The 72,089-nt window shown below is 35.9% G+C and overlaps 3 protein-coding genes across 5 annotated transcripts; 2 read left to right on the forward strand and 1 right to left on the reverse strand.

Annotated features, from left to right (window-relative positions):
• Positions 1 to 10,661: 10,661 nt before the first annotated feature.
• LOC133653467 (uncharacterized) lies at positions 10,662 to 19,718 on the forward strand. 2 transcript variants are annotated; one of them, XM_062052761.1, is made up of 5 exons: positions 10,662 to 10,845; positions 13,842 to 14,036; positions 17,509 to 17,656; positions 17,719 to 17,811; positions 18,091 to 19,718. In XM_062052761.1, the coding sequence occupies exons 1-5, from the start codon at positions 10,770 to 10,772 to the stop codon at positions 18,293 to 18,295; spliced, it is 717 nt and encodes a 238-aa protein (XP_061908745.1). In that variant the 5' UTR covers positions 10,662 to 10,769; the 3' UTR covers positions 18,296 to 19,718. The 2 variants fall into 2 exon arrangements, with proteins under 2 accessions (XP_061908745.1, XP_061908744.1); XM_062052760.1 differs by having other exon boundaries at positions 17,509 to 17,811.
• A 9,514-nt stretch (positions 19,719 to 29,232) lies between these two features.
• mul1b (mitochondrial E3 ubiquitin protein ligase 1b) lies at positions 29,233 to 38,518 on the reverse strand. Of its 2 annotated transcripts, none has more exons than XM_062051948.1 (5): positions 38,386 to 38,518; positions 36,574 to 36,691; positions 34,645 to 34,732; positions 31,343 to 31,463; positions 29,233 to 30,111 (listed from the first exon to the last, which is right to left on the reverse strand). In XM_062051948.1, exons 2-5 carry the CDS (start codon positions 36,685 to 36,687, stop codon positions 29,379 to 29,381), a joined length of 1,056 nt encoding a protein of 351 aa, XP_061907932.1. In that variant the 5' UTR covers positions 36,688 to 36,691; positions 38,386 to 38,518; the 3' UTR covers positions 29,233 to 29,378. The 2 variants fall into 2 exon arrangements, with proteins under 2 accessions (XP_061907932.1, XP_061907933.1); XM_062051949.1 differs by lacking the exon at positions 38,386 to 38,518 and adding an exon at positions 38,284 to 38,308.
• Positions 38,519 to 57,767: 19,249 nt separating this feature from the next.
• fam43b (family with sequence similarity 43 member B) lies at positions 57,768 to 60,170 on the forward strand. Its single transcript, XM_062051950.1, has one exon. The coding sequence runs from the start codon at positions 58,286 to 58,288 to the stop codon at positions 59,264 to 59,266; it is 981 nt and encodes a 326-aa protein (XP_061907934.1). The 5' UTR covers positions 57,768 to 58,285; the 3' UTR covers positions 59,267 to 60,170.
• The last annotated feature ends 11,919 nt before the right edge of the window (positions 60,171 to 72,089 follow it).

Below are 72,089 nucleotides of genomic sequence, written 5' to 3' on the forward strand. Positions count from 1 at the left end.
TTGAGTTTCATCATACATCTATACAGTATCATTGTTTATCGTACATTCATACAATATCATTGTTTCATAAAACATCCATACAGTATTGTTATGTTTCATAATACATCCTTACAGTATCGTTATGTTTCATCATACATCCATACAGTATCATTGTTTCATCATACATCCATACAGTATCGTTATGTTTAACAAAACATCCATACAGTATCATGTTTCATCACACATCCATACAGTATGATTGTATTTCATATTACATCCATACAGTATCATTATGTTTCATCATACATCCATACAGTATCATTGTGTTTCATTATATATCCATACAGTATCATTATGTTTCATCATACATCCATGCTTCAGTATCGTTTTCATAATACATCCATACAGTATCATTATGTTTCATCATACATCCATGCTTCAGTATCGTTGTTTCATAATACATCCATACAGTATTGTTATGTTTCAGAATACATCCATACAGTATCATCATGTTTCAACATATATCCATGATTCAGTATTATTATATTTCATAAAACATCCATACAGTATTGTTATGTTTCATAATACATCCATGCAGTATCATTATGTTTTATAATCCATCCATGCAGTATCATTGTGTTTCATTATACATCCATACAGTATCAGTGTTGTTGCCAATATGACAGTGAAACCTGTATGGATATATGATGAAACATAATGATACTGCATGGATGGATTATGAAACAATGATACTGTATGAATGTATAATGAAACACAATGATACTGCATGGATGGATTATAAAACATAATGATACTGCATGGATGTATTATGAAACTTAACGATACTGTATGGATGTTTTATGAAACATAATGATACTGAATCATGGATTTTGTTGAAACATGATGATACTGTATGGATGTATTATGAAACATAACAATACTGTATGGATGTATTATGAAACAACGATACTGAAGCATGGATGTATGATGAAACATAATGATACTGTATGGATGTATTATGAAAACGATACTGAAGCATGGCTGTATGATGAAACATAATGATACTGTATGGATGTCATATGAAATATAATCATACTGTATGGATGTATAATGAAAAACAATGATGCTGTATGGATGTGTGATGAAACATGATACTGTATGGATGTTTTATTAAACATAACGATACTGTATGGATGTATGATGAAACAATGATACTGTATGGATGTATGATGAAACATAACGATACTGGAAGGATGTTTTATGAAACATAACGATACTGTATGGATGTTTTATGAAACAATGATACTGTATGGATGTATGATAAACATGATACTGTATAGATGTATGATGAAACACAATGATACTGTATGGATGTATGATGAAACATAATGATACTGTATGGATGTCATATGAAAATAATCATACTGTATGGATGTATAATGAAAAACAATGATACTGTATGGATGTGTGATGAAACATGATACTGTATGGATGTTTTATTAAACATAACGATACTGTATGGATGTATGATGAAACAATGATACTGTATGGATGTATGATGAAACATAACGATACTGGAAGGATGTTTTATGAAACATAACGATACTGTATGGATGTTTTATGAAACAATGATACTGTATGGATGTATGATAAACATTGATTGATTGATTGATTGAGACTTTTATTAGTAGTTTGCACAGTGAAGTACATATTCCGTACAATTGACCACTAAATGGTAACACCCGAATAAGTTTTTCAACTTGTTTAAGTCGGGGTCCACTTAAATTGATTCATGATACAGATATATACTATCATATATACTATCATCATAATACACATGATACTGTATAGATGTATGATGAAACACAATGATACTGTATGGATGTATGATGAAACATAATGATACTGTATGGATGTCATATGAAAATAATCATACTGTATGGATGTATAATGAAAAACAATGATACTGTATGGATGTGTGATGAAACATGATACTGTATGGATGTTTTATTAAACATAACGATACTGTATGGATGTATGATGAAACAATGATACTGTATGGATGTATGATGAAACATAACGATACTGGAAGGATGTTTTATGAAACATAACGATACTGTATGAATGTTTTATGAAACAATGATACTGTATGGATGTATGATAAACATGATACTGTATAGATGTATGATGAAACACAATGATACTGTATGGATGTATGATGAAACATAATGATACTGTATGGATGTCATATGAAAATAATCATACTGTATGGATGTATAATGAAAAACAATGATACTGTATGGATGTGTGATGAAACATGATACTGTATGGATGTTTTATTAAACATAACGATACTGTATGGATGTATGATGAAACAATGATACTGTATGGATGTATGATGAAACATAACGATACTGGAAGGATGTTTTATGAAACATAACGATACTGTATGAATGTTTTATGAAACAATGATACTGTATGGATGTATGATAAACATGATACTGTATAGATGTATGATGAAACACAATGATACTGTATGGATGTATGATGAAACATAATGATACTGTATGGATGTCATATGAAAATAATCATACTGTATGGATGTATAATGAAAAACAATGATACTGTATGGATGTGTGATGAAACATGATACTGTATGGATGTTTTATTAAACATAACGATACTGTATGGATGTATGATGAAACAATGATACTGTATGGATGTATGATGAAACATAATGATACTGGAAGGATGTTTTATGAAACATAACGATACTGTATGGATGTTTTATGAAACAATGATACTGTATGGATGTATGATAAACATGATACTGTATAGATGTATGGTGAAACACAATGATACTGTATGGATGTGTAATGAAACAATGACACTGTATGAATGTATAATGAAACACAATGATACTGCATGGATGGATTATGAAACACATGTCATCGGATTTGCGGTCTCATGTTTTGGACGCTCGGGTAAAGAGAGGGGCGGAGCTTTCTACCGATCACCACCTGTTTTGTCCTACTAATTTTGGCGGTCCTTGAACTCACCGTATAGTTTGTTTACATGCATAACTTTCTCCGACTTTCTAGGACGTGTTTTATGCCACTTCTTTTTCTGTCTCATTTTGTCCACCACACTTTTAACGTTGTGCGTGAAGGCACAAAGGTGAGTTTTGTTGATGTTATTGACTTGTGTGGAGTGCTAATCAGACATATTTGGTCACTGCATGACTGCAAGCTAATCGATGCTAACATGCTATTTAGGCTAGCGCAGGGGTCGGCAACCCAAAATGTTGAAAGAGCCATATTGGACCAAAAATACAAAAACAAATCTGTCTGGAGCCGCAAAAAATTCAAAGCCATATTACATGGGTCATGAGATATAAATTGAATTAAGAGGACTTAAAGGAAACTAAATGAGCTCAAATATAGCTACAAATGAGGCATAATGATGCAATATGTACATATCGCTAGCCTAAATAGCATGTTAGCATCGATTAGCTTGCAGTCATGCAGTGACCAAATATGTCTGATTAGCACTCCACACAAGTCAATAACATCAACAAAACTCACCTTTGTGCACTCATGCACAACGTTAAAAGTGTGGTGGACAAAATGAGACAGAAAAAGAAGTGGCATAAAACACGTCCTAGAAAGTCGGAGAAAGTTATGCATGTAAACAAACTATACGGTGAGTTCAAGGACCGCCAAAATTAGTAGGACAAAACGGCGCTCGCCAAATACTCGAATCAGTGAAGCATGTTTAATATAAACAGTGTGCTTTATAACGATTAGGGAGGTTTGTGTCATGTTTGTCCTCCTACAGAAACCATACTAAAACAAAAAAATAGATTTTTTTTTCCCCTCATCTTTTTCCATTCTTCATACATTTTTGAAAAATCTCCAGAGAACCACTAGGGCGGCGCTAAAGAGCCGCATGCGGCTCTAGAGCCGCGGGTTGCCGACCCCCGGGCTAGCGATATGTACATATTGCATCATTATGCCTCATTTGTAGCTATATTTGAGCTCATTTAGTTTCCTTCAAGTCCTCTTAATTCAATTTATATCTCATGACACATGTAATATGGCTTTGAATTTTTTGCGGCTCCAGACAGATTTGTTTTTGTATTTTTGGTCCAATATGGCTCTTTCAACATTTTGGGTTGCCAACCCCTGTCCTATGAGGAAGCAGTGCCTGGGGAATCTGTGGTGGGCTCTCCTATTTCTGGGGCTGAGGTTGCCGAGGTAGTTAAAAAGCTCCTTGATGGCAAGGCCCCGGGGGTGGGTAAGATCTGCCAGGAGTTCCTCAAGGCTCTGGATTCTATGGGGCTGTTTTGGTTGACAAGACTCTGCAACATCGCGTGGACATCGGGGGCGGTACCTCTGGATTGGCAGACTTGGGTGGTGGTTCCTCTCTTTAAGAAGGGGAACCGGAGGGTGTGTTCCAACTATCGTGGGATCACACTCCTCAGCCTTCCCGGTAAGGTCTATTCAGGTGTACTGGAGAGGAGGCTACGCCGGATAGTCAAACCTCGGATTCAGGAGGAACAGTGTGGTTTTCGTCCTGGTCGTGAAACTGTGGACCAGCTCTCGGAAGGGTCCTTGAGGGTGCATGGTAGTTTGCCCAACCAGTCTACATGTGTTTTGTGGACTTGGAGAAGGGATTCAGTCCTGTGGGGAGTGCTCAGAGAGTAAGGGGTATCGGACTGTTTGATTGTGGCGGTCCGCTAACTGTATGATCAGTGTCAGAGCTTGGTCCGCATCGCCGGCAGTAAGTCAGACCCGTTTCCAGTGAGGGTTGGACTCCGCCAAGGCTGCCCTTTGTCACCGATTCTGTTCATAACTTTTATGGACAGAATTTCTAGGCGCAGTCAAGGCGTTGAGGGGATCCGGTTGGTGGCTGCAGGATTAGACTCTGCTTTTTGCAGATGTGGTCAGGATCTTCAGCTCTCACTAGATCGGTTCGCAGCCGAGTGTGAAGCGACTGGGATGGGAATCTGCACCTCCAAGTCTCAGTCCATGGTTCTCGCCCGGAAAAGGGTGGAGTGCCATCTCCGGGTTGGGGAGGAGATCTTGCCCCAAGTGGAGGAGTTCAAGTACCTTGGAGTCTTGTTCACCAGTGAGGGAAGAGTGGATCGTGAGATCGACAGGTGGATTGGTGTGGCGTCTTCAGTAATGCGGACTCTGTATCGATCCGTTGTGGTGAAGAAGGAGCTGAGCCGGAAGGCAACTCTCTCAATTTACCGGTCGATCTACGTTCCCATCCTCATCTATGGTCATGAGCTTTGGGTTATGACCGAAAGGACAAGATCACGGGTACAAGCGGCCGAAATTAGTTTCCTCCACCGGGTGGCGGGTCTCTCCCTTAGAGATAGGGTGAGAAGCTCTGCCATCCGGGGGGAGCTCAAAGTAAAGCCGCTGCTCCTCCACATGGAGAGGAGCCAGATGAGGTGGTTCGGGCATCTGGTCAGGATGCCACCCGAACGCCTCCCTAGGGAGGTGTTTAGGGCACGTCCAACCGGTAGGAGGCCATGGGGAAGACCCAGGACCTGTTGGGAAGACTATGTCTCCCGGCTGGCCTGGGAACGCCTCGGGATCCCCCGGGAGGAGCTGGACGAAGTGGCTGGAAAGAGGGAAGTCTGGGCTTCCCTGCTTAGGCGGAAGAAGATGGATGGATGGATGGATATATTCATACAGTATCGTTATGTTTCATCATACATCCATACAGTATCATTATGTTTCATAATACATTCATGCAGTATCATTATGTTTCATAAAACATCCATACAGTATCGTTATGTTTCATAACACATCCATACAGTATCATGTTTCATCATACATCCATACAGTATCATTGTGTTGCATAATCCATCCATGCAGTATCATTATGTTTCATAATCCATCCATGCAGTATCATTATGTTTCATAATCTATCCATGCAGTATCATTATGTTGCATAATCCATCCATGCAGTATCATTTTGTTTCATAATACATGCATGCAGTATCATTATGTTTCATAACCCATACATGCAGTATCATCATGTTTCATAATCCATCCATGCAGTATCATAATACATCCATGGAGTACCATTATGTTTCCTCATACATCCATGCAGTATCAATATGTTTCATAATACATCCATTTAGTATCATTATGTTTCATAAAACATCCATACAGTATCGTTATGTTTCATAAAACATCCATACAGTATCGTTATGTTTCATAATACATCCATACAGTATCTTTATGTTTCATAATACATCCATGCAGTATCATTAAGTTTCATAATACATCCATTCATTGTCATTGTTTCATAATGCATCCATGCAGTATCATTATGTTTCATAATACATCCATGCAGTATCATTATGTTTCATAACCCATCCATGCAGTATCATTATGTTTCATAATACATCCATGCAGTATCATGTTTTAAAACATATCCATACAGTATCATTATGTTTCATCATACATCCATACAGTATCATTATGTTTCATCATACATCCATACAGTATCATTGTGTTTCATCATACAATAATGCAGTATCATTGTGTTTCATAATACATCCATGCAGTATCATTATGTTTCATAATCCATCTATGCAGTATCATAATACATCCATGCAGTATCATTATGTTTCCTCATACATCCATGCAGTATCAATATGTTTCATAATACATCCATTCAGTATCATTATGTTTCATAAAACATCCATACAGTATCCTTATGTTTCATAATACAGCCATGCAGTATCATTGTTTCATAATACATCCATGCAGTATCATTAAGTTTCATAATACATCCATGCAGTGTCATTATGTTTCATAATGCATCAATGCAGTATCATTATGTTTCATAATACATCTATACAGTATCATTATGTTTCATCATACATCCATACAGTATCATTATGTTTCATCATACATTCATGCAGTATCATTGTGTTTCATAATACATCCATGCAGTATCATTATGTTTCATCATACATTCATAAAGTATCATTGTGTTTCATAATACATACATGCAGTATCATTATATTTCATCATACATTCATACAGTATCATTGTGTTTCATAATACATCCATGCAGTATCATTATGTTTTATAATCCATCCATGCTTCAGTATCATTTGAAGCATTACAATTGTTATGGTCAAATGTAGTGACTTTTTTATCCAGCAGATGGCATCATTATCAAGAGGAACACAGTATCAGTGCAGTCTCAATACAGCTAGTGAGTGTGCCACATACTCACCGAGGCATCACTTTTCCCATTTTAGTTAATTTTTTTGTTAGTCAGGTCGTCTTCTTAGTTAGTTGAGTTTAATTAGTTTTTTGTTTTTTGTTAGTTAGTAAGCTAGTTAGCTAAGTTAGTTAGCTAGTTGTTTGAGTTAGTACTTCATGCATGTGTGTTTGTGTACAAGGGTGTGTGCTGAAGTTTACATTTGTTAAAAGGTTACAAATCAGAGATTGTATTTTCTCACACACAGCTGAAGAGAACAAGTCATGAGAAATTCTGTCATTTGTCATTCAAGCGTAATCTTCTTACCAGATGTTGGCGTGCAACACATCTTGCGTGTGTGCGTGTGCGTGTGTGTGTGTGTGTGTGTGTGTGTGTGTGTGTGTGTGTGTGTGTGTGTGTGTGTGTGTGTGTGTGCATGTGTGTGGCCCAAAACAAAAAGTATGTCCACACGACAGCCTGACGATGATGCCTTTAGTAAAATGGGATTTTGGGGATTTTTGCAGGACATTACGACATCAAACTGGAAATGAACGTGCGGACATTCTTGTCACAACAACTGCTGTAATCCTGAAAACTACTTTTAAAAAACATCCTCTACACTTTGATTGCATTTCACTTTTTTACTTCTGATACCAACGTTGGAGTCTTGGCCGATACAGACCCAATACGATATCATCATGAATCCGGCACACTTGTATTATTTAGTCATATGGAATGTTTGATGAAGTGAAATGAGTCCGACAGAGAACGATGGTGGCGATAAAAAACTATGAACTATTTATTATCAACCCTTATGCTGTCTTTAAGTTGAAGTGGAGTGGTCATTTTTATGATTTATTCTTTTTTTTTGGTGACACCTAGTGGCCACAATAATTCATTAAATTAAGCACATGAAACAGATACAAGCCACAATCTTTTACTGGTAAAAGATTTTGTATTCATAATTTTTTTTTTAGCTAGTTAGTAAGTGTTTTTATTGTTATTTTTAGTAAAAAACATATTTAGCTGGTTCGTTATTTTTTGTCATTTTTAAAAACTCGTCAATAAGTTATTTATCGTGTTGTTTTTGTTAATATTTTTTATATAGTTAGTTATTTTTTAAAACCTGTCAGTAAGTTATATTTTCGTGTTATTTTTAGTAAAACATTTTTAGCTACTTAGTTATTTTTTGTCATTTTTTAACTCCTCAGTAAGTTTTTTTTGTTAAACTTTTTTAGCTTGTTAGTATTTTTTTTTTTTTTTTTAAATCCGTCAGTAAGTTTTTTTGTTAAACTTCTTTAGCTAGTTAGTCATTTTGTGTCATTTTTTTAAACCCGTCAGTAAGTTTTTTTGTGTGTGATTTTTAGTTAATATTTTTTAGCTAGTTAGTTATTTTTTAAAGTCGACAGTAAGTTAATTTTTTGTTAAACTTTTTTAGCTAGTTTGTTATTTTTTTTAAACTCGTCAGTAAGTTTTTTTTCCTGTATTTTTTTAGTTAATATTTTTTAGCCAGTTATTTTTTTTACCTCTTCAGTAAAAAAATGTTCATGTTTTTTTAATTGAATTTTTTTTAGCTAAGTAGTTATTTTTTGTCATTTTTTTGTCACAACAACTGCTGTAATCCCGAAAACTACCTTTAAAAAACATCTTCTCAACTTTGATTGCATTTCACTTTTTTACTTCTGATACCAACGTTGGAGTCTTGGCCGATACAGACCCGACACGATATCATCATGAATCCGACACACTTGTATTATTTAGTCATATGGAATGTTTGATGAAGTGAAATGAGTCCGACAGAGAATGATGGTGGCGATAAAAAAACTATAACCTATTTATTATCAACCCTTATGCTGTCTTTAAGTTGAAGTGGAGTAGCCATTTTTATTATTATAATTTTATTTTTTTGGTGACACCTAGTGACCACAATAATTTATTAAATTAAGCACATGAAACAGACACGAGCCACAATCTTTTACTGGTAAAATATTTTCTATTTATAATTTTTTTTTAGCTATTTAGTAAGTATTTTAATTGTTATTTTTAGTAAAAAATTTTTTTAGCTGGTTAGGTATTTTTTGTCATTTTTAAAAACTCGTCAGTAAGTTATTTTTCGTGTTGTTTTTGTTAATATTTTTTATATAGTTATTTTTTTAAACCTGTCAGTAAGTTATTTTTTCCTGTTATTTTTAGTAAAACATTTTTAGCTACTTAGTTTTTTTTTGTCATTTTTTCAATCCGTCAGTAAGCTTTTTTGTTAAACTTCTTCAGCTAGTTAGTTTTTTTTCGTCATTTTTTCAAACCCATTTTTGGTGTGTTATTTTTAGTTAATATTTTTTAGCTAGTTAGTTATTTTTGGAAACTTGTCAGTAAGTTTATTTTTTGTTAAACTTTTTTAGCCAGTTTGTTATTTTTTCAAAACTCGTCAGTAAGTTTTTTTCCTGTATTATTTTTAGTTAATATTTTTTAGCCAGTTAGTTGTTTTTTTTACCTCGTCAGTAAAAAAATGTTTGTGTTTTTTTCAGTTAAATTATTTTAGCTAAGTAGTTATTTTTTCTCATGTTTTTAAAAACTCGTCAATATGTTTTATTTTGTTAAGCTGTTTTAGCTAGTTTGTTATTTTTTTTAATCTCGTCAGTAGGTTTTTTTCCTGTATTATTTTTAGTTAATATTTTTTAGCCAGTTAGTTATTTTTTTTATCTCGTCAGTAAAAAAAATGTTTGTGTTTTTTTTAGTTCCTTTTTTTTAGCTAAGTAGTTATTTTTTGGCATTTTTTTAAAACTCGTCAGTAAGTTTTATTTTGTTAAGCTTTTTTTTAGCTAGTTAGGTTTTTTTTCTCATTTTTTAGCTACTCAGTATGTAAGTTAAGTTTTTGAACGATGACGGCGATAATAAAAAACTATAACCTATTCATTATTAACCCTCTGGAATTAATTCATGCTATCTTTAAGTTGAAGTGGAGTGGTCATTTGTAATATTTATTCATTTTTTTTATTACTGACGAGAATAAAAAATGTTTTATCCCACAATAATTCATTAAGTTAAGCACGTGAAACAGACACTATAGCCACAATATTTTACTGGTAAATGATTTTGTATTTTTAGATCTAATGGTTGTTATTAAAAAATGCACTAATATAAATACATGTATGTGTACATATGTATGTATATATGAATGTATGTATATATATATATATATATATATATATATATATATATATATGAATGTATGTATATATATATATATATATATATATATATATATATATATATATATATATATATATATATATATATATATATATATATATATATATATATATATATATATATATATATATATATATATACATATATATTTATCTAATCTTGTATAAAGAAAGAATGGTCACACATACTTGATGTGTCACGTGACGTGTTCTCCACCCCCTTTGTCTGCTCGCCTGCTCTTCACTTGTTCACTTGATCACTTGTTCACTCGGTCAAAGTGAGCAGACGGGCTCTATTGCATCATCATCATCATCATCATCATCATCATCCTCTTCATATTCATCATGTCCTTGACTGCAGCTTCCAGACTTCATGAATCCAACCTTAATTTGACCAACAGAAGCCAGAAGAACAACTGGGGTAAGTTGCAAGATGAATATAATTATGTTATGATCAATAAGTGAAATATAAGTATCGGAAGTGAAGTAGTAGTCGAGTAAGTTTTCAATGTTTCCTTATTCAAAAGTCAGAAAATGTCCCGAATAATGAAAATATGACCCATAAAACAATTGGTCCAATGCATTTGATTTTGTCAACAAATACTTGAAAGTGTTCATTATTTTGATAAAGATGTTCACAATGAATATGAAAATAAGTGTGCACGTTGTCATGAAGAGAGGAAGTTGCAGCTGCTTGCTAACCACAAACCTTCTTTCTCCAAAACAGGAAGTACAACAAAATATAAAGGTTACAAACACAACTGTTAAGATGAATTATCATTAGAAATGTGATTTTACGGCATCTTTAGACCTTTATCATTTGTTTTTACATTTATTTTATATTTCTATTATTTGTTTTTACATTTATTTGATATTTTTATCAATTGTTTTTACATTTATTTTATATTTGTATCATTTGTTTTTACATTTATTTTATATTTATATAATTTGTTTTTACATTTATTTTATATTTCTATCATTTGTTTTTACATTTATTTTATACTTCTATCATTTGTTTTTACATGTATTTTATATTTCTATCATCTGTTTTTATACTTCTTTTATTATATATTTGTTTTTACATTTATTTGATATTTCTATTATTTGTTTTTACATTTATTTGATATTTTTATCATTTGTTTTTACATTTATTTTATATTTATATAATTTGTTTAACATTTATTTTATATTTCTATCATTTGTTTTTACATGTATTTTATATTTTTACCATTTGATTTTACAAGTATTTTATATTTCTATCATTTGTTTTTTAATGTATTTTATATTTCTATTATTTGTTTTTACATTTATTTGATATTTTTATCATTTGTTTTTACATTTATTTTATATTTGTATAATTTGTTTTTACATTTATTTTATATTTATATAATTTGTTTTTGCATTTATTTTATATTTCTATCATTTGTTTTTACATTTATTTTATACTTCTATGATTTGTTTTTACATGTATTTTATATTTCTATCATCTGTTTTTATACTTATTTTATTATATATTTGTTTTTACATTTATTTTATATTTCCATATTTGTTTTTACATTTATTTGATATTTTTATCATTTGTTTCTACATTTACTTTATATTTGTATCATTTATTGTTACAAGTATTTTATATTTCTATCATCTGTTTTTATATTTATTTTAACATATATTTGTTTTTACATTTATTTTATATTTATATAATTTGGTTTTTACATTTATTTTATATTTATATCATTTGTTTTTACATTTATTTTATATTTATATCATTTGTTTTTACATGTATTTTATATTTTTATCATTTGTTTTTACAAGTATTTTATATTTCTATAATTTGTTTTTACATGTATTTTATATTTCTATCATCTGTTTTTATACTTATTTTAATATATATTTGTTTTAACATTTATTTTATATTTCTATCATTTGGTTTTACATTTATTTTAACTTCTCTATCATTTATTTTATATTTCTATCATTTATTTTTACAATTATTTTATTGTTTTATCATTAGTTTTTTACAAGTATGTTATATTTCTATCATTTGCTTTTACATTTATTTTAATACCTCTATCATTTGTTCCTTTTTTTACATTTGAAATCAGCACTAAAAATAATAACCGTGTTTTTTTTTAATCGTTATTTCAAGTAAAACAAAAAAAGAAAATTTAGTTAGTTATTTTTTTTGGTCATTTTTTAACAAGTTAGTAAGTTTTTTTTTATTTTTAGTAAAAAAAAAATGTGTTAGTTATTTTTGTTCATTTTTTAAACTTGTCAGTAAGTTATTTCTTGGTTATTTTTAGTTAAACGTTTTTAGCTAGTTAGTTATTTTTTTCCCATTGTTTTAACCAGTCAGTAAGTATTTTTTTCAAATGTTTAGTAAAAAATATTTAGCTAGTTATTTTTTCTCATTTTTTAAACTTGTCAATAACTTATTTTTTGGCTATATTTAGTTAAACGTGTTTAGCTAATTAGTTATTTTTTGTCATTTTTCCAACTAGTCAGTACGTTTTTTTATAGTTTTTTTTACCAAAAAATGTTTAGCTAGTTATTTTTTGTCATCTTTTAAACTCGCCAGTAAGTTTTTTGTTGTTGTTATTTTTAAGTAAACTTTTTTAGCTAGTTAGTTATTTTTTGTCTTTTTTTTTAACCAGTCAGTAAGGTTTATTTTATTTTATTTTCAGTCAAAAAAATGTAGGTAGTTATTTTTTGTCATTTAAAAAAACAACTCGTCAGTAAGTTATTTTTTGTTATTTTTAGTTAAATCTTTTTAGCTATTTAAATAATGTAGTTAGTTATTTTTAGTAATTTTCTTAAAATGTCAGTGAGTTTTTTTCATGCTATTTTTTAGAAAACATTTTTTTTATCTAGTTAGTTATTCTTGTTAACTTTTTTAGTTAATTTTTTTTGTCATTTTTTAGCTAGTCAGTAATTAAGTTAAGTTTTTTTTAACGTTTTTTTAGTCAGCTAATAAGTAATTTTTTGTGATTTTTTTTTAGCTCGTCATTTTGTAAGTTCATTTTTTGTTAGTTAATTTTTTAGCTATTCTTTCTGTTAGTTTAATTTAGTTACTTTCCTTTAGGTTTTTCGCTAGTCTTAGAGTAAGTTAGTTTTTATTAGTAAGTTAGTTAGTTTTTATTAGTAAGTTAGTTATTTTTTGATTAGTCATTTTGTTCTTACTTTTAATATTTGTTATTTTTTGTAGCAAGTCAGTTCATAAGTCAGTTTTTTGTTGTCATTTTTGCTAGTCAGCTAGTAAGTTAATTATTTCTTTGTTAGTCAATAAGTTAGTTGGGTTGTCCCTCGCCAGGAATACAAAAGTTGGCTTCATAGAAAAGTTGCCATTTGTCTCACACAGTAAAATAAGTTGTTTTAAAAACACAACAAAATGTTTTTTCCATAATAACATTTGTGTGTTAGTTTCTTTCCAGACCAAGTGCCCGCCTCTGCCCTCGCCCACCCTGGGCACACACGTGGTCCTGACAGGCAACGGCAGTCATGTTGGCTCCATGGTGTCGCTGCTGTGTCCGAGCAAACACAAGCGAGTGGGCGTGGAGCTGACGTGTGTCATGGCCGCCAACAAAGCTCGCTGGGTGGGTGAACTCCACTGCACACGTAAGTCGGCATAAAGACCTCTCCACGGGGGGTCAGGGCCCCTAGGGGGAACTGCTGGGGGGGGGGGGGGGGGGGTCGGAACATTTATGGTTGATTACTTTTATAAATATATTTTTTTATATTCCTCACATTATTTTCGACAAGTGTGAATGTTTTTAAATATGCCAGTGACTTTACTGGACCTGTTGTGGTTTGACTAAGGGGAGATGACGGCAACGACACCAGGGGGAAGTAATGTTCAATAATTTATTATATGTATAGTCACTATATATAATAATAATAAACAATACTCACTAATAACCTACACTAAGGAAATGGAGAGTGTCAAAACCCAAGAGTGTATGTGTGTGAGGCTATGTGTGTAGTTAGCTGAGGTGTGTGTTACCAAGTGTTGTCGAGAGCGAAGGAACATGGAAGTCCGTGGGGCAGGCAGATGATCCAGGGGCGGAAGCGGGGTCCAGAGGCGGGAGCGAGTCGTCGTAGTCCGGGAGCTAGCGAGTCCTCGAGAACTAAGAAGTATGAGGGAGGCAGGGAAGATCCAGGAGCACAAGACGCACAGCTTGACTCGGGGATGCACACAGGGAACTGCGGGGTGAGGGAGGACACGACAATCAACGCAGGGAAAAAAACAGAGATCAGGACAGAAGGCAACTAGGAAGCTGGAGACGATCTCACGGTACGCCAACAGAAGGTTATATTCCGGCGCGGGATGGCAGGTTGTGCCGGCTTATGAAGGCAGCTCGCTCATCACGGGCAGGTGCGCTGATTGCAGATTGTCTGCAGGCACGAGGAGGCACGCCCGCAGCGGAGAGAGAGCGCCTGTGGGCGTGGCCCGCGGTGCGCTTGTCAGGACACAAAGATGGCCGTGACAGGACCTTTAAAATAAAAACATATTTATATTACTTAGTCATGCCATCACCTGAATAATGTAATATTGCAGAGTAACAAAGTTACATTTAAAGCCTAATTTCCGGAAGATAAGACGACCCTCACTGTAAGAACTGCTTTTAAAAAACACGCAAAATGACAAAAAAATACTCCTATTTTTAAAGCAAAACTATTTTTGTGCTGTTTACTGATTAAAAAAAAAATAAATAAATAAAAAAAAAACAATAAAAAATAAGTAAAAAAAGAAAAGTAAATAAATAAACTGTATTATAACACTGGTGTGTGACTGACAGGAAGAAAAGCTCTGACGACATAACAACACTTCAACGCTAACCGGACTGGAAAAAACTAGGTCCATATCGGCACCTCATTTTGGTGCTAAATGAATATTTGCCTTAGTCTTAACGCGGACGAGGCAAAAGTGAGGTACGGTTATCGTCTTTTATTCCACGGTCGTGACGCACGAAAGTTTGTACTTCACCTGAAAAAGATGCTGAGTCAGCCGCCTGCAACAAGTTAGCCGGACGCATACATTTGTCCAAATGTGGCCAAGTGGACGAATTGTGGTGAGACGTAGCCACACTTCAATCAATCAATCAATGTTTATTTATATAGCCCTAAATCACAAGTGTCTCAAAGGGCTGCTTGCCACCCTTGAGACCTCCGAATTCGGGAGATTATATTTAAGGAGTATATTTATGGCTAGAATTCATTGAAATTCAAGTATTTCTTATATATATATAAAATAAATAAATAAATAAAAAATAAAAAAAAATAAAAAATAAATATATATATATATATATATAGTACAGTACACAGTAATGAAAACACAGTTATTCTACTAACTGTACTGTACTTGCTGCTTACTTAAAAAACAAAATAACACTTACCTTTCACTATTTGAGTAGCCTTTGTTCTGCCATTTGAGTACTGGCGAGCGATCTCTGAATCCGGGAACATAATTGGTATCAAATTGATGGTTTGGCTTCTCCAGTTAGGTGTCCTTCATTTTTTGACCTAGGCTCCTCCGGGTGCTGCAGACCTGTTTAATGAGGCTCACTTGTAATAAAGCAACTTTTGATCCGGCCGCACTGCTGTGTTGCCCATCCTGTCCGGGAGGGGGTGACAAGACCAGAAATACACTTCAATGTACACACGGCTTAGAAACCGGAAGAGAAGACGTTCACGAAGGTGGGCTCTGCAAACCCAGAACGAGTCGAGGCAATATTTGTAGTTTTCTATAAATGGTCTTTTCCTCGATTAAACGCCCCTCCATTTGCTCTATCGTTTTTTTTTTTGCTGTCCCCAGGAAACGATGTACACAACCAGTGAAGTTGGCACGTTGTGTAAAAGGTAAATAAAAACAGAATACAATGATTTGCAAATCCTTTTCAACCTATATTCAATTGAATAGACTGCAAAGACAAGATATTTAACGTTGTTATTTTTTTGCAAATATTAGCTCATTTGGAATTTGATGCCTGCAACATGTTTAAAAAAAGCTGGCACAAGTGGCAAAAAAGACTGAGAAAGTTGAGGAATGCTCGCCAAACACTTATTTGGAACATCCCACAGGTGAACAGGCTAATTGGGAACAGGTGGGTGCCATGATTGGGTATAAAAGCAGCTTCCATGAAATAATCAGTCGTTCACAAACAAGAATGGGGCGAGGGTCACCACTTTGTGAACAAATGCGTGAGCAAATTGTTGAACAGTTTAAGAACAACATTTCTCAACCAGCTATTGCAAGGAATTCAGGTATTTCACTATCTACGGTTCAGAGAATCTGGAGAAATCACAGCAAGGCCGAAAACCAACTTTGAATGCCCGTGACCTTCGATCCCTCAGGCGGTACTGCATCAAAAACCGACATCAGTGTGTAAAGGATATCACCACATGGGCTCAGGAACACTTCAGAAACCCACTGTCAGTAACTACAGTTAGTCGCTACATCTGTAAGTGTAAGTTAAAACTCTACTATGCAAAGCGAAAGCCATTTATCAACAACACCCGTAAATGCCGGGTGTTGTTGGGCCCGAGCTCATCTAAGATAGACTGATGCAAAGTGGAAAAGTGTTCTGTGGTCTGACAAGTCCACATTTCAAATTGTTTTTGGAAACTGTGGACGTCGTGTCCTCCGGAACAAAGAGGAAAAGAACCATCCGGACTGTTCTAGGCGCAAAGTTGAAAAGCCAGCCTCTGTGATGGTATGGGGGTGTATTAGTGCCCAAGACATGGGTAAATTACACATCTGTGAAGGCGCCATTAATGCTGAAAGGTACATACAGGTTTTGGAGCAACATATGTTGCCATCCAAGCAACGTTAACATGGACGCCCCTGCTTATTTCAGCAAGACAATGCTGATAAAAATACAGTTCATGAGTTTGAACATCAAATATCTCGTCTTTGTAGTGCATTCAATTGAATATGGGTTGAAAAGGATTTGCAAATCATTGTATTCCGTTTATATTTACATCTAACACAATTTCCCAACTCAAATGGAAACGGGGTTTGTATCATAAACGGTTCCGTCCTTAGGACTAAGTACAGTAACCGTACGTGTCGTTGTGGTTTTCTCCGCAGCGTTGTCTGTCTTTGAAGGCAATGGCTTCCGTGTGGCTGCTCTGGCGTCCATCGTGAGCATTGGCGTAATATTCATCATGTCCATGCTCTTCATCACCTGCTGTATTCTGGACTGCATTCAAAAAGACGCCAGGAGAAGGCAGCAGAGGCAAGTTGGATTTGAAAAGGTCGGGAGAAAATACGAGTGGCTGAGTCTTGTCTCGCGTGTAGGAGGTGTGAGAAGGAAGCGGACGGCCTCGAAGGCCTGGAGAAGTACGCGTCATGGTGGGACATCCACGTCCCAGACCACGTGTGTGACAACAGGTGAGCTCCCAATCTGTGGAACGCTCTCCCTGACCACCTGAAGGCACCACAGACTGTGAATGCTTTTAAAAAAGGCTTAAAAACCCTTCTTTTTAAAAAAGCCATTTTTTAGATATATGCATACTAGTTTTAGCTATTTGGCTGTTGTAGTTTTTATTTGTATTTATTTTTTATATATATATATTTTTTAATACACTGTAGCACTTTGAGGTTGTTTATTCAATGTAAAGTGCTTTTCACAAATAAAATCTATTATAATTATTATTCTGCTGCACACAGTCCTCCCAGACGGTGCACCTACAGCCATGGCCGCACGAGTACTCTCCCCGGCTTCAGCTGGGATCAACGTCTCATCGCCACATCGGATAGCGATCGGATCTCAGGACCGCCTCCTTACGGTTACGTGTGCACACGCTCGGATCATGTACCGCTCCCTACTCGAGAACCTGGTCTCCCATGGCAGCATCACAGCTGTGAATTGTGAGAGTGCACAACAACAACAACACTGTGCACTAACGCTGCCGGTCAAGAATATTCTGGAACTTCAATCCCTTCCACAGCTCGGGTGTCCAAACTTCCTCCAGCAATGGCAGCTTGCAGATTAAAGACAAGATATTTAATGTTCGAACTGAGAAACTTATTTTTTTTTGCAAATAATCATGAACTTAAAAATAAGCAGGGGCGTCCATGATATAACGTTGCTTGAATGGCAACATATGTTGCTCCAAAACCTGTATGTACCTTTCAGCATTATTGGTCCCTTTACAGATGTGTAAGTTACCCATGCATTGGGCACTAATACACCCCCATACCATCACAGATGCTGGCTTTCTAACTTTGCGCCTAGAACAATCCGGATGGTTCTTTTCCTCTTTGTTCCAGAGGACACAACGTCCAGTTTCCAAAAAACAATTCTATATGTGGACTCGTCAGGCCACAGAACACTTTTCCACTTTGCATCAGTCCATCTTAGATGAGCTCGGGCCCAGCGAAGCCGGCTGCGTTTCTGGGTGTTGTTGATAAATGGCTTTCGCTTTGCATAGTAGAGTTTTAACTTGCACTTACAGATGTAGCGACGAATTGTAGTTACTGACAGTGGTTTTCTGAAGTGTTCCTGAGCCCATATGGTGATATCCTTTACACACCGATGTCGCTTTTTGATGCAGGGATCGAAAGTCAAGGGCATTCAACGTAGGTTTTCGGTCTTGCCGATTACGTGCAGTGATTTCTCCAGATTCTCTGAACCTTTTGATGATATTACGGACCGTAGATGATGAAATCCCTAAATTCCTTGCAATGGCTGGTTGAGAAATTTTGTTCTTAAACTGTTGGACAATTTGCCCACGCATTATGTTCACAAAGTGTTGACCCTCGCCCCGTCCTTGTTTGTGAATGACTGAGCATTTCATGGCAGCTGCTTTTATACCCAATCATGGCAGCCACCTGTTCCCAATTAGCCTGTTCACCTGTGGGATGTTCCAAATGAGTGTTTGATGAGCATTCCTCAACTTTCTCAGTCTTTTTTGCCACCTGTGCCAGCTTTTTTGAAACATGTTGCAGGCATCAAATTCCAAATGAGCTAATATTTGCAAAAAATAACAGCGTTCAAATCCAGTTAGACAGGACATCTTGGTTGTTTTTATTTCTTGGTTGTTTTTATTTCTCATTTTACCCTTTTTGTATTCATTAAATTTTAGTATTTTAGGTGATATATTCTGCACTTTCTTAAGGTATATTTTACTACTGTATTTTATTAATCATTCCGTTTTTCAGTGTAAATGTGACACTGTGTGCCCCTTTTCTTATGTCCGTACAGCACTTTGGCCAACTGGGGTTGTTTTTAATTGTGCTATGTAAATAAATAAACTGAACCAATACTGTAATTTACCAACTAAAAAAAATAAATAAATAAATTTAAAAAAAACGCAACTTTTTTCCACACGCTTTGAACCTGCGGCTTATACAACAACGCGGCTAATTTATGGATTTTTTCCCCAACTTCATACCGCCCGTTGGGTTTAGACCACAGGATGAGGATCAAGACAATAAGGGTGCGGGAAAAAAAATTAATATCCGGATCGCGATCCCTATTTTGATTCTGAATCAATTCAACATTTTCAAAAAATAAAATGTTTGTTTTGTTTTTCCTCATAAGAATCAGTTTTGAAAACAATGTTTTAAGGCTATCTCCATGCAACCAGAAGGATCTTTTAAACCTTTAACCTGTTTCAAAAAAAAAGTTTTATTGTAATTATTATACCAAATGATACATTGCGAGTATCGGTTTGAATCGAAACGTAACATAAGATAGGCTGCCGTTGTTGTTTTGCTAACTTTTTTAGCCAATTTTACAACCGTACAGCTCATTAGCATGCTAACTTTTTTTGTTGTTGCCAATTTTACAGCTGTACAGCTCATTAGCATGCTAACTTTATCTTAGCCAATTTGACAGCCGTACACTTGAGTCACAGAACTCGTTAGTTGACACACGCCAGCTGCTAGCATGCTAACGTTAGCACGCTAACTGTTTTCTTGTGCCAATTTTACAGCCGTACAGCTCATTAGCATGCTAACTTTATCTTAGCCAATTTGACAGCCGTACACTTGAGTCACAGAACTTGTTAGTTGACACACGCCAGCTGCTAGCATGCTAACATTAGCATGCTAATTTTGTCAGGCAATTTCACAGCCGTATAACTTGGTAGTTGACACGTTCAACAGTTAGCATGCGCTCCAAACAACCCCCTGAATGTCAATAATAAACTGAATAGACACTGTTAGAAAACCCACTATTTTGCATGTTATTATTAGTATTCATTCTGGCGTCATACTCTGTTCAGCGGTCCTTGAATGCACCATAAAAACATTTCCTCAGCATACCTGGCAAAACATCCATTTCTACGTGAAGGAGCCCAGAATTTTTTATTTATTTAAATGCTGACAATATTTCAAGGTTCCTCACGAGGAAACATGACTTTTTATGTACTCATTTTCAAAGAACTATATTAAGAGCTTCCTCTTGAATAAAATACTTAGTAGTATTACACATTGCATGCCTAATAAACAGTCATTGAGAAGACTATAAAATAGCTTCAGGAAGTGGATGAAGAATAGGTTGTGGGAAATAATCCATTATTAGATGCATCGCAATTCAGACATTGACGAATATAAAATCGATTAGTAAACATCAATAATGGACAAACGATTTATTTATTGTAAATAAAGTCATGCAGACAGCTCTAAAATGTGCCTGACACACATTTCCATTAATTTAATACATGTGGGAATTAATTCAACTGTTTCTTATAACAAATGCACTGGTAAAAGCGTATTTAGTCATGTAAAACTGCATCAATACACATAAATTAAAGATGCATCAGTAATTAATTTTTAACCGAGTCATAGCTGCTGAATCGTAATGTGCCCAAATATTCCCACCACTAATAAAGACATTTTCACATCTTGGTGGTGTGCAGAGCGACTGCTTTAGTTATCGTTCTACACTGTGCTTCTTTCTCACCATACATGGTATCATCATACATGGTATCATACAGACTTGGTATCATCATATAAGATATACGTGGTATCATACATGGTATCATACATGGTATCATCATACATGGTGTAATCATACATGATATCATCATGCATGTATCATACATGGTGTCAGGCATGGTATAATCGTACATGATATCATCATGCATGGTATTATCATGCATGGTATCATATATGGTATCATCATACATGGTATCATCAAGCATGGTATCAGGCATGGTATAATTATACATGATATCATCACGCATGGTATCATACATGATATCATCACGCATGGTATCATCATGTATGTATGCATGGTATCGTCATATTTGGTATCATCATACATGCTATTATCATACATGGTATCATGCATGGTATTATCATACATGGTATAATATGCATGGTATCTTTGTCTTCAAAAAAGCCCGCCAAAAGGAAATCCACCCCCACCCCCACCCCCACCCACCCTACCTGGCCTCCCCCTCTCCAACCCCGCCCCTCCCCCTTCACCTGGAGGAAGATCAATATGCCTCTCTCTCTCTCTCTCTCCCTTCTCTCCCTCCTGCTCTCCAACTTCAACAGCAATAATAACCAACAACTTTTCTGGTCAGTACCACAACACAGCGGACTCTGATGGTCTTTTTGGTTCCAGTAGACTACACATCATCCACCTAAATGTGAACAGCCTCTCAGGAGCCAAACTCGACCAAATCAGAGAAATGTTCCTCAACACGAAAATAAAAATCTTGTGTTTCTCTGAAACCAAATTTGATCAAAGTATTTCTGACTCAGAGATAGAAATAGAAAACTTTTCGGTTATCAGAAAGGATAGGAATAAACACGGGGGGGCGTTTGTATGTATATTCACCAAGATATTAAATACATAACTCGCACTGATCTGAACCACACTGACCTGGAATCTGTGTGGGCGGAAATCAAATTCAAAAACGCTAAGCCGGTACTAATAGGGACTGTTTATAGACCCCCTAATCAGAGTGATTTCTATGGGGCTCTGGAAGAGTGCTTGGCAGGAACAGACAACGTGGAGAAAATTATAACTGGGGATCTGAACACAGATATTCAACGCAAAGATGCGCCTGTCTTCAGATCCTAGAGCAAGTTTTGTAATCTGCACGGTCTTTCCCAGCTAATAGCGCTACCTACAAGGGTGTGTGATTCCACCCAATCAACCATAGATCTCATTCTCACTTCAGACCGGCCTAAAATAAAAAATAGTGGGGTCATGATCTGTGGTCTTAGCGACCACTATCTAACCTTCTGCACCCGCAAAATAGCTAAACCCAAAGCCAATGGCCACATAACAGCCCAATCCAGATCCCTCAAAAAATACTCCAATGACAATTTCAATTTAAAATTAGATGAGTGGGACTGGTCCCCTGTGCTCGCAAGCAACCTGGTCGATGTTGCTTGGGATCGCTTCAAAACGGCGTTCCTAAAGATACTAAATGACATGGCTCCCGTGAAAACAGTCAGGATCAAAGCCCGCTCGGAACCATGGATGAATCCGGACCTATTAGCTGCCATAAAAGACAGAGACAGAAAATACTCTGAATACCAAAAATGTAAAACAGAAGTAGATAAACAACCCAATAATATCAACCTCAAATTACTCCTTTCAACTCTCAAAAAGCAATGCAATAAATTAAGAAATAAGTCAACCAACCTGACTAAATCCTTAAAAAAAAATTACATTAACGACAAAATAGAGGAAAACACAAATAAGCCACGGGAGCTCTGGAAAATTCTCAACAACCAGCTTCCTGGTTGCAGCCAGAAACTTAAAACCAGACTCACCAACATCAGCATCAAGGAGGGTGACTCCCTCATTACAGACAAAATGGAGGTAGCTAGCAGACTTAACATCTTTTTCACCAGCATAGCCGCAACTCTTGTCAACAAGCTGTCCCACCACTCTGGTCGCTTTGGTGTAGAACACATTAAAGCCTTCTACAGAAAGCTAGGAGTATCCAACGATGATTTCAAATTAGAAATGGTCACAGCTGATGAGGTGTTTAAAAAATTGAGTGCGCTCCACCCAAACAAGGCCACCGGCCTTGATAATATTCCCTCCAGATTCCTCAGGGACTCTGCCTCCATCATTGCCCCGATCATCACGCACATAATAAACCTATCAATTATACAAGGCCAAGTACCAAAAGATTTTAAGATAGCAAGAGTAACTCCCCTCTTTGAAAAAGGAAGCAAATTGGAACCTGGCAACTACCGACCTGTTTCTATTCTCAGTTCCATTTCGAAAGTAATGGAGAAAATAGTTTATGAACAGGTCGATAGTTACCTTGCCACTAATAAACACATGTACAAATTCCAATCCGGCTTCAGAACTAAGCACTCCACTGACACATGCCTTCTCTATCTGACCGACCACATCAAACATGAGGTGGACGCGGGCAAATACTGCGGCATTGTCATGCTGGACCTTCAGAAGGCCTTTGACACCGTTAACCACGCTATACTGTTGGATAAGCTCAGAGCAATCGGATTTAACAAAACCTCATGGAGCTGGATGCAATCTTACTTGGAGGGGAGGGAGCAGGTGGTAGAGGTGAACGGCACCGTGTCCCCCCCCCTCTCGGAGAGCTGTGGAGTCCCCCAAGGCAGTATATTGGGACTTTTACTGTTCCTAATATGCAGGCACGTGCACACATAGGGCCCTATGGGTGCTCGAGCCCCTGCCCTTTTTTGCCTCGTCTTAAAAAGTGCCCTCTGCCTGTGCGTGTGTGTTTTTTTCTTCTTTTAAACAACATTAATAAATTCCTGTCAGAGATGTAAAAAAAAACAGTGGTACAAAAACTCCACGTTTTCTTGTAATACCGGGTGAGTGAGTGAGTAAGTGAGAGGAGAGAGAGTCAACCGCGCCCCTGAGACGTGACAGTGGAGCAACTTGCACCTGTGAGTTATGGTCTAGTCGCCGTCCACTTATTCAGCATCTAATATGGGTAATATTTCAGAAAAACGCTGTATTATTCTATTATTCAATGTGTCAGCTTCTGTTTTTGCCGGACGCCGGAGCACGGCGCATCAATTGAGCACGGCACATCAATTCCGCACAGAGCAGAGCGGATCGTGCGGGACAGGTAGTAGTGAACAAAATACAAAATAAAACACCGGGTTAATTTTCAAAATAAAATGCACTGTGTTTACGGCGGATCACATTTTTCTCACAGTAGAGTTTTAGATATAAAGTTTATTGTGACTTTGCTATTACTGTGTGGGTTGATAAAATAATAATAATGATAATAATAACAATAATAAGAATAATATTAATAATTTCAGCATTCTGGGGATATAAGATGTAGGTTATCTGTTAGGAATATTACTAACTGTATTTAAACTTGATTCATGTTGATTATGCCTGCAGCACAATGCCAAAAAAAGAAAGGATACAGCCCTCTACTGGCCCCTGGTCAATATTTTTGGCCCTGTATTGCATTTCAGTTGTTTAGTCTGAGCATTAAGTGGGAAATACCATAAGTTACAACTTGATGGTGTTTTCATCAAGTTAAGGGAAGAAGGACAGATTTTCACATTGAAGTTTTTTCCATTTGGGTATTTATTTTTGTATTTTTTTCAAAGTTCCTGTTGCACTGTTCAATGTTCAATTTTAAAGTGCTTTAACAATAAATAGCCTAATAATAAACCAGTGTTTTGTTGCTTTTCATGTCTTCCAAGCCTATGATAATGTGAATTAACTCATTATGACCATAATTTGTTGACACAAAAGAAATGGCAATCACTTTTAACTACAAAGGACACACAGCTAAGTAGTTAGCTTCCTATTAGCAAATTTAATTTTACATTAATTTCCATATTGTGTAAAGGACCAAAAAAATAATTCCTGCCCTTTTCTGACTTTGAGCCCCTGCCCCTCTATAATCATGTGCACGTCCCTGCTAATATACATAAATGACATGCCATCGGCATGCGACTGTGAGTTGTTTTTGTTTGCGGATGACTCTGCCCTGCTGGTATCCGACAAGGACAAGTCACAGGTGGAGAAAATCCTCAGTGCTGAGCTCTGTAGAACTTGCACCTGGCTCGCTGACAACAAGCTATCCATCCACTTGGGTAAAACGGAATCCATCCTGTTTGGGTCCCACATCAACCTTAAGAAAGTCAATGACTTCACTATAAAAGTGGGTGACATTGTTATCACCAGGAAAGATGAGGTCACCTACCTAGGTTCCATTCTAGAGGCTAACCTTTCCTGTGATAAAATGGCAACCAAGGTAATCAGAAAGGTTAACCAACAAACGAGATTTCTCTACAGAATCTCCTCTCTGGTCAACAAAAGCACCATGAGGATTCTGGCGGGAACTCTCGTTCAACCCTTTTTCGATTACGCATGCACCTCCTGGTACCCTAGCACCTCCAAAACCCTCAAATCTAAAACTCCTACCCACTTCTCTAAAGTGGGCTGGCTCAAGTTGGAGGACAGAGTTAAACAATTTGCACTGAGCCTAGTCTATAAAATCCACTACACCTCCCTGATACCGAAGTACATGTCAAACTACTTCCTTAACGTAAATGACCGCCATAACCACAACACCAGGGGGAGCTCCACTAACCACGTTAAACCCAGATTCCGAACTAACAAAGGTCTTAACTCATTCTCTTTCTATGCCACATCAATGTGGAATGCGCTCCCAACAGGTATAAAAGAAAGGGCATCTCTATCCTCCTTCAAAACCGCAATAAAAGTTCACCTCCAGGCAGCTACAACCCTAAACTAACACCCTCCCCGGATTGCTAATAATCAAATGTAAACAATCAAATGCAGATACTTTTTCTTATGCCTTCTGATCTCTCTCTCTCTCTATGTCCACTACTTGCTGTCCATATCCTACTCCCCCCCCCTCCACACCCCTGATTGTAAATAATGTAAATAATTCAATGTGATTATCTTGTGTGATGACTGTATTATGATGATAGTATATATGATAGTATATATCTGTATCATGAATCAATTTAAGTGGACCCCGACTTAAACAAGTTGAAAAACTTATTTGGGTGTTACCATTTAGTGGTCAATTGTACGGAATATGTACTTCACTGTACAACCTACTAAAAAAAGTCTCAATCAATCAATCTTCATACATGGTATCATCATTCATGGTATTATCATACATGGTATCATGCATGGTATTATCATACATGGTATCATCATGCATGGTATCATCACACATGGTATCATCATGCATGGTATCATGCATGGTATCATCAAGCATGGTATCATCATACATGGTATCAGGCATGGTTTAATCATACTTGATATCATCACCCATGGTGTCATACATGATATCATCACTCATGGTATCATCATGTATGTATGCATGGTATCGTCATATATGGTATCATACATGGTATTATCATACATGGTATCATGCATGGTATTATCATATATGTATAATATGCATGGTATCATCATACATGGTATCATGCATGGTATTATCATACATGGTATAATATGCATGGTATCTTCATACATGGTATCATACTACATGGTATCATCATGCAATGTATTATCATGCATGGTATTATCATACATGGTATAATATGCATAGTATTTTCATACATGGTATCATACAATGTATTATCATACATTGTATCATCATGCAATGTATTATCATACATGGTATCAAGCATGGTATTATCATACATGGTATCATCATGCATGGTATCATCATACATGGTATCATCATGCATTGTATCATACATGGTAACATCATACATGGTATCAGGCATGGTGTAATCATACATATCATCACACATGGTATCATCATACATGATATCATCACGCATAGTATCATCATGTATGTCTGCATGGTATCGTCATATATGTCGATATATATATATCATATATCATGAATGGTATCATACATGGTATAATATGCATGGTATCATGCATGGTACTATCATACATGGTAAAATATGCATGGTATCATCATATATGGTATCATGCATGGTACTATCATACATGGTATCATCATGCATGGTATCATCATACATATCAGGTATGATGATACCTGATAGTAAGAAGCATTTTAGCCGGAGTTAGTTTGTTGTATTGGTCATGTCCATCCATCCATCCATCCATCTTCTTCCGCTTATCCGAGGTCGAGTCGCGGGGGCAGCAGCCTAAGCAGGGAAGCCCAGACTTCCCTCTCCCCAGCCACTTTGTCCAGCTCCTCCCGGGGGATCCCGAGGCGTTCCCAGGCCAGCCGGGAGACATAGTCTTCCCAACGTGTCCTGGGTCTTCCCCGTGGCCTCCTACCAGTCGGACGCGCCCTAAACACCTCCCTAGGGAGGCGTTCGGGTGGCATCCTGACCAGATGCCCGAACCACCTCCTCTGGCTCCTCTCCATGTGGAGGAGCAGCGGCTTTACTTTGAGCTCCCCCCGGATGGCAGAGCTTCTCACCCTATCTCTAAGGGAGAGACCCGCCACCCGGCGGAGGAAACTCATTTCGGCCGCTTGTACCCGTGATCTTGTCCTTTCGGTCATAACCCAAAGCTCATGACCATAGGTGAGGATGGGAACGTAGATCGACCGGTAAATTGAGAGCTTTGCCTTCCGGCTCAGCTCCTTCTTTACCACAACGGATCGATACAGCGTCCGCATTACTGAAGACGCTGCACCGATCCGCCTGTCGACCTCACGATCCACTCTTCCCCCACTCGTGAACAAGACTCCGAGGTACTTGAACTCCTCCACTTGGGGCAGGGTCTCCTCCGCAACCCGGAGATGGCACTCCACCCTTTTCCGGGCGAGAACCATGGACTCGGACTTGGAGGAGCTGATTCTCATCCCAGTCGCTTCACACTCTGCGAACCGATCCAGTGAGAGCTGAAGATCCTGGCCAGATGAAGCCATCAGGACCACATCATCTGCAAAAAGCAGAGACCTAATCCTGCAGCAACCAAACCAGATCCCCTCAACGCCTTGACTGCGCCTAGAAATTCCGTCCATAAAAGTTATGAACAGAATCGGTGACAAAGGGCAGCCTTGGCTGAGTCCAACCCTCACTGGACCGACTTACTGCCGGCAATGTGGACCAAGCTCTGGCACTGATCATACAGGGAGCGGACCGCCACAATCAGACAGTCCGATACCCCATACTCTCTCACTCCCCACTGGACTTCCCGAGGTACACGGTCGAATGCCTTCTCCAAGCCCACAAAACACATGTAGACTGGTTGGGCAAACTCCCATGCACCATCAAGGACCCTGCCGAGAGTATAGAGCTGATCCACAGTTCCACGACCAGGACGAAAACCACACTGTTCCTCCTGAATCCGAGGTTCGACTATCCGGCGTAGCCTCCTCTCCAGTACACCTGAATAGACCTTACTGGGAAAGCTGAGGAGTGTGATCCCACGATAGTTAGAACACACCCTCCGGTTCCCCTTCTTAAAGAGAGGAACCACCACCCCGGTCTGCCAATCCAGAGGTACCGCCCCCGATGTCCACGCGATGCTGCAGAGTATTGGTCATGTTCGCCTGGTAAAGTTGTATTTCCCGCACCCGAATGTAAGTTTTGGTTTCAGAATCTGGAATAAGTTTGTTGTTCTGCTCCATTTTTTAATGGAACTTTGCAGAGTGCAGACTTTTGTTCCAAAGCCAAACTACTGACACTTTTCTTTCCTCTGGAACATGAGCCATGTTTTAAATCTCGGCTAAGGAAGTAAGGGCGAGGGCTACGGACATTCATTGGGGCAAGAGGAGGAAAAAACAACAAAAAAACTTGAATTTATCGATAAAATCGATATATGGCTCAGTTCTTTCTCCAGTGCTGGTATTGCTACTGTTGGTACTCTTCTTTATGGAATAAATGGCTCATCTTCAATTCTCGTAACCGGTTTTTATTCAGACAGCCTCAGAACTAAAGAACCTGGGAGGTCCCAATAAAAAAATAATGTCACTTTTTATTTTGTGTGGACCAAATACATGAGATGCCTATTTCTGCCTGGAGGAGAAGAAGAAGGTTTACCATCAGATGTTGTAGATGGGCACCATCCTGGTTATGGCGGCCCTGCAGATGGGACATTTCCTGGGCTTTGGAAGAGCCTGGTAACACGGCGTGCACGTGCACACGTGACCGCACTCCAGAAAGACGCAGGAGCGCTCCTGGCACAGACACACCGTGCACCTGCTGCTCTGCACGCTGCTCTCCTCCAAATTGGAGGCGTCCTCCACCTGTTTCTTCTCCTGCTCCTGGAACTCCCTCAGCATGCGCCTGGCGAGCCTCCTCTGTCTGTGGCGCACGTACTGCTTCCACAGCATGTAGCAGAACGTGGAGCAGGCGGCCATCCCGGCGACCACGGTGAGGATCCTCCACAGTCTGACGTCTCTCTCCTGCTTCCTCACGAGGGCGTCGTAGTCCAGGCGGGTGAGGAAGTAGGAGAAGCCTTGCTTGGGAGGCTGCAGCCTGATGATGTCATTGTCCAGCACCAACTCGCCCACGCCTGTGACGCTCTCCCCCACGCGCAGCATCTCCTCCATTTCATGGACGCCTTTGGGCCGCTCGCCGCAGAAGAAGTTGCCGATGGCGCTGGACAGGGACTGCACCGCGGGGTGGAAGTTCTCGTACGTGGTCTCCAGGTTCAACTCGGCGGCGTCAAGCGGCCGCACCACAAGAACGTTAGCGCTGATGTCCTCGTTGTGAGGGCCCAGAGCGAAAGGAACTGTGTTGGTGCGCTGGTGGATGACTTTCTCTGTGTTGTTCCTGCACGCCCCAAAACACAACGACAAACTTAAGTGAAACAAAACGACAAACTTTAGTGAAACATAACGACTCACAACAACAAACTTTAGTGAAACATAACTACCATAACTACAAACTTTAGTGAAACATAACAATTCACAACAACAAACTTTAGTGAAACATAACGACTCAACGACAAACTTTGGTGAAACATAACGACTCACAACGACAAACTTTAGTAAAACATAACAACAAACTTAAGTGAAACATAATGACTCAAAACTACAAACTTTAGTGAAACATAACTCACAACAACAAACCTTAGTGAAACATACAGACTCACAACTACAAACTTTGGGGAAACTTAACGACTCACACCGACAAACTTTAGTGAAACATAACGACACACAACTACAAACTTTGGGGAAACTTAACGACTCACAACGACAAACTTTAGTGAAACATAACGACTCACACCAACAAACTTTAGTGAAACATAACGACACACAACTACAAACTTTAGTGAAACCTAACGACTCACAATTACAAACTTTAGTGAAACATAACAACTCACAACTACAAACTTTAGTGAAACATAACGACTCACAACGGCAACCTTTAGTGAAACATAACGACTCACAACGACAAACTTTAGTGAAACATAACGACTCACAATTACAAACTTTAGTGAAACATAACGACACACAACTACAAACTTTAGTGAATCATAACGACTCACAATTACAAACTTAAGTGAAACATAACGACTCACAACAACAAACTTTAGTGAAGCACAACGACTCACAACTACAAACTTTAGTGAAACATAACGACTCACAACGACTAACTTTAGTGAAACATAACGACTCACAACGACAAACTTTAGTGAAACATAACAACTCACAACTACAAACTTTAGTGAAACATAACAACTCACAATGACAAACTTTAGTGAAACATAACGACTCACAACGACAAACTTTAGTGAAACATAACGACTCAACGACAAACTTTGGTAAAACATAACGACTCACAACGACAAACTTTAGTGAAACATAACGACTCACAACTACAAACTTTAGTGAAACATACCTCACAACTACAAACTTTAGTGAAACATAACTCACAACTACAAACTTTAGTGAAACATAACTCATAACTACAAACTTTAGTGAAACATAACTCACAACTACAAACTTAAGTGAAACATAACGACTCACAACTACAGACACACGGCATGCTTGTGGCTTACCAATGGTGAGTGGTGCGATTCCACACCATCTTCTCCTCCTTCAAGGTCAGTCTCTCAATGACACCTTTGCAGTTGTCAAGGAACTGGCTGTTGAGAGTTTCCTTCACAGACTTCACGACGCCTGACAAGAAAGGACATATTGGCGTTCAACTCAACCCAACGTCTGGGTTGTAATGACTGAGCCTTTATTCCTTTGAATATTGCTTTGTACTGTAGCACTGTCAGATTGGTTTCGATGAAAAGTGCCTAAAAAAAGTCAAATCTATGATTATTGCTAATTATTTCTGGCGGGCGTTGTGGCATCCTACTCGCTTCAGCGGTCCTTGAACGCAGCATAAAAACACCGCTGTCTGCGTATAGAAGGATCACCCTGTTCAATGTACACAATTGAATATTTTAGTTGTTCAAACAGTAATGTGTTTCTTTAAGTTCGGATTGAGGTATGCCGGTTCTTCATGGGGAAAGACGTCAATGTCTCTTGTTTTCATGTTAGCATTCAAACTAGCGAGCTGGCGCCAGTGAGTTTAACAAAGTGCAGTTATACAATCCCGGTTTTTCCATCATTTTATTTGAAACGGTAATACTAATTGTCGGGAGATTTTCCGTGATTATCATTATTACCGTTTATCGTTACATCCGTACAGGATTTCAACAAAAATTGTAAAACAAACACTGTATTGATGTATTACTCATTTTATAGCACACATACTTGAAAGTAGACACAAGATGGCAGCACAAGCACATACTTGCATCTACTTGTTAAATTAATGTACTGTTTTAATTAGGGGTGTAACGGTACGTGTATTTGTATTGAACCGTTTCGGTACGGGGGTTTCGGTTCGGTTCGGAGGTGTACCGAACGAGTTTCCACACAAACATATTAAGTAGCCGCCTCCGCTTCCTTCTGCCTCTGTTTCTGTCAGTCCTCTACACCAGTGGTCCCCAACCTTTTTGTAGCTGGGGACCGGGGGGGGTTTATTTTATTTTTATTTATTTATTTTTTCATAAAGAAATACAATCATGTGTGCTTACGGACTGTATCCCTGCAGACTGTATTGATCTATATTGATATATAATGTATATATTGTGTTTTTTTATGTTGATTTAATTTAAAAAAAAAAAAAATATATATATATATATATATATATATATATATATATATATATATATATTTTATTTTTTAATTTTTTATTTCTTGCGCGACCCGGTACCAATCGGTCCGCGGACCGGTACCAGACTGCAGCCCGGTGGTTGAGGACCACTGTTCTACACAGCACCCAGTATTGTCCCACCCACAAAACCATCTGATTAGTTACAAACAGAGCGGTAACAGCCAATCAGCAGTGCATATTCAGAGCGGTAACAGCCAATCAGCAGTACGTATTCAGAGCGCATGTAGTCAGTGCTTAGCGTTTAGCAGGTAAGCATCAGGCAGCAGACTATCCCCAAATTATAATAAACACCTCCCAGTCAACTACTAGTAACATCACTATGAGCCTGTTGACCTTCTAGAAATATAAAAGGCAGTTCAGCTTGCTCGCAGTCCTGGCTTGAGGTGAAGGCTAATTCGCTTTTAGCGTAACGTTAGCTCATTTTGCGGTGTGTGTGTGTGTGCTCCAGACAGCAAAGCCCTGCCTGTCTGTTATTTCACTTTACCTTTTTCTGTGTTGATTGAGCTGTGTTGAAGCAGCAAAAAGGAAATTATGTTAAATGAAGAGTTTCTGTCTCTGATAGTTGATATAATAATGTAACTGCATCATTAAGCCTACATGAACTCCATGGTGTTCAGGGATGAATAGTCTCTCCTATTGCTTTTGTACCATTTTTTCAGCTATAGTTACATTAATCATTAGTAATGCAGCAGCCTAGTTTTGAATGGCATGGTCCCTGCTATTACATGTTGATAAAAATATAACATTTACATCATAAAAATCAACTACAGGCTTCCCAAATGCTGTAATAAATTAAGCATTATGAGTTGACTTGAAACTGTTTAATGTTGTAGAAGAAAAGTTTTGTCATTGTATTGTGGAAATACTGTCAAAGTGCTTTGAGTACCTTGAAGGTAGAAAAGCGCTATACAAGTATAACCCATTTATCATTTATTTAATCTGAGCAACAACTTGAGGCAGTTTAATGTTGATTATTGTGGGCAGAATTATTATAGTGTTCCCAATGTTAAAAGGATAAAGCCATTGTTTACAAATTTGGTAAATAAATAACCAAAAAATGTATATTTTGTCGTTTTCTTACTGTACCGAAGATGAACCGAACCGTGAACTCTAAACCGAGGTACGTACCGAACCGAAATTTTTGTGTACCGTTACACCCCTAGTTTTAATGAATTATAAGTAATATTCCCACAACATTTTGCTATCCGTGCTGTGAACCTACAAAAGCAAGCATAAAATGTTGCATGCTAACATTAGCCTCTTATAAAAGGGAACATTTGGTATTCTTGCAAGATGGAGACATGTCTCAAATCCCATGAATTTTAGGTTGAAATGATCAAAATGAGCTCAAATGCTAGTATAAAAAAATCAGCACGGTAATGTTAGCATGATAACATCAGAAAAGTTAGCATATTTCTATTCTAAGATGGCGCCAATAATCAAAAGCCATGACTTTTAGGTTTATACCAATAAAATCAGCAGATATGCAAGCATAAAACGTCAGTATGCTAACATAGGAAAAGTTAGCATAATTGTAAGATGGCACCAAGTATCAAAACCCATGATTTTTACATTTAAACATACAATATTAGCTAAAATGCTAGTATAAAGAGTTAGCATGCTAACATAGGACAAGTTAGCATAATTGTAAGATGGCACCAAGTATTAAAAGCCATGACTTTTAGTTTTATACCAATAAAATCATCAAAAATGCCAGCATAAAACTTAAGCATGCTAACATAGAACAAGTTAGCATAATTGTAAGATGGCACCAAGTATCAAAATCCATGATTTTTAAAATTGAAACATATATTATTAGCTAAAATACTAGTATAAAGTGTTAGCATGCTAAGCAGCGTGTGAATGGGTCCTTGGCAGCAGGCCCATAATTATGACATTATAGAAAGAAACAGCAACAGAGGCTTCCTTATTGTCCGGTTTCTGATCTGTGGTCCACAAGTTGCAGACATTCCCCGTGTATGTTTTACACCTAAATGCCTAATCCGTGAAATAGACTTTATTACCCAGCCCTAATTGTGACGATTTATTTGATCATTGTTTGTTGGGACTGTGGAACACTTCACACTTCATGTTGCGCAATCAAAATGGAAGACAATGTGCTCCACTTACCTTCTACCACGGCATAAGGGAAACATCTTCCAGGTGTTTCAGACAAAATGGTCTTCAAGTCCTGGTCTATGGGGACTTTCTTGGCTTCCTGTGCAAATCAAAGAGATGTTTTGTGTTACGCCTGTTGTGGAGGAAGTGTGTGTTCTTGTATTTCTACCCTTCTTGAAACATCAACAAGGAAAAGAACCTTCCATATGAGGACCGGTGAACAAGTCAGGACATAAATCATGGTCCCAATATGGAAAACCATTGCATCGAATAGAGAATGTCTCATTTGCACCCCCTGGTGGTAAAATCTATTAAAATTAGGGTGGTCCCAAAAAGGAGGGGTTTTTCAAATTGACTGTGTGTCGGTTTTAAAAGTGCTCCCCCTCTGGTCAACATATGAAATAACAAGTGTGTGTAAGAAATTGAAATGTGCCACCATTGGCTGAAATTAATTTAAGAAAAAATTAAAATATGTACAAACCCCAAAACCAGTGAAGTTGGCACGTTGTGTAAATTGTAAATAAAAACAAAATACAATAATTTGCAAATTCTTTTCAAAATATATTCAATTGAATAGACTGCAAAGACAAGATACTCAACTGCAAAACTTTGTCATTTTTTGCAAATATTAGCTCATTTGGAATTTGATGCCTGCAACATGTTTCAAAAAAGCTGGCACAAAAGACTGATAAAGTTGAAGAATGCTCATCAAACACATATTTGGAACATCCCACAGGTGAACAGGCTAATTGGGAACAGGTGGGTGCCATGATTGGGTATAAAAGCAGCTTCCATGAAATGCTCAGTCATTCACAAACAAGGATGGGGCGAGGGTCACCACTTTGTGAACAAATGTGTGAGCAAATTGTTTAAGAACAACATTTTTCAACCAGCTATTGCAAGGAATTTAGGGATTTCACCATCTACGGTCTGTAATATCATCAAAAGGCTCAGAGAATCTGGAGAAATCACTGCATGTAAGCAATGATATTAGAGACCTTCGATCCCTCAGGTACTGCATCAAAAAGTGACATCAGTGTGTAAAGGATATCACCACATGGGCTCAGGAACACTTCAAAAACCACAGTCAATGACTACAGTTGGTCGCTACATCTGTAAGTGCAAGTTAAAACTCTACTATGCAAAGCCAAAGTCATTTATCAACAACACCCAGAAACGCTTCACTGGGCCCGAGCTCATCAAAGTGGAAAAGTGTTCTGTGGTCTGACGAGTCCACATTTCAAATTGTTTTTGGAAACTGTGGACTTACATCAAGCAAGAATGGGAACGAATTCCACTTCAAAAATTGGTCTTCTCAGTCCCAAAACGTTTACTGAGTGTTGTTAAAAGGAAAGGCCATGTAACACAGTGGTAAAAATGCCCCTGTGTCAACTTTTTTGCAATGTGTTGCTGCCTTTAAATTCCAAGTTAATGATTATTAGCAAAAAAATTTACGTTTCTCAGTTGGAACATTAAATATCTTGTCTTTGCAGTCTATTTAATTGAATGTAAGTTGAAAAGGATTTGCAAATCATTGTATTCTGTTCTTATTTACCATTTACACGACGTGCCAACTTCACTGCTTTTGGGTTTTGTATATAGAGACATACTGTAGTAACTTAAAGTAAATAATGAAGATTAAAAACCAATTACAAACAAAATATTCAAAAAAAAAAAACAATTAACTAAAAGCTTACCTTTTTCATATTTGCAAATTTTGTATATTAGACTTAGACAAACTTTATTGATCCACAAGGGAAATTGTTCCACACAGTAGCTCAGTTACAAAGGAATATATTATATATATTATTATTATTATATATTATTAATGTTGTAAATACAAATCTTTATATACCTAGAAAGGGTGGTTCTAAAGAGCTAGGCATTTTTTCGGAGGTCTCAAGAAGGTAAGAAGTACAAGAATTTGTGTGTGTGGCGGACCTTTAGCCTGGTCACGGTCGCTGTTCTACCTCGGTACACGGTGTAGAAGACGGCGGTCAGGGCGGAGCTGGTGGCCAAGAGGCCGATTTGGGCAACTGAGGGATTCCAGTCCATGATGCTGTCAAGACAGAGGGAAGCACAACAGTCCATCACACAACACATAAAACCACACATTAGATTATTTCATTATTGAAAACATCCATTTACATTCAAAAATTGCATTTTTTTTGTTTATGATTCTGAATTGTTTCAACATTTTCAAGGATCCATCTTTAAAAACAAATTTTTTAGACCAACATTCTGCCTACTTCCTGTAAAAACATAAAAAAGATTAATTGTAATAAAAAAAAGTTGCAAAGTCGACTCAAATAACACAAGGCGGTTTTTTCTTTAAAAAATGTGTGGCGCATTATGAAGCCTAAAATACCACAACGGAGACCCCCGGACTGTTGAACAACTTAAGCTGTACATCAAGCAAGAATGGGAAAGAATTCCACCTGAGAAGCTTAAAAAATGTGTCTCCTCAGTTCCCAAACGTTTACTGAGTGTTGTTAAAAGGAAAGACAATGTAACACAGTGGTGAACATGCCCTTTCCCAACAACTTTGGCACGTGTTGCAGCCATGAAATTCTAAGTTAATTATTATTTGCAAAAAAAAAAAAAAGTTTATCAAATATCTTGTCTTTGTAGTGCATTCAATTGAAAATGGGTTGAAAAGGATTTGTAAATCATTATATTCCGTTTATATTTACATCTAACACAATTTCCCAACTCATATGGAAACGGGGTTTGTAAATAAGGCTTCAATTACTTCAACTCAAATATTCTACTTTTAATTTTTTGTTGCCCTAAAACACAGGGTTTTGACAAAAAGGACATTCAACGTAAGGAAAAAAAAAAAACAACAACAAAAAACGTATCGACAGACAGATCTAAAGTGTATCTAGAGAATTAAGCATTGAAATAAAAACCTAATAAAATATGACTTATTTGTAACATTTATATGACAGACCTTTTCCGGTCCCTGGGACCAAACTTAAGTGGAGACTCGAAGGGAAAAAACTCTACATACGGTACTATATTGGTTTTTTGAAAATGAAAAATATCCAAAATATCAGCGTGCGACCCTCAGTGGAAAAAGTTTGGACATCCTGATATACGTCAGCAGCCAAGCGCTTTGGTTACCTGTGACCTGTCTTGAAAAGGTTGTATTACGATTCTTACACTAAATAATATATTGCAAGAATCGGAAACCGGAGAATCGTGAACAAACAAGAATTGATTCAGAAATCCACTCATCAACCGAAGAATTGGAATTTAACTGAATCCCACGTTGCTGTAAGTCACATCCCTACAATTAGGTACCCAACATTTTCACTTTCGCTTTTCCAATACACAAACATAAACCACACGCTTCTGTAAATACCGTAATGCCTGCAATAAACGGTAAGGCAAGTGGTCCACTCTTTGGAACTTATGATTTTTAAGCTTCCCCATTTTGTATCACGACACTGACTTTGCTAGCAAGTAATGCGATATATGGCAAATAAAGCGAGAGAGTTCTTATTTTTACTGCCAAAATGAAAGTTAATAGATAATAGTTTTGGGGAAAAAAGGTTATTATTCAGTAGTTTATTACAGCTTCCGGGTTGTGACAGTCTCCTTTGATGAATGAGCTGGTTAGCATGCATGCTAGCTGTCTAAACAAACCTTTTGCTCGCTGCGCTTCTACCCAACTATAACTAACTGAGCGAACTATAAACAGTTTTATGAATGAACGCAAATTATAGTTTACATATTGTCGGTACAAACCACTTGTATGTCCAGCATGAGGTCACTTGGCCTCCAAGAGAAGCTTTGTCAACAAAACATCAACGTGTGGTGTTGCCAGACGTCACATGTACGTTGCCAGACACTCGTGCCCACTGCTAACCGTTAGGGTACAAATTGGTTCAGTTTTAATTTTGAGAAATTGTTCCATAATATTGCTACAATTCTATTTCTTAGAAACAACCAGCATAACAATATCCACGATTCTGCACATTCGTCATGCATGCACCATAAAACAAAAAAAGGGTTTAATCGTGACAAACCTGGCAACGCAGCTCCTGTACTTCAACCTTTTTACCAGCAGGTGTCAGTAATGTACAGCTTCTTAACCAGCATAGCACACAGTTACAGCTCCTGTACTTCAACCTTTTCACCAGCAGGTGTCCGTAATGTACAGCTTTGTAACTAACATAGCACACAGTTAATGTCTGTCTATAGTATTATTTTTCCAGCTATGTCAGTGGTGTCCAAGGTGCGGCCCAGAGGCCATTTGCGGCACATTGTAAAAAAAAAACCGTATTACAATAATAATAATAATAATAATAATAAAGTGGAATAAAAGAGCAAATAGGTGAAATGTTACAAAAAAAAGTTGCAATGTTATGAAAGCTATTGAAGCCTCCAATTACTTAACATCAAATATTCTGCTTGGAAATATTTTTTTGGGGAAAATGTTTCATATCAAAACAAAGTTTTCTCTGAAAACTAGGGCAGAAAACTAACACTAATAAAATGTGTTCTCTGTTTGACTCATTTCACTTGATAAAAACTAACATTCCACATGACTAAATAATACAATAATACTAAATAATACAATAATACAATACTCCTGCTGATATCGTATCGGATCATTATCGATACCGGCCAATACTCAAGGCTCCAATATCGGTATCGTATCAGAAGTGAACAAATTGTGAGGGCATTCCCCTAATTTACTAATTTATGTACAAAACCCAAAACCAGTGAAGTTGGCACGTTGTGTAAAAGGTAAATTAACACAGAATACAATGATTCAATTGAATAGACTGCAAAGACAAGATATTTAATGTTTGAACTGGAAAATTTTATTTTTTTTCAAACATTAGCTCATTTGGAATTTGATGCTTGCAACATGTTTCAAAAAAGCTGGCACAAGTGGTAAAAAAAAGACTTAAAAAGTTGAGTAATGCTCATCGAACACTTATTTGGAACATCCCACAGGTGGACAGGCAAATTGGGAACAGGTGGGTGCCATGATTGAGTATAAAAGCAGCTTCCATGAAATGCTCAGTTATTCGCAAACAAGGATGGGGCGAGGGTCACCACTTTGTGAACAAATGCGTGAGCAAATTTTCAAACCGTTTAAGAACAACATTTCTCAACCAGCTATTGCAAGGAATTTAGGGATTTCACCATCTACGGTTTGTAATATCATCAAAAGGTTCAGAGAATCTGGAGAAATCACTGCACGGAAGTGATGATATTACAGACCTTTGATCCCTCAGGCGAAACTGCATCAAAAAGGCGACATCGGTGCGTAAAGGATATCACCACATGGGCTCAGGAACACTTCAGAAAACCACTGTCAGTAACTACAGTTAATCGCTACATCTATAAGTGCAAGACAAAAGTCTACTATGCAAAACGAAAGCCATTTATCAACAACACCCAGATGGACTGATGCAAAGTGGAAAAGTGTTCTGTGGTCTGACGAGTCCAAATTTCAAATTATTTTTGGAAACTGGACGTCATGTCCTCCGGACCAAAGAGGTAAATAACCATCTCGATTGTTGTAGGCGCAAAGTTCAAAAGCCAGCATCTGTGATGGTATGTGGGTGTATCAGTGCCCAAGGCATGGGTAACTTACACATCTGTGAAGGCACCATTAATGCTGAAAGGTACATATAGGTTTTGGAGCAACATATATTGCCATCCAAGCAACGTTACCATGGACGCCCCTGTTTATTTCAGCAAGACAATGCCAAGCCACGTGTTACAACAGCGTGGCGTCATAGTAAAAGAGTGCGGGTACTAGACTGGCCTGCCTGTAGTCCAGACCTGTCTACCATTGAAAATGTGTGGCGCATTATGAAGCCTGAAATACCACAACGGAGACCCCCGGACTGTTGAACAACTTGACCTGTACATCAAGCAATAATGGGAAAGAATTCCACCTGAAAAGCTTCAAAAAATGGTCTCCTCAGTTCCCAAACGTTTACTGAGTGTTGTTAAAAGGAAAGGCCATGTAACACAGTGGTAAAAATGCCCCTGTGACAACTTTTTTGCAATGTGTTGCTGCCATTAAATTCTAAGTTAATGATTATTTGCAAAAAAAATATGTTCCTCAGTTGGAACATTAAATATCTTGTCTTTGCAGTGTGTTCATTTGAATATAAGTTGAAAACGATTTGCAAATCATTGTACTCTGTTTTTATTCACCATTTACACAATGTGCCAACTTCACTGGTTTTGGGTTTTGTATTTAAATATTCCTGCAAACTTCCTATTGACTCTACTACTACACATCTCCACCCCTATGAAATAAAAATGGTAAGTTGATACGTATTAAACACAACGTGAATGAATGAATGGAATAAGTTTATTTCCGTCATATAATCAACCATCAACCAGTAACCATTTTGTGTGACCAGTTTAACAGTACAGATTATACATATATAACAATCATACACATTTACACACAAAAAGAAAAGAAAAGAAAAGAAAAAGCATGACCGAAAAAGAAATAGGCTGAAGCCAAGGCTTATATTTGCCTGTCCTATACCTACACTGAAAATAAGATTACCTGGAACATGTATGCTAAAAAGAAAAAAAAAATCAATGGGATGAAAGTAATTGTTACTATATTTTATAATTTTCAATTATTTCACCTTTCAATGTTTTCTTAAACTTTGACAAAGAACTACATGTCTTCAGCTCATCACTGAGCTTGTTCCACCATTTAACTCCTAAAACTGAAATACATTTGTATTTAATATTCGTTCTTGTTTTACCTATTTCAAAAATCAATACCCCCCGTAAATTATAGTTTTCTCCTCTTAATTGAAATAACCTAATAACCAATACAGTGTATGTTATGTAAATAGAGGATGTTTAATGAGTAGAGTACATAATATGTATGAAAATATGTTTGCTTCCAAACAGCTGACATGATCAACCTGACAAGTGGGACATTGGAATGTTCAGATTGCTTCTGACAGAGAAGATGTGTCAAATTGTTTATGATTCCACAATGAACACTTCAGGCTTTTTCCTTGTTTTGTTCTTTTACTTTGCACTTCAGCACTCTGGTTTTTATCATGCAACATCCCCCTTTGAAGCCCTGAGACTGTGAAGGTGTGGAGATTGGCACCTTTTAAAATCATCTTCTATTCCGTAGACTCTTTCTGTTGGATGTTGAACTTGTGTTGAACTTCCTGGTCATGATGCAACAATCATTTTTTCCCCCAAAGTCCAATGAAAAACAGACTTTTCAGTCTAGGGATGTGTGCAGAATTTGGTACTTTTGTAGGTACTGGTCAAGTTGTGTCGGTTCTAGCGGGTACCGAGTCACGTCAAATCAAAGATAACATATTTGGATACCTTTGATGCATGTGACGTCCATTCAGGTTGCAGAAACAAACTGTTGTCAGTTTCCCTGCCAAAAATGCAACGTAATGGCAAAGACTTCTTCCTGACCACATACTGAATGCATACTTGCAAATGGTTCTCAGAAATGTAAGAAAACAAAATATAACAACTGGACAGCACAGTTACAGTGGAACCTGGATTTACGAACTTAATTGGTTCTTGAACATTGTTCGTAAACCAAGAAACAATGTAAACATGAATAGTTGGTTGTAGCCTCGACAGAAGTCCCTATTTTATATATATATATATGTACACACACACACACACACACACACACACACACACACACACACACACACACACACACACACACACACACACACACACACACACACACACACACACACACACACACACACACACACACACACACGCACACACGCACACGCACACAACAAGGGGTAATGGATCAACGATTTCTTCATTATCAAAACTACACAACAACAACGAAAAGCTAAACTGTCAACATGTGCGCACACACAAGAGTCCCTTTGTTGCATTCAAAAACATTAACAACCATGTTGCTACTGTTAAAAAAAATGACAATCCCCTTCATTGATATTTGGTTCATTATTATTTTTTGAGCAATGACAGTTTAAAAAAAAAAAATCCCTCTAAAATTCTTGGGGATACAAAAGAGTCCCACTCATAAGCTGTTCAAAATAAGTCAATATTTTTTTTTACTTTCAACGCTTCAATATCTAGGTCAACTTAAGAGTTAAAAAAAAAATATTATTACTTAAAACATTAAAAAAAATATATGTTTTATGCTCTTTTTGTCAAAGAAAACTTGTTTTTAACACAAAATATGCAATAATTTATTCAGAGTGGAATATTTGATGTGAAGTAATTAGAGTCTTAAATAGGTCAATAAGTCATAACAACATTGATTTTTATTCATTATTATTTTTCGAGCAAAGACAATTAAAAAAAAAAAAAAAAAATCGCAGAAATTCTCAGGGATCAAAAAGGGTCCCACTCATAAAAGTGTTAAATTTAAGAAGATTTTTAATTTTTTTTTACTTTCAACGCTTCAAAATCTCTAGAGCAGCTTCAGATCTATTCGCATATTATCCGTTTTTATTATTTTTTGATGTTTAAAAAAAAAAAAAAAAGCACATTTTGTCAAAAAAAACTTAAAAAAACACAAACTATAGAATACTATGGAATTTGTTTCATCTGAACACAGAACTTTCCTCCAGAAGGTCTTATATTTGTCCATGTGGTGTCAGATGAAACAAAAATTGAGCTGTTTGGCCACAATACCCAGCAATATATTTGGAGGAGAAAGGGTGAGACCTTTAATCCCAGGAACACCAAACCTACCATCAAGCATGGTGGTGGTAGTATTATGCTCTGGGCCTGTTTTGCTGCCAATGGAACTGGTGCTTTACAGAGAGTAAATGGGACAATGAAAAAGGAGCATTACCTCCAAATTCTTCGGGACAACCTAAAATCATCAGCCCGGAGGTTGTGTCTTGGGCGCAGTTGGGTGTTCCAACAGGACAATGACCTCCAAACACACGTCAAAAGTGGTCAAGGAATGGCTAAATCAGACTACAATTAAGGTTTTAGAATTGCCTTCCCAAAGTCCTGACTTAAACGTGTGGACAATGCTGAAGAAACAAGTCCATGTCAGAAAACCAACAAATTTAGCTGAACTGCACCAATTGTGTTAAGAGGAGTGGTCAAAAATTCAACCAGAAGCTTGTGGATGGCTACCAAATCCGCCTTATTGCAGTGAAACTTGCCAAGGGACATGTAACCAAATATTAACATTGCTGTATGTATACTTTTGACCCAGCAGATTTGGTCACATTTTCAGTAGACCCATAATACATTCATAAAAGAACCAAACTTCAAGAATGTTTTTTGTGACCAACAAGTATGTGCTCCAATCACTCTATCACAAAAAAATAAGAGTTGTAGAAATTAATGGACACTCAAGATAGCCATGACATTATGTTCTTTACAAGTGTATGTAAACTTTTGACCACGACTGTATATACTGTATATATATATATATATATATATATATATATATATATATATATATATATATATATATATATATATATATATATATATTTTTTTTTACTTTTAACGTTTAAATCTCAAGAGCATATCGCCGATTATTAGTTTTTATTATTTTTTGATGTTTTTGAAAAATGTGTTTAATGCACATTATGTTGTAGAAAACTTTTTTTTTTTAATGGCAAAAACACAAAATATGCAACAAAAAAAAATAAAAAAATAAAAATAAAAACAAATACAGAGTGTAATATTTGATGTGAAGTAATTGGAGCCTTGAATATGTCAATAATTCCTAACAACATTGATTTTGATGCATTATATATTTTGAGCAATGCCAGTTTTAAAGTAAAAACAGCCTGTGTGTTATTAGAGTCAACATTGCTACTAGTTATTGATTGAGGAGGAAAGTCTGGTTAGTAAAAAAGTGCGTCCAAGATCGCTGCCGTGGTGTGAAAAAGTGCAATGAACGTCTTCAGTGATGTAACAGGCTCTCAGTCCTCATTACTGTCGGCTAATTGGAGGCCCCTGTGTCTGTCTGACCTTAATGAGCATTCTCTGCTCCCAGGAGCCACTAATTGAAGGATATTTCTGTCTGCTGAATAACGGACATTGTGTTTCTTGTCCCAAGGTAAAGAACTTATTGATTTCCTTCCACTCTGGCTCATAATTAGGGCCCGCACGACCCATTGTCAAAGGAATCCCAAAGGGAGTCCTTTTGCAATGGGACGAAAAGGACCTATTGTTATTGTAAGGTTTATTATTATTATACCGGCCGCCTCTTCGAGCTGCAATTTGACCCACTTAACATGCTTCAAAACTCACCATATTTGACACACACATCAGGACCTGCAAAAATTGCCATCTAATAAAAAACCAAACCCCAAAACTCAAAATTGCGCTCGAGCGCCCCCTAGGAAAAAACAAAAACAAACTGCCTGTAACTCCCACTAGGAAGGTCGTAGAGACATGAAACAAAAACCTCTATGTAGGTCTTACTTAGACCTACATTTCATAATTTAACATCCTCGGGCAGAAACCAACAGGAAGTTGGCAATATCCCCTTCAAGACAAAAGTTTACTAAAAACACTCATTTTTGCCTCTTTGAGCTGTAATTTGACCCCCTTAAAATACGTCAAAACTCACCAAACTTTTCACACACATCAGGACTGGTGGAAATTGCGATCTAATAAAAAAAAAACGAACCCCAAAACTCAAAATTGCGCTCTAAAACAGAGACAAAACTGCTCCTCAGAGGAAAACACAGACAAAACTGCTTGTAACTTCCGGTAGGAACGTCTTAGAGACATGAAACAAAAACCTCTATGTAGGTCTCACTTAGACCTACATTTCATAGATTAACATCCTTCAGCAAAAATCAACAGGAAGTTTGATATCCCCCCTTCAAAACAACATTTTTGTAAAAAGCGGTCACCAAACATCAAACATGATCTCCTCTGAGCGCGTTTGTCGTTTCGTCTTCAAACTACTACAGGAGAGAGATTGAACCCTTCTGATTGACGGATACTCAAAGAGTTTTGATAAGTGCTACGGTTTTGATTTTACGAGCCTTCAAAGAAAAGAACCACTGTGCCGCAGCACCTAGGAAAAAAACACAGACACAACTTCCTCTAACTCCCAGTACGAATATCGTAGAGACATGAAACAAAAACCTCTACGTAGGTCTGACTTAGAACTAGATTTCATACACTGACATCCTTCAGCAAAAATCAACAGGAAGTTGGCAATCACCCCTTCAAAACTAAATTTTCATAAAAACACTCATTTTTGCATCTTTGAGCTGTAATTTGACCCCCTTAAAATACTTCAAAACTCACCAAACTTTTCACACACATCAGGACTGGCAGAAATTGCGATCTAATAAAAAAACCGAACCTCAAAACTCAAAATTGCGCTATAGCGCCCCCTAGGAATAAAACATAGACAAAACTGCTCCTCGGAGGAAAACACAGACAAAACTGCTTGTAACTTCTGGTAGGAACGTCTTAGAGACATGAAACAAAAACCTCTATGTTGGTCTCACTTAGACCTACATTTCATAGATTGACATCCTTCAGCAACTAGCACCTGCCAAATATGCGGGCCCGACCAACGCTGCTTGCAGCTTTAATTCCTTTTGTTCCTCCCAAACATCTCCAATAACTATTCATTGGAATGACTTTCTCTTTAATGTGTTCTTCTCATCTGCTCTCATGTTCCTCCTTCACACCCCGACATCAATCAGAGCTGAGCTCCTCCAACAGAACCTTTCATGGATTGAGCCATGGAGCGTCTGATTGAAAGATGATGGACAGAAGAACGTCTGTGGACACTAAGACACGTCAAAGATGATTTCCCACGCGGACGCTTCGCATTACACAGGAAGTGTCTACTTGATAGTGTTGTCCCGATTCCAGTATCTTGGTATCAGTACCTATTCTGATACCAGTATTTTGGTATCAGTACCTGATCTGATACCAGTATCTTAGTGTCAGTAACTGTTCTGATATCAGTATCACTTCAGATCAAAGTATATTGGTATCAGTACCAGTTCTAATACCAGTATCTTAGTGTCAGTAACTGTTCTGATATCAGTATCTTGGTATCAGTACCTGTTCTGATACCAGTATCTTTATTTGTACCAGTTCCTATACCAGTATGTTAGTGTCAGTACCACTTCTGATACCAGTATCTTGGTATCAGTACCAGTTCCTATACCAGTATCTTAGTGTCAGTACCAGTTGAGATACCAGTATCTTGGTTTCAGTACCTGTTCTGATACCAGTAACTTGGTATCAGTACCTGTTCTGATACCAGTATTTTGGTATCAGTACCACTTCAGATAAAAGTATGTTGGTATCAGTACCAGTTCTGATACCTGTATCTTAGTGTCAGTAAGTGTTCTGATATCAGTATCTTGCCATCAGTACCTATTCTGATACCAGTATCTTGGTATCAGTACGTTCCTATACCAGTATCTTAGTGTCAGTACAACTTCTGATACAAGTATCTTGGTATCAGTACCTGTTTTGATACCAGTATATGGTATCAGTTCCAGTTCCTATACCAGTATCTTAGTGTCAGTACCAGTTCAGATACCAGTATCTTGGTTTCAGTACAAGTTCTGATACCAGTATCTTGGTATCAGTACTTGTTCTGATACCAGTATCTTGGTTTCAGTACTTGTTCTGATACCAGTATCTTGGTTTCAGTACCACTTCAGATAAAAGTATATTGGTATCAGTACCAGTTCTGATACCAGTATCTTAGTGTCAGTAACTGTTCTGATATAACTATCTTGCTATCAGTACCTGTTCTGATACCAGTATCTTGGTATCAGTACCAGTTCCTATACCAGTATCTTAGTGTCAGTACAACTTCTGATACAAGTATCTTGGTATCATTACCTGTTTTGATACCAGTATATTGGTATCAGTTCCAGTTCCTATACCAGTATCTTAGTGTCAGTACCAGTTCAGATACCAGTATCTTGGTTTCAGTACCAGTTCTGATACCAGTATCTTGGTATCAGTACTTGTTCTGATACCAGTATCTTGGTTTCAGTACTTGTTCTGATACCAGTATCTTGGTTTCAGTACCACTTCAGATAAAAGTATATTGGTATCAGTACCAGTTCTGATACCAGTATCTTAGTGTCAGTAACTGTTCTGATATAACTATCTTGCTATCAGTACCTGTTCTGATACCAGTATCTTGGTATCAGTACCAGTTCCTATACCAGTATCTTAGTGTCAGTACCAGTTCAGATATCAATCAATCAATCAATCAATCAATGTTTATTTATATAGCCCTAAATCACAAGTGTCTCAAAGGGCTGTACAAGCCACAACGACATCCTCGGTACAGAGCCCACATACGGGCAAGGAAAACTCACCCCAGTGGGACGTCAATGTGAATGACTATGAGAAACCTTGGAGAGGACCGCATATGTGGGTAACTCCCCCCCCCCCTCTAGAGGAGACCGAAAGCAATGGATGTCGAGTGGGTCTGACATAATATTGTGAAAGTCCAACACATCAGCGAGAGTCCAGTCCATAGTGGGGCCAGCAGGAACCATCCCGAGTGGAGACGAGTCAGCAGCGTAGAGATGTCCCCATCTGATGAACAGGCTAGCGGTCGCCCCCCGGGTTTGGAGCAGAGTAGAAAAGAAAAGAAAAGAAACGGCAGATCAACTGGTCTAAAAAGGGAGTCTATTTAAAGGCTAGAGTATACAAATGAGTTTTAAGATGAGACTTAAATGCTTTTACTGAGGTAGCATCTCTAAATGTTGGTTTCAGTACCTGTTCTGATACCAGTATCTTGGTATCAGTACTTGTTCTGATACCAGTATCTTGGTTTCAGTACTTGTTTTGATACCAGTATCTTGGTTTCAGTACCACCTAAGATAAAAGTATATTGGTATCAGTACCAGTTCTGATACCAGTATCTTAGTGTCAGTAACTGTTCTGATATCACTATCTTGCTATCAGTACCTGTTCTGATACCAGTATCTTGGTATCAGTACCAGTTCCCTTTACCAGTATCTTAGTGTCAGTACAACTTCTGATACCAGTATCTTGGTATCAGTACCTGTTCTGATACCAGTATATTGGTATCAGTTCCAGTTCCTATACCAGTATCTTAGTCTAAGTACCAGTTGAGATACCAGTATCTTGGTTTCAGTACCTGTTCTGATACCAGTAACTTGGTAGCAGTACCTGTTCTGATACCAGTATCTTGGTATCAGTACCACTTCAGATAAAAGTATGTTGGTATGAGTACCAGTTCTGATACCAGTATCTTAGTGTCAGTAACTGTTCTGATATCAGTATCTTGCTATCAGTACCTGTTCTGATACCAGTATCTTGGTATCAGTACCAATTCCTATACCAGAAATTAGTGTCAGTACTACTTCTGATTCCAGTATCTTGGTATCAGTACCTGTTCTGATACCAGTATATTGGTATCTGTACCAGTTCCTATACTAGTATGTTACTGTCAGTACCAGTTCAGATACCAGTATTTTGGTTTCAGTACCTGTTCTGATACCAATATCTTGGTATCAGTATCTGTTCTAATACAGTATCTTGGTATCAGTATCTGTTCTGCTACCAATATCTTGGTATCAGTACCACTTCAGATAAAGTATATTGGTATCAGTAACAGTTCTAATACCAGTATCTTAGTGTCAGTAACTGTTCTGATATCAGTATCTTGGTATCAGTACCTGTTCTGATACCAGTATATTGGTATCAGTTCCAGTTCCTATACCAGTATCTTAGTGTCAGTACCAGTTGAGATACCAGTATCTTGGTATCAGTGCCTGTTCTGATACCAGTATATTGGTATCAGTTCCAGTTCCTATACCAGTATCTTAGTGTCAGTACCAGTTGAGATACCAGTATCTTGGTATCAGTGCCTGTTCTGATACCAGTATATTGGTATCAGTTCCAGTTCCTATACCAGTATCTTAGTGTCAGTACCAGTTGAGATACCAGTATCTTGGTTTCAGTACTTGTTCTGATACCAGTATCTTGGTTTCAGTACCACTTCAGATAAAAGTATATTGGTATCAGTACCAGTTCTGATACCAGTATCTTAGTGTCAGTAACTGTTCTGATATAACTATCTTGCTATCAGTACCTGTTCTGATACCAGTATCTTGGTATCAGTACCAGTTCCTATACCAGTATCTTAGTGTCAGTACAACTTCTGATACAAGTATCTTGGTATCATTACCTGTTTTGATACCAGTATATTGGTATCAGTTCCAGTTCCTATACCAGTATCTTAGTGTCAGTACCAGTTCAGATACCAGTATCTTGGTTTCAGTACCTGTTCTGATACCAGTATCTTGGTATCAGTACTTGTTATGATACCAGTATCTTGGTTTCAGTACTTGTTCTGATACCAGTATCTTGGTTTTAGTACCACTTCGGATAAAAGTATATTGGTATCAGTACCAGTTCTGATACCAGTATCTTAGTGTAAGTAACTGTTCTGATATCACTATCTTGCTATCAGTACCTGTTCTGATACCAGTATCTTGGTATCAGTACCAGTTCAGATACCAGTATCTTGGTTTCAGTACCTGTTCTGATACCAGTATCAGAACTGTTCTGATACCAGTATCTCTTCTCAGTACCAGTTGAGATACCAGTATCTTGGTTTCAGTACCTGTTCTGATACCAGTAACTTGGTAGCAGTACCTGTTCTGATACCAGTATCTTGGTATCAGTACCACTTCAGATAAAAGTATGTTGGTATGAGTACCAGTTCTGATACCAGTATCTTACTGTCAGTAACTGTTCTGATATCAGTATCTTGCTATCAGTACCTGTTCTGATACCAGTATCTTGGTATCAGTACCAATTCCTATACCAGAAATTAGTGTCAGTACTACTTCTGATTCCAGTATCTTGGTATCAGTACCTGTTCTGATACCAGTATATTGGTATCTGTACCAGTTCCTATACCAGTATGTTACTGTCAGTACCAGTTCAGATACCAGTATTTTGGTTTCAGTACCTGTTCTGATACCAATATCTTGGTATCAGTATCTGTTCTGATACAGTATCTTGGTATCAGTACCTGTTCTGATACCAGTATATTGGTATCAGTTCCAGTTCCTATACCAGTATCTTAGTGTCAGTGACTGTTCTGATATCAGTATCTTGGTATCAGTACCTGTTCTGATACCAGTATATTGGTATCAGTTCCAGTTCCTATACCAGTATCTTAGTGTCAGTACCAGTTGAGATACCAGTATCTTGGTATCAGTGCCTGTTCTGATACCAGTATATTGGTATCAGTTCCAGTTCCTATACCAGTATCTTAGTGTCAGTACCAGTTGAGATACCAGTATCTTGGTATCAGTGCCTGTTCTGATACCAGTATATTGGTATCAGTTCCAGTTCCTATACCAGTATCTTAGTGTCAGTACCAGTTGAGATACCAGTATCTTGGTTTCAGTACCTGTTCTGATACCAGTAACTTGGTATCAGTACCGGTTCTGAAACCGGTATGTTGGTATCAGTACCACTTCAGATAAAAGTATGTTGGTATGAGTACCAGTTCTGATACCAGTATCTTACTGTCAGTAACTGTTCTGATATCAGTATCTTGCTATCAGTACCAATTCCTATACCAGAAATTAGTGTCAGTACCACTTCTGATTCCAGTATCTTGGTATCAGTACCTGTTCTGATACCAGTATATTGGTATCTGTACCAGTTCCTATACCAGTATCTTAGTGTCAATACCAGCTCAGATACCAGTATTTTGGTTTCAGTACCTGTTCTGATACCAATATCTTGGTATCAGTATCTGTTCTGATACCAGTATCTTGGTATCAGTATCTGTTCTGATACCAATATCTTGGTATCAGTACCACTTCAGATACAATATATTGGTATCAGTACCAGTTCTAATACCAGTATCTTAGTGTCAGTAACTGTTCTGATATCAGTATCTTGGTATCAGTACCTGTTCTGATACCAGTATCTTGGTATCAGTACCAGTTCCTATACCAGTATCTTAGTGTCAGTACCACTTCTGATACCAGTATCTTGGTATCAGTACCTGTTCTGATACCAGTATCATAGTGTCAGTAACTGTTCTGATATCACTATCTTGCTATCAGTACCTGTTATGATACCAGTATCTTGGTATCAGTAACAATTCCTATACCAGTATCTTAGTGTCAGTTCCAGTTCAGATACCAGTATCTTGGTTTCAGTACCTGTTCTGATACCAGTAACTTTTTATCAGTACCTGTTCTGATACCAGTATCTTGGTATCAGTACCACTTCAGATAAAAGTATATTGGTATCAGTACCTGTTATGATACCAGTATCTTGGTATCAGTAACAATTCCTATACCAGTATCTTAGTGTCAGTACCACTTCTGATTCCAGTATCTTGGTATCAGTACCTTTTCTGATACCAGTATATTGGTATCAGTACCAGTTCCTATACCAGTATCTTAGTGTCAGTACCACTTCTGATTCCAGTATCTTGGTATCAGTACCTTTTCTGATACCAATATGTTGGTATCAGTACCAGTTCCTATACCAGTATCTTAGTGTCAGTACCAGCTCAGATACCAGTACTTTGGTTTCAGTACCTGTTCTGATACCAATATCTTGGTATCAGTATCTGTTCTGACACCAGTATCTTGGTATCAGTATCTGTTCTGATACCAATATCTTGGTATCAGTACCACTTCAGATAAAGTATATCGGTATCAGTACCAGTTCTAATACCAGTATCTTAGTGTCAGTAACTGTTCTGATATCAGTATCTCGGTATCAGTACCTGTTCTGATACCAGTATATTGGTATCAGTACCAGTTCCTATACCAGTATCTTAGTGTCAGTACCACTTCTGATTCCAGTATCTTGGTATCAGTACCTTTTCTGATACCAGTATATTGGTATCAGTACCAGTTCCTATACCAGTATCTTAAGTGTCAGTTCCAGTTCAGATACCAGTATCTTGGTTTCAGTACCTGTTCTGATACCAGTAACTTGGTATCAGTGCCTGTTCTGATACCAGTATCTTGGTATCAGTACCACTTCAGATAAAAGTATATTGGTATCGGTACCAGTTCTGATACCAGTATCATAGTGTCAGTAACTGTTCTGATATCACTATCTTGCTATCAGTACCTGTTATGATACCAGTATCTTGGTATCAGTAACAATTCCTATACCAGTATCTTAGTGTCAGTACCACTTCTGATTCCAGAATCTTGGTATCAGTACCTTTTCTGATACCAGTATATTGGTATCAGTACCAGTTCCTATACCAGTATCTTAGTGTCAGTACAAGTTCAGATACCAGTATCTTCGTTTCAGTACCTGTACTGATACCAGTATCTTGGTATCAGTAACAGTTCGGATACCAGTATATTGGGGTATCAATACCAGTTCTGATACCAGTATCTTGGTATCAGTACCAGTTCCAATACCAACATCTTGGTATCAGTACCAGTTCCGATACCATTTGCTTAGTGTCAGTGCCAGTTACGATACTAGTATCTTGGTATCAGTACCACTTCCGATACTAGTATCTTAGTGTCACTACCAGTTCCGATACCAGTATCTTGGTATCAGTACCTGTTCTCAGTGTCTATACCACTTCTGAAACCGGTATCTTGGTATCAGTATCCCTTCTGATACCAATATTTCGGTATCAGTTTCACTTCTGATACCGGTATCTTGTGTCAGTACAACTTCTGATACCAGTATCTTGATATCAATGCCAGTTCCGATACCATTATCTTGGTATCAGTGGTATCAATACCACTTCGGATACCAGTATCTTGCTTTCAGTACCGGTTCTGATACCAGTGTCTTGGTATCAGTACCGGTTCTGATACCAGTATTTTGTAACATTACACATAGTTTGAACAGTAACACTGTGTCTGAGTAATTGTTTGAGTTATAGAATAACCGACATAGTGAACATAGTAAACAACTTGTCTTTTAGTAGTAAGTAAACAAACAAAGACTCCTAATTAGTCTGCTGAAGTATGCAGTAACATATTGTGTCATTTTATTTTGTCAATATTATTCATCTACTTGTTCATTTCCTGTTAATATCTGCTTACTTCCTCTTTTACAGTGGATATCTGTATCCTCCTATTGTGTGTATTATGCCTTTTTTATTTCTACCGCTACACACCCCTACTACTCAATGATATAATATAAGCAAGGACTAGAGGTAATACTGGTCTCTTGTGGGCTGTGGACTGTGCTGGAAGTACAACTGCTGCACCTCAGGCAATAGAAGAACTGCTAAACATAAATAATAATGGCGACTGTTCCACGTGTCTGCATTGTTGCATTTTGTAAACCAAGACTGTCCAAAGTGCAGCCTGGGGACATGTTTTCTTTTTTTGTTATTGTACCCAGCATCAACGTGACCTGAGAGTACCAACAGAACCATGGTGGTCACACTTAAATCCTCAGTGCAGCTAGTTAACAGCATGAAGAAACAGAAGCTCCCGATGAGCATTGATGATTCTTCTTTTGAAGTGATTGTTTTTATTATGTTTGTATATCTTGTTTAGCACTTAGCAATAGTGCTACATGATGCTTAGTGTTTGACTGTGTTTAGCACACAGCTTCTAAAACTTGTAGATCATCCTCCTTATATTCAGGCTCAAAAATATAAGTTTCTGGATCATCATTTGTCCCAAAGTACTCTTTGTTGTCTCTCATTAAGTCTGCCATTATTAGTAGTCTTGTTGATAAGGAAGTAGCGCCCAGAAAAGTGGTTCTGGTAATGCTTCAAATGATGAAAATATGTAAATATTACATGTTATTATGAATGTTACTACATTACATATATACTTACAGTATGATGAAAATATGTAAATATTACATGTTATTATGAATGTTACTACATTACATATATACTTACAGCATGATGAAAATATGTAAATATTACATGTTATTATGAATGTAACCACATTACATTTATACTTACAGCATGATGAAAATATTTAAATATTACATGTTGTTATAAATGTTACTACATTAGATATATACTTACAATATGATGAAAATATGCAAATATTACTAGATACATACATATATACTTACAGTATGATGAAAATATGTAAATAGTACATGTTATTAGGAATGCTACTACATTACATATATACTTACAGCATGATGAAAATATGTAAATATTACATGTTATTATAAATGTTAGTAGATACTACATATACACTTACAGCATGATGAAAATATGTAAATATTACATGTTATTATGAATGTTACTACATACTACATATACACTTACAGCATGATGAAAATATGTAAATATTACATGTCAATGGGAATGTTACTAGATACTACATATACACTTACAGTATGATGAAAATATGTAAATATTACACATTATTATGAATGTTACTAGATACATACATATATACTTACAGTATGATGAAAATATGTAAATAGTACATGTTATTAGGAATGTTACTACATTACATATCTACTTACAGCATGATGAAAATATGTAAATATTACATGTTGTTATGAATGTTACTAGATACTACATATACACTTACAGCATGATGAAAATATGTAAATATTACATGTTATTATGAATGTAACAACATTACATATATACTTACAGCATGATGAAAATATTTAAATATTACATGTTATTATAAATGTTACTACATTAGATATATACTTACATCATGATGAAAATATGTAAATATTACATGTTATTATGAATGTTACTAGGTACATACATATATACTTACAGTATGATGAAAATATGTAAATAGTACATGTTATTAGGAATGCTACTACATTACATATATACTTACAGCATGATGAAAATATGTAAATATTACATGTTATTATAAATGTTAGTAGATACTACATATACACTTACAGCATGATGAAAATATGTAAATATTACATGTTATTATGAATGTTACTACATACTACATATACACTTACAGCATGATGAAAATATGTAAATATTACATGTCAATAGGAATGTTACTAGATACTACATATACACTTACAGTATGATGAAAATATGTAAATATTACACATTATTATGAATGTTACTAGATACATACATATATAATTACAGTATGATGAAAATATGTAAATAGTACATGTTATTAGGAATGTTACTACATTACATATTTAGTTACAGCATGATGAAAATATGTAAATATTACATGTTGTTATGAATGTTACTAGATACTACATATACACTTACATCATGATGAAAATATGTAAATATTACATGTTATTATGAATGTAACAACATTACATATATACTTACAGCATGATGAAAATATTTAAATATTACATGTTATTATAAATGTTACTACATTAGATATATACTTACATCATGATGAAAATATGTAAATATTACATGTTATTATGAATGTTACTAGGTACATGCATATATACTTACAGTATGATGAAAATATGTAAATAGTACATGTTATTAGGAATGTTACTACATTACTTATACTTTACACTTACAGCACGACGAAAATATGTAAATATTACATGTTGTTATGAATGTTACTAGATACTATATATACACTTACAGCATGATGAAAATATGTACATATTACATGTTATTAGGAATGTTACTAGATGCTACATACACACTTACAGCATGATGAAAATATGTAAATATTACATGTCAATAGGAATGTTACTAGATACTACATATACACTTACAGTATGATGAAAATATGTAAATATTACACATTATTATGAATGTTACTAGATACATACATATATACTTACAGTATGATGAAAATATGTAAATAGTACATGTTATTAGGAATGTTACTACATTACATATCTAGTTACAGCATGATGAAAATATGTAAATATTACATGTTGTTATGAATGTTACTAGATACTACATATACACTTACAGCATGATGAAAATATGTAAATATTACATGTTATTATGAATGTAACAACATTACATATATACTTACAGCATGATGAAAATATTTAAATATTACATGTTATTATAAATGTTACTACATTAGATATATACTTACATAATGAGGAAAATATGTAAATATTACATATTATTATGAATGTTACTAGGTACATACATATATACTTACAGTATGATGAAAATATGTAAATAGTACATGTTATTAGGAATGTTACTACATTACATATACTGTACACTTACAGCACGACGAAAATATGTAAATATTACATGTTGTTATGAATGTTGCTAGATACTATATATACACTTACAGCATGATGAAAATATGTACATATTACATGTTATTAGGAATGTTACTAGATGCTACATACACACTTACAGCATGATGAAAATATGTAAATATGACATGTTATTAGGAATGTTACTAGATACTACATATACACTTACAGTATGATGAAAATATGTGAATATTACACATTATTATGAATGTTACTAGATACATATATACTTACAGTATGATGAAAATATGTAAATAGTACATGTTATTAGGAATGTTACTACATTACATATCTAGTTACAGCATGATGAAAATATGTAAATATTACATGTTGTTATGAATGTTACTAGATACTACATATACACTTACATCATGATGAAAATATGTAAATATTACATGTTATTATGAATGTAACAACATTACATATATACTTACAGCATGATGAAAATATTTAAATATTACATGTTATTATAAATGTTACTACATTAGATATATACTTACATCATGATGAAAATATGTAAATATTACATGTTATTATGAATGTTACTAGGTACATACATATATACTTACAGCACGACGAAAATATGTAAATATTACATGTTGTTATGAATGTTACTAGATACTATATATACACTTACAGCATGATGAAAATATGTACATATTACATGTTATTAGGAATGTTACTAGATGCTACATACACACTTACAGCATGATGAAAATATGTAAATATGACATGTTATTAGGAATGTTACTAGATACTACATATACACTTACAGTATGATGAAAATATGTAAATATTACATGTTATTAGGAATGTTACTAGATACTACATATATACTTACAGTGTGTAAATAAAACCTAGGTGGATGTTTTTTTAGAGCGTTTAATAGGCGGAATGGAGCGACTCCTATTACCTCCATTGGTAGCTGACTTTTGCTAGTGTTTATTTAGGATTTAGAATGCTTAAAAAACACACGTTGTTCTTGTCTTGAATAAGGATTGTGAATGATAGACAAAATATATATTTAAAAAAAAAGTGCAGTTCCCCTTATTAAGATGGACCTTTTATTGTTTTTTGAAAATTCAAATTTTCACACAAAAGGGGAGAAGAATTGCGTTCCTCTCATGTTCCTTCTTGTCTGGCGACAATCAAATTACCTTGACTGTCAGAGTGTTCGCGAAGCCGTCATGTGACCCCCAAGAGACTTCCCCTGGGCGATAAATACCGCGTCTCAGCTTTATAGGAATCGTAAATTCAGCGCTGCCTCATTTCAGAGCTGGACAGATAAGTAACGCTTGAGAGGGGGAACCATTTGGAAGGCAAACAAAGAAGCAGGGAGGGGGGAGAGAACACACTGCTCGGCGCAGAGAGAGGAAGGAGGAGCGACACAGACCGAAGCTCGCCGCTTTCAGTCGGAAAAGCAGCTTCTCCGCATTCGGACGCTCCAACTTTGTGTCCGTGACAGAAGGAAGGGGAGAAAATGCTGCCCTGGAGGAGGCAGAAGTTTGTCCTGGTGGAGGACGAGAACAAGATGAAGTCCAAGAACCTGGGAGGAGGACTGAACTACCAGTCCATCCTGTCCTCTCTGCTGCGCTCCTGTCCCGACCTGCTGCCCGACTGTTCCTTGGACTGGGTGGGCAGCATCTTCCACAACAAGCGGCAGAAGGTGGAGCTGAACAGAGAGGAGCCCGTTTACAACGTGCGCTACCTGGGGAGCGTGGTCACCATCACGGCCAAGGGCCAGGGCTGCACCCGGGAGGCGGTGGAGCAGATCTGGACCAAGAGCAACTTCGGGGACCAAAGCGTCAAGATGAGACTGGCGGTGGGCCCGCATGGCGTCCGCTTGAGCGCCGACAAATCGGGGAAGAAAAGTCCCGTCCATCTCTTCTCTCTGAGCCGGATCACCTACTGCGCCGCGGACCCATACCGGCCCAAGATCCTGGCCTGGGTCTACCGCCACCAAGTCAAGAACATGGCCGTCGTCCTTCGATGTCACGCTGTCCTGGTGAGCAAGGCGGAGAAGGCCGGCGCCATCGCGCAGAGCCTCCACAATCACGCCACCTCCGCCTTCCTGGAGTTCAAACGTCTGAAGCGTCAGAGCGACTTCCGCCGCTGCCGGCAGCAGCGGCTGGGCGAGGAGGCGGTGCCCCTGGCGCCACTCCGCATGCTTCTCAATGGCCAGTGCCACTACAGACCCCCCGCCGACACGCCGGGCAGCGCCGCCCGGCTCCACTCCATCACGGAGGAGGAGGAGGACGACGACGGTCAGGAGGCTGCGGCGCGGGATGCCGAGCGGGAGGCGGGGCCGCGGAGGAAGGTTTTGACCACCAACACGGACCCGACTCAGCTGTTGTCCCAGTTGGACCTCGGAGACATCGCAGGACTGGAGCAGTGGCAGATCAACTTTGTCAGCGACGGCAACAACAACAACACCGTCACCTTTATAACCTCGCTGGTGTGACGGGGCGGGGGGGGACTGACGCTTCACTGACGACCACGCCGTCACCGCCGGCGTCTCCTCTGAGGGCGCACGACCGGGCGCTTCTTGCGCGCCAGATGGACCGCGGCGAGTCCGGAATGTTTACAAGGCCGATGCACACGAGCACAACCACCAGCGACGCTTTTAAGCCACGGGACATTTTCTGTGTACGTTTTTTCCTGCCGTGACAATCCTCGCTGATATCAGTCTGTCCGATAGAGACATATCGTGTCGATGTTACAGTCATATCGTGTCGATGTTGCAGTGATATCGTGTCCATGTTACGGTGATGTCATGTCGATGTCACGGTGATATCACGTCGATGCTACAGTGATGTCGTAACGATGTTACAGCGATGTCGTGCCGATGTTGTTGGGAGGACCCACGTTTAGGACGGCGAGGGAGGCGAAGGACTAGGATGCCAGCCATGGAGGGGAGGCTGTTGATTACTGCCGTTTGTTGTGTTCCTCATCATTCATCGCCGACATGGCAGACGTAACCTTTCACGTAGACCACAGGTGTCCGCCGAGGGCCTCGTCGCATTTTTGCTTCAGGCCGCATGAATTATTTATTGCGGTCCCCTGGGAAATTGATTACATACAATGTAATTTGTTTACATAGAATGTAAAAAAAATATATATATATGTATATATACATATATATATTTTACGGTAAAACCTGGCAGCTCAGTCGCAGGAATTTTACCATAAAAATCACAGTGGTTTTTACAGCATATTAATTAGGGTTCCGAATCGCGATTCTAATTCATCACGATTCTGAATCGATTCATAATTTACCCAAAAATGTATTTAATAATAAAACATTTTTTTTTGTCATAATAGTTACAGCATAAATATTAGGGGTGCGCAAAAAAAAATAAATTCACATCCGAATCGTGATTTTTATTCATCCTGATACTGAATTTTCCTAAATATTTATTTATAAATAATAATAATATATATATATTTTTTTTCTCACAAAATGACAGCATAAATATTAGGGGTGCGCCAAAAAAAAAGGATTTACATCCGAATCGTGATTCTTATTTAATCCAATTCTAAATCAATTCCTAATTTTCAAAAATCTATTGAAAAAAAAAATTAATAACATATTTTTTTTTGCCTCAGTAGTTACAGCATAAAAGTTAAGGGTGCGCCAAAAAAAAATCGATTTACATCCGAATCGTGATTTTTATTTAATGCGATTCTAAATCGATTCATTATCTTCAAAAAATTTTATTTAACATTATTTTATTTAATAATAATATTTTTTTCGTCTTTGTAGTTACAGTATAATTATTAGGGGCGCGGAAAGAAAGAAAGGACTTATATCCGAATCGTGATTCTTATTTATTCCGATTCTACATCAATTCACAATTTTAAAAAATTGATTTAAAAAATATATGTTAATAAAATTTTTTTTTTGTCTCAGTAGTTACATCATAAAAGTTAAGGGTGCGCAAAAAAAAAATCGATTTACATCGGAATCGTGATTTTAATTTAACCCGATTTTAAATTGATGTATAGATTATTTTTTTTAATTCAGAAAAATATTTGATTTTTAATATTTTTTGTCTCAATAGTTACAGCATACATATTAAGGGTGCACAAAAAAACAGATTTGCATCAAAAATATTTTTATTTGTTTTTTCTTCTATACATTTTTAAAATACATTTTTAAAAAGCATCTCAATGCAACCAGAATTACTTTTTGAAAAATTTTCATTATAATTAATATACCAAATAATACATTGGGAGAATCATGTTGAATTAGAAACTGAATCTGAATCGTATCGACTCCCCAGGAATCGGAATCTGATCGAATCAGATTGTTAGGTGGCCAAAGATTCCCACCCCTAAAATTAATGTAAATGGAAAAACATTACTGCCGTTTATTTATGGTAAAAACTGTTAGGAACTTTGTTGTCATTGCACTTAAAAAGTACAAGGAAATTACATTCTCACTACAAAGAACAGACATGCACTTAAAAGGTTTTACTGTAAAGTTTACAGTGTTTTTTTGTCGTTACTGTAAATAGAAAACTGCTTTTTTGCGGTAAAATTCTGGCAACGAAGCTGACAATTTTTTTTTTTTTTACTGTAAATGGTAAAATTATACCACGTTTTTTTTTTTACAGTAAAAAAGTTGAAAGGATTTTATTGTAGTTCTATCCCTAATAAATAAGTTCATAAAAAAAAAAATCAAAGCAAATATATTTTTAATATTGACTATCCATGTGTTTTGTTGCACGTCTCTTCTGACAATTTGACAACAAATGAGATCTTTTCCTGTTCATACTGTAAAAATAGACATAGTGTTCCGTACGAAATGAATATTTATTTTCCAAACATGTTGAATAAAAAAGCAACTTGTCTATGACTCCTCGGTGGTTCTTGGGAGAGGGGGGAAGGAGTTCTTCAAATGAAACTCAGCATTTGCATGTTTCAGATGTAAAAAGATGTCAACACTTTAGGGACACACAACAAAGTGTAGGCAGCGAGTGTGCACACTCTGCATGTTCTATTCGCTGACCCACTAAACCAGCAATAATAACATATCAACTCAAATCCATTTGCATTAACTGACATATAATAATAGTAGTAATAATAATAATAATAATAATAATAATAATAATAACAATAATAATAATAATAATAATAATGATATTCTATTTGCTAACTTACTTTGAACACAATAAAAAAACATCCACCCAGGTTCAAATCCATTTGCATTAACTGACATAATAATAATAATAATAATAATGATAATAATAATAATGATAATAATAATGATAATAATAATAATAATAATAATAATTATTATTATTATCTTCTATTTGCTGACTTACTATAAATACAATAAAAACACATCCACTAAGGTTCAAATCCATTTGCATTAACTGACATAATAATAATAATAATAATAATAATAATAATAATAATAATAATAATAATAATAATAATGATAATAACAATAATTATAATAATAAGAATAATAAGAATTATATTCTATTTGCTGACTTAGGTTCAAATCCATTTGCATTAACTGACATAATAATAATAATGATAATAATGATAATAATAATAATGATAATAATAATGATAATAATAATAATAATAATAATAATAATAATAATAATAATAATAATAATAATAATATTATATTTGCTAACTTACTATGAACACAATAAAAACACATCCACTCAGGTTCAAAGCCATTTGCATTAACTGACATTATTATTATTATTATTTTTTATAATAATAATAATAATAATAATAATAATAATGATAATAATAATAATAATTATATTCTATTTGCTGACTTACTATAAATACAATAAAAACACATCCACGCAGGTTCAAATCCATTTGCATTAACTGACATAATAATAATAATAATAATAATATTCTATTTGCTGACTTACTATAAATACAATAAAAACACATCCACTCAGGTTCAAATCCATTTGCATTAACTGACATAATAATAATAATAATAATAATAATAATAATAATGATCTTCTATTTGCTAACTTACTATGAACACAATTAAAACACATCCACTCAGGTTCAAATCCATTTGCATTAACTGACATAATAATAATAATAATAATAATAATAATAATAATAATAATAATAATGATCATAACAATAATTATAATAATAAGAATAATAACAATTATATTCTATTTGCTGACTTACTATAAATACAATAAAAACACATCCACTCAGGTTCAAATCTATTTGCATTAACTGACATAATAATAATAATAATAATAATAATAATAATAATAATATCCTATTTGCTGACCAACTAAACCAACGATAAAAACACATCCACTCAGGTTCAAATCCATCCATACATCCATACATCCATTTTCTACCGCTTGTCCCTTTCAAATCCATTCACATCCAAATTGCATTTTTATTTTTTTCCAATTTTAAATCAATTCACAATTTTTTTCTTATATTTCATAAAACAATTTTTTGATTAAAAACAGTAAACAAGTATTTTTGTGAACTATTTTGATCATTGAAGAGATGCAATGCACAATCATTTTTATGTGCGATCTGGGTTTTAATACACACAAAACGTCAGAGCGGTGGTTCTTTACCGTAGGGCCGGAGCTCATTGTTGGGCTACGAGCGCCCCCTAGAGGGCCGCCAACAAATATGTGTTTCCCATCTGTAGTCTGTATAGATCGCAACAGTACTCAGGTGTAATACACTCTTCCACTACTAGTGGCAGTCATGACAATATCAAACAAGCAGAAGAAGTCTGGCGATAAAGCCTTAGAGAAGTTTCTTAGGTGCAAAAATTATGACTAAAGTGCAGAAGATTTATTTTCATTTGCACTTTAATTTTATTGACAGTTTATAGTAACATAATTGTTATTAACTTAGTTCGAATTTAATTATTGTAACGCTGCATAATTTTCTTAATTTTTTGACAGTCTAGTTAAGAAATACATATATATATATATATATATATATATATATATATATATATATATATATATATATATATATATATATATATATATATATATATATATATATATATATATATACATATATATATATATATATATATATATATATATATATACACATATATATGTATATATATATATATATATATATACACATATATATGTATATATATATATATACATATATATGTATATATATATATATATATATATATATATATATATATATATATATATATATATATATATATATATATATATATATATATATATATATATATATATATATTTATATTAATGTGTGAAAGCCCAAACACATATGCAATTCTAAACCAAAAAAATGTGTGAATTATATTTATATAGCGCTTTTCTCTAGAGACTGAAGACGCTTTACATAGTGAAACCTGTTATCTACATATTTGAGCTACATTTAAAGCAGTGTGGGCGGCACTGGGAGCAGGTGGGTCAAGTGTCTTGCCCAAGGACACAACGGCAGTGAATAGGACGGCGGAAGTGGGGATCGAACCTGGATCCTCTACCAACCGAGCCACGCCGCCCCTAAATCACCGATGTATCACTATTATTCCGCCACAAGAGTTGGCCTGAGGCCACAGTTTTCATCTAATCGGAACCGTTCCGGTATCAAAAGGCTTGGCTCGACCGGGAATCTTAAGCTTCCAAGAAAATATCCCAGATTACCCAGAATTCCCTGTTTCCTGGGACATTTTTCCCACTGAAAATGACTGGGTCATTTTTCAAACATGCACAACCCCCACATTGCTAACACGGTTGGAACCGTTCCACCATCCACATACTCCACTCACCTTGGACAATCCAAGTTCAATAAATTCCAGGAATTCCAGAAATTTCCATTTTTCCAAAGCCCTATTTTCACCTCTTCCTGGAAAGTTTTCACAGTCCACATTTTTCAACCGTTTTTGACCATTCCACCTTCAAAACATTCCTTAGTTGGGATAACAAATGTATTTTTTTTCTTGCAAATTCCCGGTTTTCCCGAAATTTCGGGAATTTGGAAATACCACTTATTGATGGAAACTGTTACGACGTCAACATTTGTCAACCGTTGTTGACCATTACACCTTCTAAACATTCTTCTTAGTTGGGACAACAAACGTTACAATTTTTTTTTTTTTTAACAAATTCTCAATTTTCCCGAAATTCCAGGATTTCTGAAATACCCATTCCCAATTCAAACTGTTACTACGTGAACATTTTTCAACCGATTCGAAAAATTTCAATACCGACCCATTCATATCATCTCGTACAATTGTGCTAGTATCTATATTTCCAAAATTCTAGGTTTTCCTGAAATTCATACATTTCCAGGGAATTCTCATTCAAATGAATGGACGTATTCATAGTCCTACAATTCACTAATTGTTTTTACATTTATTCTGACATTTATTCAACCATCCACAATCTTCTGATACATCAATCACAAAACATGTTTTCCCTTTCCCAAAAGTCCAGTTTTTCCATGAATTTTCTCCCCATTGATAATGAAGGGGAAATATAAAAACTTTTGCATATTCAACATTTCTCATCCGATTTGAAGCGTTCTAACATCCACACACTCCACTCACCTTGGACAATCAAACTATCATTTTCCAAGTTCAATAAAATCCAGGAATTCCCGGTTTTCCAAAGCCCTATTTTCACTTCTTCCTGGAAAGTTTTCACAGTCCACATTTTTCAACCGTTTTTGACCATTCCACCTTCAAAAAATTCCTTGGTTGGGAAAACAAATGTTACTATTTTTGGGTGGGGTAAAAAAATCTGTTTTCTCGAAATTCCAGGAATTCCCAAACACCCATTCCCGATTCAAACTGTTACTACGTCAACATTTTTCAACCGATTCGAAAAATTTCAACACCGACCCGTTCATATCGTCTAGGACAATTGTGCTCGTATCAATATTTTCCAAAAAAATCCAGTTTTTCTCGAAATTCATACATTTCCCGGAATTTCAAATGAATGGACGTATTCATAGTCCTACAATGCCCCAAATTGTCAAAAATGTTTGCAATTTTCAAAACCGATTCCGACATTTCAACTATCCACACACACTACTCTTCCGATATATCAAACCCTTTCCCAAAATTCCTGTTTTTTCCCGAAATTTGCTCCCTATTTACCATTAAGGGGAAATATACAAACTTTTGCATATTCAACATTTCTCATCCGATTTGAAGCGTTCTAACATCCACACACTCCACTCACCTTGGACAGTCAAACTATCATTTTCCAAGTTCAATAAAATCCAGGAATTCCCGGTTTTCCAAAGCCCTATTTTCACTTCTTCCTGGAAAGTTTTCACAGTCCACATTTTTCAACCGTTTTTGACCATTCCACCTTCAAAAAATTCCTTGGTTGGGACAACAAATGTTAATATTTTTTGGGGGGGTAAAAAAATCTGTTTTCTCGAAATTCCAGGAATTCAGAAACACCCATTCCCAATTCAAACTGTTACTACGTCAACATTTTTCAACCGATTCAAAAAATTCCAACACCGACCCGTTCATATCGTCTAGGACAATTGTGCTTGTATCAATATTTTCCAAAAAAATCCATTTTTTTTCGAAATTCATACATTTCCAGGAATTTCAAATGAATAGTCGTATTCATAGTCCTACAATGCCCCAAATTGTCAAAAATGTTTGCAATTTTCAAAACAGATTCCGACATTTCAACCATCCACACACACTACTCTTCTGATATATCAAACCCTTTCCCAAAATTCCTGTTTTTCCCGAAATTTCCCGTAATTTGCTCCCTATTGACAATGAAGGGGAAATATACAAACTTTTGCATACTCAACATTTCTCATTCGATTTGAAGCGTTCTAACATCCACACACTCCACTCACCTTGGACAATCAAACTATCATTTTCCAAGTTCAATAAAATCCAGGAATTCCCGGTTTTCCAAAGCCCTATTTTCACTTCTTCCTGGAAAGTTTTCACAGTCCACATTTTTCAACCGTTTTTGACCATTCCACCTTCAAAAAATTCCTTGGTTGGGACAACAAATGTTACTATTTTTTGGGGGGTAAAAAAATCTGTTTTCTCGAAATTCCAGGAATTCCCAAACACCCATTCCCAATTCAAACTGTTACTACGTCAACAATTTTCAACCGATTCCAAAAATTCCAACACCGACCCTGTCATATCGTCTAGTACAATTGTGCTCGTATCAATATTTTCCTAAAAAAATCATTTTTTTTAAAAAATTCATACATTTCCAGGAATTTCAAATGAATGGACGTATTCATAGTCCTACAATGCCCCAAATTGTCAAAAATGTTTGCAATTTTCAAAACCCATTCCAACATTTCAACCATCCACACACACTACTCTTCTGATATATCAAACCCTTTCCCAAAATTCAAATTTTTCCCGAAATTTCCCGTAATTTGCTCCCCATTGACAATGAAGGGAAAATATACAAACTTCTGCATATTCAACATTTCTCATCCGATTTGAAGCGTTCTAACATCCACACACTCCACTCACCTTGGACAATCAAACTATCATTTTCCAAATTCAATAAAATCCAGGAATTCCTGGTTTTCCAAAGCCTTATTTTCACTTCTTCCTGGAAAGTTTTCACAGTCCACATTTTTCAACCGTTTTTGACCATTCAACCTTCAAAACATTCCTGGATGGGACAACAAATATTTTTTGGGGAGTAAAAAAATCTGTTTTCTCGAAATTCCAGGAATTCCAAAACACCCATTCCCAATTCAAACTGTTACTACGTCAAAAATTCCAACACCGACCCGTTCATATCATTTAGGACAATTGTGCTCGTATCTACATAAAAAAAAAAAAAAATCCTGTTTTTGTCGAAATTCATACATTTCCAGGAATTTCAAATGAATAGACGTATTCATAGTCCTGCAATGCCCCAAATTGTCAAAAATTATTGCAATTTTCAAAACCGATTCCGACATTTCAACCATCCACACACACTACTCTTCTGATATATCAAACCCTTTCCCAAAATTCCTGTTTTTCCTGAAATTTCCCATAATTTGCTACCCATTGACAATGAAGGGGAAATATACAAACTTCTGCTTTTTCAACATTTCTCATCCGTTTTGAAGATGGTTAAACTGTAAGTAGGTTAGTTATAAGTATTGAATATGATGACTAAATTAGTGTTAATATTTGAGTGGTCCCCGGGCCCCCGTGTAGTGGAAAAGTTATGCCCTGAGGTCAAAAGGGCTAAGAACCCCTGCTTTAGAAGATCAGACCCACATTTCACAGTTGAAGTCCGGCCCTTTAAATGTGGGTGGATGGTTGGCTGGCGTGTTAGATGCTGACGCTGAGGCGCACAATTAATCAGCAGATGGAATTGTTGAAAGAGCGGACATAAAGAAGGTCAGTAACGCTGTCAGCTCTGACGTCAGCCACCAGTCCAGAAGCAGGACCGTGACTCACCTGTCAGCTGCCACGCTCCTAAAACCTTTCACTGGGATCTTGGATTTGGATGAAACGATGGCAGCGGGTCACCTCGGGACAAACTAGAGGAAGGTGGCACTTAGCGGAGAGAGGAAGTCTTCTGAAAAATGCAACCGGACATAAAATTCTGATCCCAGTTCCTGTCAGCTTGAATCAACTACGTTTCATATACGTGGTTATAACAAATATTCTGATGGGTAAATGATGCCTCAGTGAGCATGTGGCACATTCACTGAATTTATGTAGACTGCACTGATGTTGTGTTGCGTTTTAACAGTGGCCCCAGCTGCTGGATTTAAAAAGTACTTGCAAACATATCTTTTTTTAACATTTTTGTATATTTTTTTTGTAACTTTTTTTGTATTTTTTTTGTATATTTTATGTATATTTTTTTGTATTTTTTTTGGTATATTTTTCATTTTTTAAAAAATGTATTTAATTAAATTATCACATATATATATATATATATATATATATATATATATATATATATATATATATATATATATATATATATATATATATATATATATATATATATATATATATATATATATATATATATATATATATATATATATATATATATATATATATATATATATATATAATTATATAGTTTTATATTTTTTCAATTTCATTTTAAAAATATATATTTTGTATTTTATAAAATTTTTACACATTTTTAATTTTTTTCATTTCAAAAGAAAATGGAGTTACAGCACATTCTGACTAATACGAGATAACAAAAGATTTCTTCTGATTTCCTTTCTGATCTGGTCAAATCAAAGCTTGTATGAGAAATACAAAATGTGTAAATTAAAAAAAAAAAGTTTAATTGAAATCATAGCATTTAAAAGAAATACTGGGTGACTTAAATTGAAATTGGAAGTAAATTATTCAATGGAATTAATTGATTGCAATTTTCCTGTGTAATTTAGGTCATCCATTTCGAAAGATAAATTCTTTGGAAAAACCTTAACAAAATAAATCGAGACTTTCTTTCGTCAAAGGGAGATGACACAGTGAGTGACACACAAACTGCTTAAATTGGGGCCCTAAGCAGAAATATTAATATTTGCCATTTTATTCTTCTCAGTGCCGCATCAGGAAGGGGGCAAATATTCACAAACTGACAGTTTACATGCTCTTTAACCAAATGTTGTTCATTAAAATTTAAAATTCTCATACAGTTGCATTTTTCGGCTAAGAAGGCATAGTGTGAGTTTTTGGAAAAAAAAATATCATTGTTTCTCAAATAGTAATGCATCAAAATACGTGTTGTTATGAATTTTTGACCCATTAAAGAAAATGTGTTGTTTTTTTTTGTTTTTTTTACAAATAAATCATAAAACATAACACAATAACATTGCAAATATGAAGGATGTAAAAAAAATAGATTGTCGAATGATCACAATTTTATTTTTAACGATTATTAATTAATTTTAAAAAAATCAATAAAAAAATCAATAAATACATACATATATATATATATATATATATATAAAATATATATATATATATATATATATATATATATATATATATATATATATATATATATATATATATATATATATATGTATATATATATATATATATATATATATATATATATGTATATATATATATATATATATATATATATATATATATATATATATATATATATATATATATATATATATATATATATATATATATATATATATATATATATATATATATATATATATATATATATATATATATATATATATATATATATACGTATATACACTACCGTTCAAAAGTTTGGGGTCACCCATACAATTTTGTGGAATAGCCTTCATTTCTAAGAACAAGAATATACTGTCGAGTTTCAGATGAAAGTTCTCTTTTTCTGGCCATTTTGAGCGTTTAATTGACCCCACAAATGTGATGCTCCAGAAACTCAATCTGCTCAAAGGAAGGTCAGTTTTGTAGCTTCTGCAACGAGCTAAACTGTTTTCAGATGTGTGAACATGATTGCACAAGGGTTTTCTAATCATCAATTAGCCTTCTGAGCCAATGAGCAAACACATTGTACCATTAGAACACTGGCGTGATAGTTGCTGGAAATGGGCCTCTATACACCTATGTATATATTGCACCAAAAACCAGACATTTGCAGCTAGAATAGTCATTTACCACATTAGCAATGTATAGAGTGTATTTCTTTAAAGTTAAGACTAGTTTAAAGTTATCTTCATTGAAAAGTACAGTGCTTTTCCTTCAAAAATAAGGACATTTCAATGTGACCCCAAACTTTTGAACGGTAGTGTATATATATATATATATATATATATATATATATATATATATATATATATATATATATATATATATATATATATATATATATATATGCTATTGAATATATATATATATATATATATATATATATATATATATATATATATATATATATATATATATATATATATATATATATATATATATATATATATATATATATATATATATATATATATATATATAAATCAATCAATCAATCAATGTTTCTTTATATAGCCCTAAATCACAAGTGTCTCAAAGGGCTGTACAAGCCACAACGACATCCTCGGTACAGAGCCCACATACGGGCAAGGAAAAACTCACCCCAGTGGGACGTCGGTGAATGACTATGAGAAACCTTGGAGAGGACCGCATATGTGGGTAACCCCCCCCCCCTCTAGGGGAGACCGAAAGCAATGGATGTCGAGTGGGTCTGACATAACATTGTGAAAGTCCAGTCCACAGTGGATCCAACACATCAGCGAGAGTCCAGTCCACAGCGGGGCCAGCAGGAAACCATCCCGAGCGGAGACGGGTCAGCAGCGCAGAGATGTCCCCAACCGATGCACAGGCTAGTGGTCCACCCGGGGTCCCGACTCTGGACAGCCAGCACTTCATCCATGGCCACCGGACCTATGCAACTCCCCCTCGCAAGGGACAGGGGAGAAGAAGAGAGAAGAAAAGAAACGGCAGATCAACTGGTCTAAAAAAGGGGGGTCTATTTAAAGGCTAGATTATACAAATGAGTTTTAAGATGGGACTTAAATGCTTCTACTGAGGTAGCATCTCTAACTGTTACCGGGAGGGCATTCCAGAGTATATATATATATATATATATATATATATATATATATATATATATATATATATATATATATATATATATATATATATATATATATATATATATATATATATATATATATATATATATATATATATATATATATATATATATATATATATATATATATATATATATAACATTTTTAAAAATTTTTTTTAAATTTTTAAATTTTATTAATTAATAATTGTTAAAAATAAAATCACGATAATTCAATTTTTTTTTTTTTTACATCCCTTATATTTGCAGAGTTAGTTTGTTATGTTTCAAGCTCTATTTGTAATAAAAAGAAAAAAATATATATTATGGGAAAAACACAAAATATGCAATAGTGATAATGCAATAATTACTACCTTTAATGGGTCAAAAATACATAACAACACAGATTTTGATGCATTATTATTTGAGGAACAATGACAGTTTTTTCCCCCAAAAACTCACACTATTATTCTATTTTTTTTAAAAGCTGTCCTGTCCAGACACTTTGTTAAATGTTTAGGTAGAATTATATTTAAAAAAACAAAAACAAAAAATCAGTAATATCAATTTATCAGAGCTATTATCTATTTTTCATCAGTGTTATTGTGACTTATTGACTCATTAAGGAGGGTTAGTGTGACTTTTTGGTTGTAATGACCTCGTTTAAAGTGTTGTTTTTGTAAAAATACT

The sequence above is a fragment of the Entelurus aequoreus genome, linkage group LG07 (genome assembly GCF_033978785.1).
Source record: "Entelurus aequoreus isolate RoL-2023_Sb linkage group LG07, RoL_Eaeq_v1.1, whole genome shotgun sequence".
Classification (NCBI taxonomy): Eukaryota; Metazoa; Chordata; class Actinopteri; order Syngnathiformes; family Syngnathidae; genus Entelurus; species Entelurus aequoreus.

What these genes read in the sequence shown, in the direction of transcription:
- LOC133653467 (XM_062052760.1), top strand. Translation starts at nt 10,770, where the DNA reads ATGTCCTTGACTGCAGCTTCCAGACTTCATGAATCCAACCTTAATTTG. An exon ending in AAGCCAGAAGAACAACTGGG is followed by an intron (nt 10,846 to 13,841) that starts GTAAGTTGCAAG and finishes TTTGTGTGTTAG; the next exon opens with TTTCTTTCCAGACCAAGTGC. An exon ending in GGGTGAACTCCACTGCACAC is followed by an intron (nt 14,037 to 17,508) that starts GTAAGTCGGCAT and finishes TTTTCTCCGCAG; the next exon opens with CGTTGTCTGTCTTTGAAGGC.
- mul1b (XM_062051948.1), bottom strand. Translation starts at nt 36,687, where the DNA reads ATGGACTGGAATCCCTCAGTTGCCCAAATCGGCCTCTTGGCCACCAGC. An exon ending in CCCTTATGCCGTGGTAGAAG is followed by an intron (nt 31,464 to 34,644) that starts GTAAGTGGAGCA and finishes CTTTCTTGTCAG; the next exon opens with GCGTCGTGAAGTCTGTGAAG. An exon ending in AATCGCACCACTCACCATTG is followed by an intron (nt 30,112 to 31,342) that starts GTAAGCCACAAG and finishes TGGGGCGTGCAG; the next exon opens with GAACAACACAGAGAAAGTCA.
- fam43b (XM_062051950.1), top strand. Translation starts at nt 58,286, where the DNA reads ATGCTGCCCTGGAGGAGGCAGAAGTTTGTCCTGGTGGAGGACGAGAAC.